General features: G+C 44.5%; 2 protein-coding genes across 3 annotated transcripts; both read left to right on the forward strand.

Annotated features, from left to right (window-relative positions):
* Nucleotides 1-409: 409 nt before the first annotated feature.
* Nucleotides 410-15,937, forward strand: HNRNPUL1 (heterogeneous nuclear ribonucleoprotein U like 1). Its single transcript, XM_089479429.1, has 15 exons — nucleotides 410-710; nucleotides 2,751-2,879; nucleotides 3,932-4,226; nucleotides 4,839-4,912; nucleotides 5,286-5,425; nucleotides 6,058-6,157; nucleotides 7,343-7,455; nucleotides 7,671-7,937; nucleotides 8,499-8,621; nucleotides 9,391-9,519; nucleotides 11,215-11,383; nucleotides 12,764-13,129; nucleotides 13,792-14,012; nucleotides 14,425-14,622; nucleotides 14,985-15,937. Exons 1-15 carry the CDS (start codon nucleotides 509-511, stop codon nucleotides 15,099-15,101), a joined length of 2,643 nt encoding a protein of 880 aa, XP_089335555.1. The 5' UTR covers nucleotides 410-508; the 3' UTR covers nucleotides 15,102-15,937.
* Nucleotides 15,938-17,833: 1,896 nt separating this feature from the next.
* CCDC97 (coiled-coil domain containing 97) lies at nucleotides 17,834-23,251 on the forward strand. Of its 2 annotated transcripts, XM_089479182.1 has the most exons (5): nucleotides 17,834-17,913; nucleotides 18,992-19,933; nucleotides 20,596-20,856; nucleotides 21,858-21,987; nucleotides 22,569-23,251. In XM_089479182.1, exons 1-5 carry the CDS (start codon nucleotides 17,871-17,873, stop codon nucleotides 22,681-22,683), a joined length of 1,491 nt encoding a protein of 496 aa, XP_089335308.1. In that variant the 5' UTR covers nucleotides 17,834-17,870; the 3' UTR covers nucleotides 22,684-23,251. The 2 variants fall into 2 exon arrangements, with proteins under 2 accessions (XP_089335308.1, XP_089335309.1); XM_089479183.1 differs by lacking the exon at nucleotides 21,858-21,987 and having other exon boundaries at nucleotides 22,569-22,653.
* Nucleotides 23,252-56,417: the final 33,166 nt, after the last annotated feature.

The following is a 56,417-nucleotide window of genomic DNA, read 5'->3' on the forward strand; positions in this document are numbered from 1 at the left end:
CATTCCTGCGTTGCGTTTTGGGCCTGTTACAAATACTGAGGCGAAGGCATTGCTACGCACAAATAAATGCAAGGTTCAACCAATAGGGAAAGCGGATAGAAACCTCTCCTCAAACAAACCAAGAGTTCAACCAATGAGAAGGCATAAAGGTACAAGAGTTGTGATTGGCCGCTCATGGTTTGTCAATCAGATCTTTCATAGGGAGGAGGCAGGGATTTGGTCCAACCAATCAGAACGCTCTTTATAGATTGACCCATATTTCTGACCAATGAGCGAGCCTCTTTCACAGTCGGGGGGAAACGAGCGGGAGACGGAGGGAAGGCGATGAGCCAATCAGGATGCGGTTTACATCGTCGGCTTTGAAGGCTGGCCAATGGAGGAGGCCGATGCATAGCGCTGCGAGGAGAAGGAGGAGGAGGAGAAGGAGGGCGATGGCGGCCATTTTGAGCCGGGACCGGAGCGGGAGCCTCGATGGCCGCCGCGCATCAAACGGACTGAGCGGCGGGCCATGGATGTGAGGCGGCTGCGGGTCAACGAGCTGAAGGACGAGCTCGGCCGCCGAGGCCTCGACACCCGGGGACTGAAGGCCGAACTGGCCGAACGGCTGCAAGCGGCGCTCGAAGCGGAGCAGGGACGCGGAGGAGGAGCGGGAGCGCCGCCGCCGCCGCCGCCGCCTCCGTCGGGCAGGGAGCCTTTCTCCGACGGACAGTGTAAGCCGCGAAGGAAGAAAGGAAGGATGGATGGAGCCGTCTCCAGCTGCCCTGATGGACTACAACTCCCAGCATTCTTCCCCTTCGCGGCCAGTGGCGAGGCATGCTGGGAGTTGTAGTCTGTCGCTTCTGGAGGGCCAATGCTTCCAGGGACGCAGCAAACAAATAGGGAAGCCTTGGAGGAGACTGGTTCCCTATAAAGAAGCGCTGCCCTGTTTCCCCTACGGCCAAGTGTTCCCCAATGGTTCTCTATGGACAAGTATTGGCCTATGTTTCCCTGTTTTTCCATATGAGCAACAATTCCCTTATGCTTCCCTATTCCCAGTGTTTCCTTATGGGCAAGGGGTCTCCTATACTTTCCTACGGGCAACTATTCCCCTGTTCTCCAATGATTCCCTATGGGCAAGTATCCGCCAGTGTGTTTCCCTATGGACAGGTATTCCCCTATGTTGCCCTGTGGACAAGCATTTCCCAGTGCTTCCCTATGGACAAGTAATTCACCTATAATGCCCTATGGGCCTGTGTATTCTCCAATCTTTCCCTATGGGCAAGCGGGGTTGTCCTATGTGCAAGTACTGTACTGTCATTTGAATATGTCCCGTGATTCCTCCCTTATGGGCTTTTATTATTAGCTTATTATTATTATTATTATCATCAATGTGGTATAGGGTTGCAACTCCCATCAGCCCCAGACCACTGCTGATCCCGTCCTTGTTGTGTCTCTTCAAGTTGTTTCCAACTTACGGCAGCCCTGCGATGCGGTTTTTGTTGCAAGATTTGTTCAGAGCGGGGGTTTGCCGCATTGACTTCCCTGCGAGGCTGAGAGAGTGTGACTTTTGCCTGAGGTTTACCCGGTGGGTTTACATGCCCAGGATTCGACTCCTGGTCTCCAGAGCCCAACGCTCAAAGCAATACACTATGCTGGGATGGCAAAACAAACTCCAGAAGTAATCCGGTTTGAGACCGCTTTAACTGCCTTGGCTCAGCGCTAGGGAAGTCTGTCTGGTTGTAAACTCTGTGGCGCCATTTTTGTCGTGTGTTAAATGGTGTGTGTACTTGTGACTAAGGTGCTGTAACTGTGGCCAAAGATATTCATTCAAACACAAGACGCTTTCCCTCAGGGCAGGGCTTTGTTGTCAAGGCAGTACATTTCCTGAGACCGTGGCGGCAGAAGATCCTTCGCCCGAAGGATGGGAGAGCATTTTCCTTTGCTAGCCTGGCCCTGCTCCAAGTAGTGCTTTAAAGATGAGGCTGGCTGATTTTTCTAGGGCAGTAGGACAGCGCCAAGGAGGCTCAGGACTCAGTACAAGGTTGGAGTAGTGAAAAGTAATTCCCGATGAAAGTATCGAAAGTCCAAAACATACTGCAGAGATAATCTAATTTGAGATCCACTTTAACTTACCTAACTCAATGCTTGGGAATCCTGGGAACTGTAGTTCTGTGAGACATGTAGCCGCCTTTGTCACAATAAACTACCATTCCCAAGATTCCCTAGCACTGAGCCAGGGCAGTTAAAGTAGTCCCAGACTGGGTTATTTCTGCAGTGTGTTTTGGACCTTATTTTAAAGACGTGTAGCATTTTCTCTTCTGCATTTCTTAGGCCTAGCTTACATATTCGGAATAACCAAGTGATAACGCTTTTCCTCAGATGTATTATTTCCAAACATCACTGGGATTGATGGGGAGAATCCATCTTGCCATATGCAGAAAAATAGCATGTGAGGAGGACTGGTAAGCCAGATCTTTTCCTCTGGACATTGATGTATGGTGACTTGGAGAACCTTTCAAACATCCACCTCCCTACTTTTTATCATGCACCAGGAAAAAATAACCACCCCTTATTTCTGCTGAAGATATTAACTAACCCCCAGCCCTCTTACAGAGGTTTGGCAGCCTTGCTAGGGCTGGATGCTTGTCTCTTGGTTATCGGAATCTGCCATTAGCAGTTAGGAAATGCAAAAGCATGCACTGTCCCCTTCAAAACGGGGTTTGGGATAGAATAGTGGTCTTGAACTGTGTTCTTGTATTTCTTGTTTCAAGATGGCATCCAGGACAACAGTCACCAGGACATGCAAGGATACCAGTCTTTTGAACATTGCAACATCAAACAGGAGGAATCTGCGTATGAAAGGGCACCTATAGACCAAGATCATTCTGGCTTGCATTCAGGTACGGTTGAACATCTTGAAAATGCCTGGCCTTCACTCACCAACTGAATGGTGTGTGATTAGCTATCGATTTGATACAAAAGTTTTGGATAGTGCTCCTGATAGACCTTTTTATTTCTTTATATCATTTTGGAGGGGTTGCGGGAATAGACCTTTTTATTTGTTTGTAGCATTGTTTTGGATTGCGGGGCTAAAGGGTACTCACAGCCACATTTGTTCTATTACTGGTGAAGTACACAACCTTGGGTTGAACAGGTCATGCACAGAAGGCCTGTCTGTTGTTCAGACACCATGTAGCATCTTGATAAAGAGCCATACATTGGTCCTTTGATGTGTCTTTCAATGTAGCCTAAGCCACCTAGTAAGAGTGGATGTACCTGTTTAAGTGGGAGGAGGCAAAGCGCTGCCTACTCTTTGTAGTAGATTTAGGCTTGGACCTTTTATTAGTTATCCTACTGTTACAATGAGGGCAGATGTTTGCTCCCTTCCCAATTGTGCCTTAGATTCAGACCTCTTGATTTCTTCCTGTAGAATTCAGTAGGAGAAGCGGTCTCCATTTGCAGTCTGCCCATGTCTCAGGTTCTGTGTCATGCTGTGGTTGTGGAATGATGGGATTTATAATAGGGAGAAAATGCCAGGAGCTGGTAATTTGTTTATGCCAGGAATTGGGCAAAGTGTGGCCTCTAAATGTTGTCGTATGGCAACTCTCAGTATCCCTTACCACTGACTGGGCTGATTATAGGAGTTGCATTCTAGCAATTTTTGGAGGACCACCCAGATGCAGATCGTCCGTCGTTTTCATTCTGGCTTTAGGTCCAGTGATATCAGGCTCCTTGCAAACAGATGAGCTAATGCTCTCTTCTGCAGTATCTTACATGATTGTTGTGCTAGAGCTAGGCCACCTGGGAAATCAAGACTTAAATAGGATTCCAGTTGGGATTAAGGCAGTGGTTCCTACCTTCTAGTAATGAACTGCAGGTGTTGTTTTAATTTGTGCCTTCCATATTGAGATGTCTTGTTTGTTTAAATGTGATCTGTTATGCTTGCTTGCAGAAATGAAGACAGAATTTAAACAAGAGGAATCCATGCCTGGCTACAACATGCCGTCCTCAGGTTACAATGCTCCTCCCCTTGGCTATACTGGGCCCCCTCCTAACTACAACACTCCTAACTACAATAGTTCCACGTCCGGCTACAATGCCCCCGCTTCAAGTTATAATGCACCACCTTCCAGTTATGGCACCTCAGATTCATCTCAGTCCTGGCAGCAGCAGCAGCAACAAGGCCGGAAGAGGCCATTTGAGGAGTCACGGGGACGAGGCTATTATGAACATAGAGAAGATAAGAGGTGCGTTTAGGCAAGTCTTTGGGGGCTGTGTTAGCTGTAGCGTGTTCCTCTTTCTCCAGAGATTATGGGGAGGACCCAGGTTTAGAAGTAAAGCCTTGGCAGGAGAATCTTAAACCCCGTGAGAAGCAGATATGTTGTGCCATTTTTGCAGTCTCAGAAATACCCTTTTAACCTCTGGATTTTAGTAATTCAGAAAGGTTTCAGTGTGTAGTAAACATTAGGGTTCTAATATGGCTGTTTCTTGATTGATACCTTAGCTGTAAATTCTACAATAGAGGTATTTTTATTTAACTAAAAATAATGGAACTTCAATGTAATCTGATTCTGGTTACTTATTATTATTATTATTAAGCTTTATTTATATAGCGCTGTAAATTTACACAGCACTGTACATACAATCTTTTAATTAGACTTCCCTGTAGACCTTTACTTATCAACAGTAATAACAAGAGAAATCAGCCTGAAGAATTTAGCCAGAGATGGTTTCCAGTAGCATACTGTCTTCCATGCATTTCCTGATCCCCATTCTTTGTGAACTTATGTGCTTGCCCTTCAGCCCATATCTTAACCTCAGTGGATTTATGGATTCTACAATGTTCTCTCTTTTTCTAGGGGCCGATCTCCTCAGCCACCTGCTGAAGATGACGAAGATGATTTTGATGACACTCTGGTGGCCATTGATACATGTGAGTTGTGGGGATCCCTCAGTTGTATCAGACCTCTTAACTTGTATTATAGAAAGACATAATATGTCAGGGCCTCTCTCATCTTGGTTTCAATTTTCTTCAAAGATCCAGCTGCTATGATGTGTTAGAAGGGTGGTAGTAGGGCCAAAGGAATGCTTGGCAAGTGACTGACCACAGCAGTAGCAACAAATGAAAGGAGAGAGGGGAAGAAATGCAGGGTTACAGAAATATAGTTCTTCCAGACAGTTCACCTCAAAGAACTGATCTCATTTGCATACTTTATTCATCCCACACTCTGTGATTCTTGAGTTTGCATAGCTGAAAAGCTATTCCATCTTTCTTTGACCCCCCCCCCATTGCATTTCCCTTTCAGATAATTGTGACCTACATTTCAAAGTTGCCCGTGACCGATACAGTGGCTACCCTCTGACCATAGAAGGGTTTGCTTATCTCTGGTCAGGTGCACGAGCCACATATGGGGTACGCCGTGGGAGGATCTGCTACGAAATGAAGGTAAGAGAGCCTGTTTCCACGGCACAGGTGTGGCGTTGGGCATTATTGTTGTAAAAACCAGCAGAAATGTAAGGGGTGTTAGTGTGAAATGTTACATATATATAATGTAGCCACTGGTGAGATGTTTGTGTTAACTGCATAGGGCCCTCGTTGTTTTTAATTCTTTTACGATTTCCTGCTGCACTTTTAAATTAAATTTTATAAACGAATTAGCATTAAAGAATGCAAGTGCCAAAGAATTAGGTTAAACATTACATAATGACTTGCATTTTCTGAAAATAGGTACCGTATATATATATATTTTTGCTATTATGATAGCTAAAGTTTGTTCAGTGCCAGTTAGACTTTTTAGTTAGCTGGCATTAATTCTGTGGTGAAGCTTTGGGCTTGCTAATAAAATTATTATCCTAAGACTTTGAAGTAATTCAAAACCTCATTCAGTAAGTAAGCATTTTCTGAGCAATCTTTTAAAGCTGCCTTTGCTAAAGACTGTTTCATAGTCCCTCCTTCCTTAAGTTCCTGTTTTTGGGAGTAGAAGGAAATATATAAATACATAAAATAACAACAACAGTAGTGGAACTCATTCTGGTTACAAGATCTCTCCTGACTGGATGCCTCTCTTTTGTCCCCAGATCAATGAAGAGATCTCTGTCAAGCATCTTCCTCCCACGGAACCTGATCCTCATGTTGTGCGTATTGGCTGGTCACTGGACACATGCAGCACTCAGTTAGGTATGAGAGAAGACTGTAGCTGATGGGTCTAGGCATAGTTCTTCACTTTTAAGTACTAATAGCCAGCTACAGTCAATTGTCTACACTAATTGGAAGAGTCCCTGTGATCAGTCCGAGAGTGGAATTTGAAACATTGTTTTTAAGAAGAGTAAAATTCACAGATGGCCAATGCCCTCTTAAGCTGCATCCACATTGCAGAAATAATCCAGGTTGACAACATTTTAACTGCCATGCCTTAGGGCAGTGGATTTTTTGGGATTTGTAGTATGTTGTGGCACCAGAGCTCTGACAGTGAAAGCTAAACATCTCACCAAACTACAAATCTCCAAATTCCATAGCATTGAGCCATGGCAGTTAAAGCAGTGTCAAACTGCAGTATTTCTGCCGTGTGGATGCAGCCTTAGAAGAGCATTTCTACTACACCTCCGTAACAGGGAGGAAGACCTGAGATGGTGCCTGAAGTTCAGTTAAATTGTATCTAGAAGCAACATGTTACTTCTGAAAACAAGAAATCTTTTAGAATCCTACTTCTGAAAACAGGATGAGCAGGATCATGTCCAGTGCAAAGATAATCCTTAATAATGGAAGAATTCCTATTACTGGTCCAAATGGTACCAAATCCTCTTTGTTACAGGATTTGGATACATTGAAGTTAACAGCACTCTTTGGCTATAAATAGATAAAAATTCTACAAACAATGTAGATCTTAAAAAGCAACAAAGTAGCTGTGCTTTACTCTGTCATTAATAAACAACAGAGGAGGAGAGAAAATTAAAATGCCAAACACCAATAATACATCTGGCACCAGGAAGCCCATAATGTAGGCACTAGGTGAGCCTCTTTGGGCAAGGCCATTCCACAACAGAACAACATCACTGAAAAGTCCCTATCTCAAGTAATCATTTACCATAATTCATTGGATGGCATCCTGAAAAATGCCTTGGTAAGTGTGAGTGGAGACAATTCTTTATAGGTTTAAAAATTCAAATCAGCACTCTGAATTTGGTAGAGAAATGGACAGGCAACTGGTATTGCTGAAAAAAAGACAGGGGCATATAAGTCCAGTCAGGCTTATAGTTAGCATATCAGCTTCAGGCAATGAAATGCACTTTTTATTACTGAGAATTTTTACCTGTCCCTCTAATGACAGTGTTGTTCATGTCTCTGGTTTGTTTGCCCCATTAGGTGAAGAGGCTTTTTCCTACGGCTATGGAGGCACTGGGAAGAAATCTACCAACTGCAAGTTTGAAAATTATGGTGAAACCTTTACTGAGAATGACATAATCACATGCCTTTTGGTGAGTCGGACATGTAGTATTTTGCAAGTTGCGTTTCTGTTTTTGTAAACAACTTGTGCATGAACAGAGTACTGGTTTTAGGGTGATACTGAGGACAGTATTGTTTGCATGGTGTCTCAGGGAAGACGCCAAATCTTCAGGCACTTGCTCCGCCGTTGTAATGTGTGTCCTCACTGTATTTAGCCTTAGCTAAATGACTCTCTCCATGTTCTTAGGACTTTGAGTGTGGCGATGAGATTGAGATGTCCTTCATGAAGAATGGGAAATGGCTGGGGGTAGCATACCGGTTGCGGAAGGACGTCTTGGGGGGCAAGGCACTCTTTCCTCACGTCCTGGTGAAGAACTGTGCCATTGAGTTCAACTTTGGCCAGAGGGAGGATGCTTTCTTTCCAGTTCCACCGGGGTTCACCTTCATCCAGCATCTTCCACTTTCCGAGCGTGTTCGGGGGACAATCGGACCAAAGAGCAAAACAGAATGTGAAGTAAGTGCTCCAGGAAGGGAGGCGTTGGCTGGTCAGGTGTCTAAAAGACAGGCTCTCTTGCATGGAAATGGCACATGCTAGGAGGTCTGTAGTGCTCATTTCAGGAGACTGATCACATTTATGTATGTGCCAAATTTTTGTAGGGCCCTAAGGTAGTTTCCTTAGCCAGCTGAAAAGAACTTTAGAGGTGATAAATCTGAGATAGTAGGTTCTAAGTCTCCATGTGTTGGTTTAAATAAAAAAAAATTATTAGAAGTAATGATCTGTACTGGTAACAGTCATCTTGCTTGAGTTTTTATTGAGTTTAGATTTATAAGGTTGTTTTGTTTAAGAGTCTCTGTTCCCTATTCCTCCCGGACTGGAGTGGCTGTAGCATTAGCTTTCCACCTCTGGCAGAACTTTGTATGGGTATGAGAGTCTGAGAGCTTTGCAATCAGTTGAGTTAAACCAGTAACTATATTTATCCCCTTATTTGTAAATTTGAGGTATTGGCTCATATCTGGTATTTTGAGTGATTAAAATGCGTACACCACACACTCAGCTGACTGTTGTGTCTTTCAGATCTTGATGATGGTGGGATTACCTGCTGCTGGGAAGACTACATGGGCCATTAAGCATGCTGCAGCCAATCCACTCAAAAAATACAATATTCTGGGAACAAACGCCATCATGGACAAAATGAGGGTAAGATATAGCTTTGGTGTTAGCACAAGACCAAGACAATTCAGCCTTTGTCCTGGCTCATCCTTTGTATTTTCTTTTCATGTCTGCCTCTTAGCTCTTTGTGTGAGAATTTTTCTCCTTCAACCAATCCATGTTCACAGGGCATTGTCTTCCCTATGCCTACAGTGTTGGTATTGCTGACAGATTGTAAGTGTAGACAAGGATTATATCTTCAGTCCTTTTTTTGAGAGCAAGTTGGGATATAAATTAAATAACTAACTGGATTTTCCCATTTTACCTTTCCTTTCTATGGGACTGCTGTAAGGTTTGTACAGGAAACTTAAGCAGATCTTGAAAGCATTTGAAATGTGCTCACTAAATGTCAAGTATTGTTACCCATAACTACTGGGAGACCTTGCATCCAAGAACTCAAAAATCCCATGCCTATTTACAGTTCCTTTGCTTTTCCTTCTGCTGCGACACTGAAATATTATTGGCAAAACACTCAAATGTTGCTCTTAACATCAGCCAAGCTGCAGGAAGCATTCACTTTCTTCCCACTAATATATAATCATTGTCAGGGAGGCTTTTATATTGAGGGGTGGGGGGATTTATCTTTTTAAGTTCCATTGTATGTTTTATTGAAATCACTTTTATTGTTTTTCAATTTTTTATTATAAAGTTCTCAACTGTTTTTATCTGTGTGCCGCCTTGAGTCCCTTTCCAGGAGAAAAGTGGCATATGAATGAAATAAATAAATAAAATAAACATAAATCATGTATTTTCCCAGGTAATGGGGCTTCGCCGCCAACGCAACTATGCTGGCCGCTGGGACGTTCTCATCCAGCAAGCGACGCAGTGCCTGAACCGCCTGATTCAGATTGCAGCACGGAAGAAACGTAACTACATTCTGGATCAGGTACTGAGCTCTTCCTCCCTTGGAGGTTTTTCTGATTTCTTTTGAAGTTTCAGTAGCCAGGCAGCAAGCTGTGAACTTCCAGAGCCCACCACCAGGCCTATAAAATATATTGTAGTTAGTATTCTAGTTTAAAACCAGGTGGCAGGTTGTCTTGTAAAATAGATACCAAGCTATATCAACTCAGCACTTAGATGTAAGGTTTCATGCATCTGAATATATCTTGAGGTAAGTATAGAAGAACCAGGCATATCTTCAGGAGATCGTCTTAGAAACTGTAAGTAACACAGGTAGATGACTGGTTGCTTAGTACCTTTTCACAGCCATCTGGATTTTAAAATATTGGTTGAGTCCCCATCGAAGCATGTAGGGCACACATTATTAATGTGACGACAGTCTAGAAAACTGGCATGACTAGATGAACTATATAGCAAAACAAAATTTTTCAGTGGGAAGCTTTAATTTCCCCTGTACACTTACAGTGGAAGGAATTTGAGAAGAATGTTAGCTAAATGCTTCAGCAGAACGTTACCAGTGGAGAGGCCAGGCTTCATAAAAAGGCTCCTGTGATGTGCTGAAAAAGTAAAATTATGTGGAAAGCTGCAATTTCCAAAAATATCTCAGGCTGGGTTTTTGCTTGACTGCAAAAAGAACTTTGGCATTAAAGCAAATCAAAATAAAAGTTTCTTTTAATCTGTTTGAAGTTTTAGAATAAACACACAAACTTTTGTTTAGGTGTATCTGGTTCTCACTCATTTTGTTTCTTGCTAACATCACTAGTGTGATTTTTTTTAAAACCTTCATTTTGGTTTGCTTGAATAATAATTCTGGTCATCACCCTCTTGCCTGTTGAGATCTACTCAGGCCTCAGGATAGGTAACAATTAGAAGCAAAGATGTCCCAATTTCATACATGTAATGCTCCATATGGTCTCTTAGTAGCCAGAAGAGACATAAAATGCTATTAAAATTGGCTTGAGTGAGCAAAATTATTTACTCCTTTCAGCTGGAGCAATCACTAAGACAGAAGACAATGAAGTAGCACTGGATTCTGGAGTGAGCGGGAGGCTTGTTGGTTTTCACATATTACATGTCAACTTCTTGGAGGCATCTCGCATCTTGGAAACAATGCAGAAACAGATGGACTGTTGGCCCAATCCAGGAGGCAGTTTTCCTTTTCTTCCTTGACAAAAGAAAGGGTTCTGGCCATTGAATTGAGACCAGTGTTCTCTTAAATCAGCTTTCTAGACCTCATTAATACATCAGCTTGGATGAGTGCCTCCAAAAAAACACATCAAAGTAGATGAATTGTGAACACTTTCCTTCTATTTATCTAAAGCTGTTTCTCCCTCAAAATGTAAATCACCCTCTTTTTGCACAAAGCTGACTCTGTTTCCTTAGCCTGGCATCCCAGGGAGGGTATCATTTGAATTGCAAAAGCTGCAAATTACTGTGTGTGTTGCTGTTTTTATCCTGTAAAAGTGGTGAGAAATGCCTTAAAGGTAGGTTAGTTGTCAGGTGATAGCTCCCAAATTGGGTGTACAAACAGCCCCCGCTCTCCAAATATCCTTCCATATCTTCGGGTGCACAGGGAGTCAATCTCTTACCCTGGTTTGGGGGTCCATTGCTCCATTTAGGAAGAATGCAGACTTGACAAATAACGACCAGTTTTTTGCCTCTTCTTTGTCGCCATTGCTAGACAAATGTTTATGGATCTGCCCAGAGACGAAAAATGCGTCCTTTTGAAGGTTTCCAACGCAAGGCTATTGTAATTTGTCCCACGGACGAGGACTTAAAAGATCGAACAGTAAAGCGCACTGATGAGGAGGGGAAGGATGTGCCCGATCACGCAGTGTTAGAAATGAAAGGTAGGATCCTAGAAAAAAACCGAATACACACACAACACAAGTGATAAGGGGAAAACCCAGTGTTACTGTGTGTCTAGTTTGAGGACTGAGTTGAGACCAATCCTTTAGTCTTTGTAGTTCTCCCTTTTGTCTTCCTTTCACCTCCTCTGTCCCATAGTTATCACATCCCCTTCTCTACCCACCCAAAGTTGACATAAATAAGCCACCCACACCTCTTGCAAGCTGTGTTTACCACAGCAGGAGAAATATTGGGCATCCTATATCAGTTGTGTCACAAAAGCTCAGCCCACTCCACAGCTGCTGCTAAAGAAGTCTTAGAGTCAATGATAGAGGGATGAGGAGCCTGCCACCTAGTAGTTTGCTTGACATAAAGACTGCTAAATTCAGTAGGATGTACTTGGGAATAAAGATGCATAGTATCACAGCCTTGGGAGAAAAAGGAAGGCTTAATGCTCTTTTCCAGAGAGAACGCTTTGGTTGCAACACACACCTTGCCAGTGAGGCATGCTTCCTGACCTGGAGGCAGAGGGAGGCAAAATCTCATTGGAAGTCTCTGTGTGAATCTTTCAGGAATAGGAAGGTCTTAACAGCTTGATTACCTCAAGACCTAAAAAGCCGCTCTTTAGTACTAGGAGTCTGGAATATCTTGTTATTGTTGGGTTTTAGAAATTTAATAGTGTTGTTTGCTAGACAACTGGTATTAAAATGTGTACATTACCTTTGCAAACAGCCCTATGACGTAGGTTAGGCTGACAGCTCTGGATCAGGAAGCTTTTTAGCTAGGTGTAGAGTCTGAACCTGGCTGTCTAGTATTGAACTTACTGCGCTCTAATGTACAGCACTGATTACTCTTTCCTCAGTTTTTGGCAAGTTAGATTAATGAGAGCAGGTTGGATGGGAAAACATTCTGTGCTGTGGATTTAGGACTGGAAGTCTGGGCTGGCATGACATGCATCTCTTCCAGTTCTCTCATGCTTACAGCAAAGCCTTCCACAATCTGGTGCCTTCAACATGTTTTGAATTACATTCCCCATAATCCCTGTAGTATAATAGGGGTTGTAGTTCAACACATCTGGGAAGCATCAGGTGGTACTGCAACACAAACTGATAAATCTATTTCAGGCTGAGGCACTGAAACCCACCCACCCCCAGCCAGCAGCATGTGGCTAAAAGGAAAGAAAGAACCTCTCACATGTACTAATGTTTGTTACTCAAGATGCCTCTTTATCTCTCTCCTTGTTCTTCCCACTCATTACTTTTTCCTCCTGTTCTCTTGCATATTTTCCTGGAGCCCTGGAAGAAAAGCCCCCCTCTTTGTTCCCCACTATTTTTGCTTACTCTTCCCTAGCAACTGATGTTTTTTTTCTTCTCACATGCCAGCCAACTTTACACTGCCAGAAGCAGGCGACTTCCTCAACTCGGTCGTCTACATTGAGTTGCAACGGGATGAAGCAGAGAAGCTGGTGAGACAGTACAACGATGAAGGCAAGAAGGCTGGCCCACCCCCAGAAAAGCGCTTTGACAATCGGGGTGGCGGCGGAGGTGGCGGCTTCCGTGGACGAGGTGGTGGAGGCAGCGGCGGCTTTCAACGCTTTGATAACCGAGGCCCACCAGTTGGCAACCGTGGTGGCTTTCAGAATCGTGGTGGTGGTGGAGGAGGCCCCAGCACTGGAGGATTCAGAGGAGGTGGAGGAGGAGGACCAGGCGGCGGTGGAGGACCTGGTGGTGGTGGCGGTGGAGGAGGAGGTAAAGTTGTTCCATTGCAACACTGGCATTAGTATAATACCACTATGCCCATGGTGAAACTACACAATGTAGACTAGAAGTAGAAACTCTGGTTTTGTTTTTTCAGCTTCATCAGAAAATCTGTGGTCATGTTTCAATGATCCTATCTCAGCTTAATTAGTCATGGGATGACTAGGAGTCTTTTGTCCCTGTTCTCTTAGTGACCACCTGAACTAGGAAATGCTGGCCAACTGGTTTGGAACAAGATCAAGCCCAGAAAATGCTACCTTCATAGTTTGGGTGAAAGAAAGAACTAAGGGTTTTTTGGTGATATCTGGACTAATGGCAGTGTATCAAAGGTAGTGCTTGAACAAATGTGTCTCAGCATCACAAACTGAAAGAGAACTGAATGAACTGGTTCTGTTTCTGTAGAAGGCTCACAGCAGTAATAATGTAAATCCAGGAAAAGTAGCTCCTGAAAATGGGAGACCCTAATTTTTGTTCAGATTTTGCTTGTTTTTTACTTTTAAAAAATATATTAATTATTTATTTTACACTAACCATCTAATATTCAGACAGAACCAAAATAATATATATTCAAACACACACACACACTGAAAGGTACTGATGTGAAACACGTTTGGCATTCGTTTGACATCTCTTCTTGTGTGATCTTCTGTCAGCCTTCAACCGCGGTGGCTACAACCAGAATCGCTGGGGAGGTGGAAACCGAGACAACAACAATAACAACCGGGGCACTTATAACCGGAACAACCAACAGCAGAGCAGCTACAGTCCAGCACGCAACCAGAACACCTACAAGAGCAACAGCAGCAACATGGCTCCCGCCCCGCCTGCACCTCCCACAAATGCTCCTCCCAGTACTTACAATCCAGGGCCACAGGTAGGGATGCTTTGGATAATGCAAAAATTTTGCTCAGGGTGGTGGAAGAGGGAGAAGTTCATATTGCCTAGAATTAGAACTAGGTGCTCTTCTCCTGTCTCCCTTTTGTCCTGCTTGTGCTATTTATTGCAAACAGTCCTTGTTCTATGCAAGTTAGGGGGGTTGTGGGGTGAAAACTGACCCAAACTGCTTTGGCTTTGAATGGTTTTATGGCAATTTGGGGCAATTCATGTATGATGTTTCACCTGAAAAATTATTTTGAAATGGATGTTGGGAGGATGCAAAACAGGGTTTGGGGCTTGATATATATGGCCTATGGGTCACATCGCATGCACCCTCCGGCTTAAAGCTTCTCTGCGTCTGCAAATGCAAGTAAAATCAGTCTCTGAAATAATTCATGTGTTCTCCACAGCAAAGCTACAGCCAGCCCTACAACCCCAATCCTCCACCCAGCTACAACCAAGGTGGTTATGCATCTCCTAGCTACAACTATGGGAGTGGATATAGCCAAAGCTACAGCCAGCCCCCTCCACCACCACCGGCCCCTGCCCCTGTCCCAGCCGCACCACCGCCGACCTACAATCAGCCCAGTTACAACCAGTACCAACAGGTAGGTGAAAAGAAGCCCAGTGGCTTTGAAGGGGGAATTGCTGCATCTTTGCTACCTTCCCTGCCAGTGAGGGAATACTCAGCTGGACTTAGTATTTTTCTGGCTGTCTACTGTGAAAAGGGGGTGATGTTATTATTTTGCTTATGGTTCTACTTTAAATATGAGAGAAGGTTTGTAAGGAACCCTGAGGTATGAATGGAATTAAAATGAACTGCCTGCAGTTTGAGAATTGCAGTGATCCCCTCTCCCCCGTCTTGGCATTATTTTAAATGATGGGTGGAAATACCGATGGGTGTTTTGGGTCGGAGGGTTTCCACTGACACTTTTAAATATCATAACAAGTGCATTCCTTTTCTCCACAGTACACCCAGCAGTGGAACCAATACTACCAAAACCAGAGTCAGTGGCCCCCCTACTATGGCAGCTATGACTACGGGAGCTACACAGGCACCTCACAGGGAGGCTCTAGCGCTCAGTGATGGCTCCGTGTCATTCTTGGAAAGAGCAACTTGTTCTGCCACTGCTGGCAAGTTTTTAACTTGACGGGTGGGCATTTTGAGTCTCGGGAAATCCGGGAGGGAAGTCGTCTCTCTGCCCTTCTTTCCTCTCTGTAGTTCTTGAGGGTGGCTGCATTTTTACCTGTACAGATAGAGGCATGTTTCTTTCCCTTTGTATCATACCTCATGAGGAAATTACATGATTTCTTGTCTCTCCTTGTCAAAGAGGTTTGTTTTCCCTCCTTTTAAAATTTCTCTGATTCTGAAAGGATCTGCAATGTTTAACCTCACATCTTTGTACTTTTTAGCCTAAGATTTCATCCTAGTATCAGACTTCCTGCAGTAGTTGGGGGAGGCAGCCTTGGAAGCCCCTCTTAGGATTTTAACACCACCCTCTTGCACAGTTCTGCTAGTGATCATAAACTCCAGACATTTTGGAAACCTTCCCTGCAGTTTGTTGTCACCTGTCTTTGAGTTGTTTTTATCTGTCTTTTCTGCAAATAACTATTAAAAGCGGGAGGGAGACAGAGATGGCTATCTTATGGTAATTATGGTGGGTTTTATTTTTTAAAAGATTTTTCTGTAACTTTTTACCGTGGGCCAGCAACTGTTAATATTTTCATCGAGGTAACCATTCCTTTTTGCTCAATACAGGAGAAGAGAAAATGAACGAGGGGAAAAAATAATCTTAACTGTGTAACTTTTTATACAATGTCTAAGTTTCTGTAACTTTGCACATGCTTTGTGTCGAGTTGAATTGTAACAGCTTTTTGTATTTGGAGGGGGGGAAAAGAGTGAATATTGAACTTTAAACCATTTGTCTTGTCTGTTCTTCCTCTTTTTCAAGTCCCCACATTTTCATTGCAGCTTTAAAAACAAAACACATACACAAGCTACCTTCCTACCAGAGACTGCCATGTGGGTACATTCCTTTCTAGACAGGGCATAGAGGGCTATTTATTTGTCTTTGCCATCCATCCAAAAGCTACCTATGCCCAGCAGCTGCCAAACCACAGAAGGAGCTGGTTCTCCTTTCCAGTGGGAAGGGAAGGGGGAAGCAATTCAGACCATGAAGATCCAGCTGCCCTGGGTTTCTGGGAGAAGAAAAAGGTGGTTGCAGCCTATTTGAGGGCCCATCCTCACACACACACAACTAAGCTGAGATTGTTTTACTTTGTTCTGAATTACCTGCCTACTCCGTCCCAGGAGCATCTTCTAGATCTTGAGAGCTTCTGGGCAATGGAGAACATGAAACACAACATACAGAGCTATGCACATGTGTAGGATTTCAGCCCCAGTATTGCCAGATCCTCACTGAGGCAATCCTTTGTCTCTTCAAAAGGCCTGTTTGGGTAAACAGGCGTTTACCCAGTCAATTGTTCTGTTCGTTGGAAATAAAATTGGTGATGCAGAAGGTGTACCAGCTGTCTGCTCGGGATGATACATCCCACGCACAAACCTTACCTTTCTAGAGAAAGACCTAGGAACCCTATCAGTTACTTGCAGTGAAGTTTCAACGGAAGTATCTTTTTCACCTGTATGTTTTGTATCCTCCAGCAGCAGTGTTTATCTTAAAACATTTTTATAGCATCCTTCGTTATATCAGTGATAAGGGTTTTGCAGAGAAAATCAGTTACAAACAGCAGATCGCATGAAAACAGCCTAAAAACGATAAAACACCTTGATAACCAACGTTTTTGCCTGGGACTGAACTCTTGGTTGAACATCTTTTGAGGACAGCACTGAACATAGCTAGGGTGCCAGTCCCAAGAAATGTCTCCAATATAGAGCCAGCTTACAATTCAGTAGTTGTCCTCACAACCTGGTCAGTACTTGACAGGCCCAGGAAACATTTATCCTTACTTCAGGTCTCCTGCAGAAATAGAAGGTATGAACCTTTAAACCACAGTGGAATGACTACTACACTAATGGGTAACCTGGAAAAATGGGACATCTGGTCACCCTGTTGATATGCCCTCTTTCTCCCAATAATGGGACTTGGGACAGCTAGGAACATTTTAAACAATACAGGTTAGGAATGCTACAAAAGTTCTATGAAAGTGTAAAAATATTTCTCAGATGCTGGCGAAATGTCAGGAATTAACTCTTCTAGAACATGGCCACATAGTCTGAAAAACCCACAAACTATGGATGCTGGCCATGAAAGCCTTCGACTTCACATTGTAAAATATACAATTAAACCTATATTAAGACAATCAAAAACAGTGCCTTAAAACAATAATAGGAAAACATTTCTTATTGGGATCCTTCAGTTCTAGACTACTTTCTCAATCTGCGTCCTCTTCCCTTACAAAGAGGGGCTGCCTTCCTCTAAAGCAGTGGTCCCCAAACTGCTCTTTAAGGGACTTTGGACTCCAGCTCCCAGAATCCCAGACTCTTGGCCAACATGGCTGAGGCTTCTGGGAGCTGAAGTCCAGAATCTCTTATTAAAGGGCACAGTTTGGGGACCACTGCTTTAAAAGAAACGACCCCGTGATTGTGATGAATCGATCTGCCTCCTTTACTGCATCCACACTGCAGAAGTAATCTGGTTTGAGACTACCTGAAGGGCCAGGGCTCAATGCTAGGGAATCTTGGGGAATGTAGGTTCTTTCTGCAGTGTGCATAATAATATCTTTCCGGAACCAATATGCCTTGGCACCAGGAGTGGGGGACCTCTTTTCCTGGTGCACCACAAGAACCGGAAGTTCCTTGATCCTGTTGGAGTCCGCTCACGCAGACCCCAGCGGGATGGAAGCAGGAAAGGAAGGCCCTCTCCAGCCCCTGGCCCCCGGTGAGTGCCCCCCTTCTGCCTCCATTTCCCCCTTTTGGCTGGAGGCAATGGGTGTTACATTCAAAAGGGTCCCCCACCCTCCCTTTGGGAACCACCGTTACTTGCCTGGTTATCCCTTGTTATTTATCCCCAGGAGGAGAAAAAGGCTAGTGCGCAACGTTTCTAAGGTGGAATACCCTCAAGGCACCAAGGTCTTGTCTGATCATGGAAACTAAACAGGGCCAGCCCTGGTTAGCACTTGGAGGGGAGACCACCAACGTGCTGTAGGTTATATTTCAGAGGAAGGAACTGAGAAAAGCCACCACTGAGTAGAACCAAATCTATTGGTTTTAACATGTAGTGATGCTCTGTACTGTATGCATGTTTTAGTGTCCAGGACAGGTTTGTGTTTTAAGTTTAATAAACATGAATAATAATAGTAGTGACCTATACTGTATTAAAACAACCCACATCTAAAATTCATCGTTTAAAATGCTTAGGTAAGGGTTGTTTGAATATGGTAGAGGTCTGTTGTTGTTATTATCATTATTATCATTATCATTATTATTATTATTATTATTGTTTATTAAACTTAAAACACAAACCCTGCAGGGTTGGAAAGGTTTGTTTGTTGCATGTCAAGCATTGTTAGGAGATGGACAGGCTTACAGCCCTGATAAAGGAAAGTGCGTTTAAACACTGGAATGAAGATTGGGAGTTAATACAATGAACGGAAACAAGTTGTAAATGCTTTATAAGACACTTCATGAAAGAAAAATATGTACAAGAGAAATTATGATACCTGACGTGAAAATTAAATTTAACGACGGTTTAATGAAGGGCTATGGGGGGGAGATAATGTGATTAATGTTAGCAATTATGAAATATGAATATTATAATGAAACTGCAATAAACATTATATGTTAAATAATAAACAAGAGTTTTCTGCCTGCTGTGGAGGTTGTTGAAATCAAAGGTCTGTGGGGCAGAGGGGCCTTTACTAATATTCCAGATGAACATGGCTGTCTCTGAAGCCAGCCCTTGATGACACATGATAGCTATCTAAATAACAGTATTAGGAATTTTCCTGTCTTTCTAGGTGTTAACTGCCTGAAGAACGTAGAACAAGGGAAGTATCAACCTGCCCCCACAGAAAGGCAGGGGAGCTGTCTTCTGGACAAAACGGAGACTGCAAACTCAGCAGAAGAGACAATGGAAATCCCAGCTACCAAAGACTGCTCTCCAAACAGCGGCGGAGATCCAGATGGGTCTTTGCAGGTGTCCCACATCATGGATGAAAATACTTCTGTTATATCAGACTTGGGGACCACTAACATTTCTCCATTTCATCAGCCTCAGTGTGAAGAAGAAATGTTGGTAGGCTCTGATCCACATCAATGTCACATGAGTGGGAATGGAGGATCTAAAACACTACATTGTTGGGGAGAACTCTTAGAGAATCCCAGTTCAGATCTTCCCACTGACCAGCACATGTCCACAAATGGATCCCTTCAACTGAGGACTGAAACCCTAGCTTCTAAAAACAAGAGTGGGGCCAACAAACCATCTCAGGTGGGTAATGGGATATTAGGGCATATGGTTGTCCAAGATGGCAGCCTCACTGAGGAGGAGACCTCCAATGCTCAACATGCCCACTGGGGTAGTATAAAGGAAGAGTCTGTTGGCTGCCAATCACTGTCTACTGAATCAACTGAGGAGGATGATCCCGCTCTCCTAGCCATGTTCCGTGCCGTGGCCAACAGCCGCCTGGCTGTCCGGAGCCAGCAAAAAGATGAACCAGATTTCACGCCCATGCAGAAGTTGGCTATCTTACGGGAGCTGTATCACGCCAAGCCCTTGGTGTTCCTGGAGCGCTTCCGAACAGCTTTGCATGAAGAACACTTGCCTTGCTTCCACCATCTCTCTGGCAGTTACGAGGCTGATTTCTACTGCGCTGAAGTGCGCAGAGCTGGCCTGGGCAAAACGCGACGTACTCGGGTGCGGAACAAGCGCTATGCAGCTCTACAGCAGCTTATTAGAGGTATGGAGGCTGACGTCTCGGGCTGCATTCTCTGTCCTAGGAGGGGACTGGGAATCTGGAACTATATACACCAATAGATGATAGCTTCCTTCTGTTTAAGGAAGGGGTAACTTACTGATAAAACAATGCATTCGTCCATGCTTTTGTTCAGGATGGCCCACTATATTCCATGGAACTCACTCCCTAGTTAGCAAGTGTGAGCAAAAGAGAATGAGCTACAAAGGAGGCAATCATTGGTTGCAGCTTCCTCATTGCCATGAGCCTTACAGGGTGGCAGGGTTAAGATGATGGGAGTTGCAGTCCAAACGTATCTTGAAAGGACTAGGTTGGGCTGAGGAAGGCTAGTCTAGGTTTTTGCAGGGTTGAAAGCTCAGGGACAGGCTAGCTAGGGGAGGATGGATGTCACAACTCCTGTTTGCGTGGGAACGATGGTGTCCAATAAACAGAAACTCAGTGAACAAATAATCTTCAGCATTCCTCTGTCCTTAATCAAATATGGATAGACATTTGTCCATGTGTGTTAGCATTGATATTTCTCTGCTTTGGTCACCAATTGAACAGGCTTTCTTGCTTCCCACAGCCAAATTCCCTACATTTTGGTAGCCTTTTGCCTTGTTTTTCTGAGTTCCCAATCACTGACCATCTCTCTCTGCTCTTTTCAGGTGGGGAATACTTTAGTGATGAACAGATGCGTTCTCGGGATCCACTCCTTTATGAACAGTACATTGGGCAGTACCTGAGTGATGAAGAGATGCAGGCACTGGGCAGCAGCAAACTGGAGGCTTCCTGCTCTCTCTCAGGTGTCCTCCTGGACTCCTATCAGGAGCAGGTCATCCAGCGACGTCTGCAGATTCAACAGGAACAAGAAGAGGCATGTGAGGAGGAAGAAGAGGAGGAAGATACAGACGATGAGGACAAGGAAGGTTAGCCGAGAGAGGAATGGTTGGAGCAATGGCAGAAAGATTAGGAGTCTCTTTTCTTGGACCCATGTCTTCATAGGGGAAGTCGGGTGATCTATTCTGGAACTGGATGCAATTCCAGGTGTCCCCAAGACTTAGAATCTTATAGTTGGAAGGGACTACAACCCTCCCACATAAAGGACTACACAATTATTTGGTACAAGACACATGTTACTGCTATAATATAAGCTTTATTGATGGTAAATTTAGCACAGATAGTATACAGCAGGGAACTTTCCAGCCCTTTAATTGAGGTTACCCAGCACCTCCTCACAGCCAATGGTGAAAATGAGCACTGAAACAATTCTACCCAGAATTGTCCCTGGCCAGGAATCCCAAAATCCATGGCAGGCTAAATGGGGTCTCAGGTTGCAGTGTACCCTTCCAAGGTGAGGCCTCTGGAAAATAGACTCTCAAGGGCTGTGTTGTCTAGAATTGTGTAGTCTAGAAGCAAACAAACGAAATCAAAGTGTGCAAGCGTGACCCAATGTCTCATCCCATACCTATGAGAGCTGTGCAAGCTGGTTAGTAACAGAGGAAAATTTTCTTCCTCGATCTATTCTCAGCCTTCATATCTTTTCCCAGACTCAAACTGCTAGGCTGATGTAATAAAGTGTCTCACAAAGTCAGTCATACAAATTAACCCTCTCAGTGTCACTAGACAACTGTTCATGTTTGGGCATGATGCTAACAGGGACTTCAGGACCCATCTGCCCAGTGCCAGATATTAAAACTCATTGTGTCATTGTGGTGTAACTGGCAGATTAGGTCTGTGGTTTCCAGTTTCTGCTCAGTTTTGAAGCTCAACAAGTGTCTTCAAGCTTTACGTCACATGCTTGTTGCGAGCATCAGTGTGAGGGAGAACCACACACAGCACCCCAAGATCTGTTAAGAAAAAGAGTTAATAGAAAGGGAAGCCTGTCTGCTTTCATTGAGTGACTTCTGTGTTGTGATTCTCTCTGTAGACAGGGCCTCTGACCTTAATGAGGATGAATGGGTCCCTGACCAAGGAGAGAAAGCATTCCTGCGGGAGGAGTTCACCAGCCGTATGTACCAGCGTTTCCTTGATGGCAAGGACAGGGACTTTGACTACAGGTGAGGTGGGGAAGAAATTGAGTTGGGGCTTTGGTTGCCAAGGCTGTTTGGCGCCTGCATGCACTTATTATGCTCAGTCAGGATTTCCACATTGCAGGCCCAAACCTCGCCAAATCCAAACAAATAATCTTCTCCATCTCCAGCTCTGAGAAGCACTCATGCTAAATTTTTGGCTTGTGAGGTTTGAACTTCTATCCATTCCTTAAAGCAAATCAGATTGTGCAGGCTTGTTCAACAAGCTAGAATTTGTTCTGAATGATAATTCCTCATTTGTTCAAAACCACAAATGGGGAATTGGGGACAATGAAGATGAACAGTGAGGAATCCCTTCCCATTCTTGTGGGAAGAAAAATAGAGAAAGCAGATTCTCTTACAACTGGAAAGGCTCCAGAACCCATCCGTCTGCAAAATCCTAGAGTTGGAAAAGATCACAGAGGCCATCTAGTATATCCCCCCCTACTATTCAGTTAAAACAATCGTGAAAGATAGCCGCCTAACCTCTGTTTAAAAACCACTAAAGAAGGAGAGTCATATACTGTAATCATGTATCTCCCTTTCCTCTCCTCTCCACTTTTCCACAGTGAGGTAGATGAGAATCCAGATTTTGATAACCTGGACATTGTATCACGAGATGAGGAGGAGCGCTACTTCGATGGAGAGGACCCAGAAGATGCTGACTCTATGGAAGCAGAGTAGACGTGTCTGAGATCTTGGCCCCAAGACGGAGGTAAAGGCTCCCAAATCAAATGTGGAGATAGAGGACACATGGTTGGCTTCTGCCCTGTTGTGTGACTTTTCCCCTGCCAAATTGGGTGTCAACCCGATGTGGGTCGCAAAAGCAGGTTTGAGTTGAAGTGCTGCTGAGATCTGAGCTGCGACATCCGCACTTCAAGATATCTGTACAGCCCTTCCCAGCTGCTCTCCTGTTGCTAAAAAGAGAAGGTGACTGAGAAAGGGGACATATATCTTCAGGACTGGACAATTACACTGTGGATCTGAAGTACAAGTCTCACCTTCTCATCTGCAGTGACTCACCTTTGGACCCTTTCAATCCTAAGATTTGATTTTGTCCTCACACCTGCAAGTTCCCATTGAGTTGTCTGACCTGTTTGTCTGTGTAGGCATGAAGCTAGCATCTAGGTGGAATGTTTCTCTTAACTAAAAAACCAAAAAATCACCTCTATCAGTGGTGAGTTGTGTTTCTCATTATAAGATGAGGTTTAAGCAGTTGGAGGCTAAAAATAAATGATCTTTTATCTTTGTATTATCTTTATATATATTTTTGCATCACTAAGAGATTTTGTTCAAAGCAAGAAGGAGCTCTGCTCCAACTGGAAGCTGGCTGTTTCTCCAATTGCCTTGCCCCTGTTTCCAATTAATCAAGGCTAGTTAATGATACTATACATTAGGAAAAAATGAATCAAGTGAGTTTAAGTTCAAGCTTCTTATTTCTGGAATTAAAAGAGTAGAGTAAGGGGAGATGTTTATATTGAATGACTGGCCGTGTGCTTGTCTTCAGCCTTTAGTAAATTAGTAGAGGCAGAGAGGGTATGGGTGAGAGTGGGGAAAGCACTCTTGTGGTTTTCTTGCTTACCCTTGGGAAGGAAGATCATGGGCCATAGATGGGCCAAGAGTTAAACATTCACTGTTCTGTTCTGTTTTGAATGTATGGGTGTGTCTTTGTTTTGAACAGACGTTTCAAAGCCTTTTATCATATCCAGTTAGTTCAGAAAGCCCTCTGGGCATTGGAGAGGACTCGCTGAGCTGTTCTGGTCTCCCCTTTCAGGGCACAGGGGTGCCATTAGAGTCTGCTCTGCCTGTCCTTGCCCCATGGAAACTGAGAACATAACCTAGAATGGGCTTAAAATGCTCCCTTGTACCAGCAAACTGAAGGATCTCTATCGTCAGATTGACTCCATCAGTGCATCTGAGAGATGGGCTGATACCCACAAAAGCTCATGCTGAAATAAATGAGTCTCAGAAGTGCAGTTAGGTCCCTTCCCCTTCAACCTCCCATTTACTTTCTTGTGGCATTACTTATCTTGACCAGCTAAGGCCAGCAGGGGCCAGCAGATGCCAAGTAAACTTGGGCTGGCTTTCTGAAAAGAAGAGATCAGTTCTGTAGTTAATTGTTTAAGATCATGGAGGTACATTCCTTCACGACCACCAAAGAGAAAGGGACAAGAACTTGCTGTGTATTGTCTCACGTTGTTTGTGGGCATAATAATTCTTTGGCCATAAAGCATTGTGCATTACTGGTATAGCTTGAGTCGCTCAGATGTCATCGAATGTTTATAAATGTGCTTGCAGCCAAAACGAAAGACATCCACAAAAGAGTATTGGCTGGTTATGCTCGCTTATGATTAAGTGGGGAAAGGTAGATCTGACTGGGGTGGGCCTATAGAAAGAAGATTTGGAGGCCAGGAAAATTGGAAGACCCTCCGGCCAAAGACTAGGAACAGAGTTTCAGCCACATCTGCTTTTGTGTTTTTCATCTATTTAAATTTTTGGTAGCTGATCTCGCCTTTTGGAAACACGGACATACATGCTGCTGTTGCCGACCCTTGCCCTTGAAAGCTTTCTTATTTTTGTTTCAAGAGAGGGGTGAATAGTGGTCTGAGAAACGATTTCTTTGCAACGGAGACCAGATGAGTTGGTAAAAAATTTACAGCTGGGTCCAGAGTGTCTGTAAGGCAGGAGCTTTACAAGCCACCAACTCCTATCCTGATGTCAGGATCTCCATTTTGTCTTCAAGCTTTGTCCCCATCCAGCGCGTTTGGCTTTGTGATTGTTTCCTCCCTTGCCAAGCAACCCACAAATGCCTGACTCACCTCCACCCCCAGCAAGGGGATTTCCACTGAAATTCCAGCCCAGTTCTACCCCATTGGCGGACGCTATGGGCTAATTTCCCTCCTCCCCATGGCCATAGAGTCTTGCCTCTGATGTTTCTGCCCATTTTGGCATGACACATCGTAGTTTGGCAGGAGAAGGGGTCCCCTTGGCTGAGGCACGATTGGGATTTTCACAGACGGGTTTTCAGAATCACCATGAGATGGCTCCCTTCTGCCATCCAATAGAACCCAACTATAGGACTGCAGGATTGGATCCTGTTTTTTCCTTGTCATTATAAGCCTAGAAATGGTTGTCAAAAAAATTGGCCCCAAAAAGTTGGGTTGACTTATCGACTTGTCGTCAATATCAGCAGTGTATTTTAGCTCTTCTCTTTCTCTGAGTAGAGTAGCAAAAGAATAAGAGCTTAGTCCATCCTAGGAGCATCCAAAAGAAGCACCAAAACCTCCCTACTCTTTACACCATGATGCTGCTTCTGGCTTTTTTGAATACTTGGGTAAGAAAATGACAATGATGGCACCTCTTTGGTGCTTTGCCTGAAAAGAATGCCAAGAGGAATTGAGTTTAGAAGGATCTGAATGAGACATTTCTGTATGAAGGCAGTAAACGTTGTCCTTTACATCCTTTGTTGCATGCACTTAAGTTTTATCTTCATTGTATCCATGAGTCATATCAAAATCCATAATTTTGGCCCCAAAACTTGCCCTCGACTTATACATGGGATCAACTGACAGTCAAGTAAATACGGTATAAGTCTAGACGTTTAGGTTAAAAAATTGACTTAAAAACCTAAGTCGACTTGTCCACGGGTCAATTGCAAGTACTGCATTTTAACTCATGATGAAATGCAAAAGTATAATCTATTCTGGAAGCACCAATCACTTCTGTTCTCTCATCCATCCAGCCTTTAGTATGAGCACATATAGTTATGTCTGCTGGAAAGTTGTAAATCCTTTGCCTTGTTTTGCTTTGCTTCATCCTTTACATCCTTCATTTCCTTACTAACACCCAAAACGTTTACCTCAGAAAATACTCTTAGCTGCTTTTTAAGCAGCTGTTTTTTAGGGTAACACTTGGCTCTTGATGCCAAACTAGTGATTTCCTACTTCAAATTTTTACCTCAGAAATCACTTTTTAAAGATATCTTTCTTGAGTATGCTCTTTCTTGATCTCAGTGTGTTTGTTCTTGGTTTTAAAAGTAGTCAAGGCACTCTTTAACATTTAACTAATTTTTCCTTACAGTCCCCTACAATTTACCTCAGGAATTTACCTCAGGGACTGGTATTAACTCTTTTATCCAGCATGGTCAGTTCCCTTGATCATTACCTCAGAGATTACCCTCACTTACTTATGCCTCTTTACTTTTAGACCACTGAAACTTTTATATGTTTAAATTCAAATGAAATCCTTGGGTCTATGGTCACTCGAACTCAGAACCCTGTAACACCAATTGTCTCAAGCACACCGGATTTCACTTATCCTGACGCTCCCACCAATTTTATGTGATGGTGAATCCCATTCACCAAACTATCTTTCTAATGTGGCAACCATATGGGTTTAGTTATCCCACCACCGCCACCCATTTTATGTGAAGACTTGCTTTACTTAGTAAGTAACTATGAGTAGTGTGGTATATATACAGGTTCCAGGCATGTTTCTCTTGAACACAATAATAAAACTTTATTCATACAAAGAAGTTTTTTTACAGTATTTTTGCTCAATGAGATGTTGCATGTGTTTGTTACTTTTAAGTATTCCTTTCTTAGTTTTGTTTACTTACAGATTTAATTAACTTCCCCTCACTCTCTACTACAATTAACAGACCTATTTCCAGGACTCTCACACCGTCCTTATCTTTAGGTTCTTTTCCTAAACCTATACCAGCCATCAAGGCTAAATATTTCTGAGGATATGACCCCACAGCAGTTCTCTCTCTTGAGGTTCTGTGTGTGTAGGGAGCCCCTCAATATTGGACCCTATCCCAGTCTAAGTCCCTCTCTTCTGGACTTCTATACAATCAGACCCTCTAAGTCTGAAACCAGAACCCTATTTCTCTGGAACCAAGACCTTATCTAACTATCCCTGCCAGCAGCAACAGCCCTATTTATCTTCTCCAGCCTTCACTGTGATTGACTGGCACCAATTCTCTTTCTATTAGTTGCTACTATGCTGGCTCATCTCTGTCAGTATCCCAAGGGTCCTTATTGCTTTCCCTTGCTCTCAAAGGAAGCTTATTGGAGCAGATGTAGGCCCTCCAGATGATGTTCAACTGCATTTACCAGCCTTCCTCACCATTGGTTATGCTACCTAGGGTTACTGGGAGCTGTAGTTCAGTAACACCTGGAGGGCCACATTTCCCCCATCCTGTATTAGAGGCTAGATTTAACCCTATCAGAGGAACATGTTGAAACCTGATGGGGACATACCGTATATACCAGACTATAAGTTAAGAAATTTATGCCCCAAAATTGCCCCTAAAATCTTGGGTAGACTTGTGTAAGGTTCAATAGATCAATAGTGTTTAGAAGGATCCTAAAGCAAGCAAGCCTGATGCCCCAATCTCCACTGAACGCCAATTCCTTCCCCGCCTCCAGTCCATTTTGCAAGCCTTTGCTTCCCATCAGAAAAAACTTCCCATTTAAATCCACTTACTACTCTCTTGCTCCGTTTTGCAAGCCCTGGCTTTCCATAGAAACAACTCCCCATTGAAACCCACCTGCTTCTGTCCCTGTTCCATTTTGCAAGACCTGGCTTCCCATGGAAAAACCTCTCCATTGAAACCCACTTGCTTCTCTCTCTCTGGTCCCTTTTTAAGACCTTACTTCCCATCAAAAAACCCTCTCCATTTAAAACCAGCTCTCCAGTCTGTTTTGCAAGACCTGTCTTCCTATGGAAACGACTCTCCATCTAAATCCACTTGCTTCCTTTCTCAATCTGATGTTAAAACCTCTCCTCTAGCACCTGGGAATCGGTTGGGAGAGGTCCAGAAAAGGAGCAGGAGGGACGGAAGTGGTATTTCCCTCTTTCCATCCTTCCTTATAGCCCCCTAAGTTTTACCCTCGCCTTATCCTTGGGTCATATCAAAACCCAGGATTTTGACCCTGAAACCTTCCCTCGATTTATACATGAGGTTGACTTGTACATGTGTATACATGGTAGCATCACCTTCATAGTTGGGGAGCAGTTCCCTCTGGTTCTCCCTGGATCCTATTTATCATTAACCTGTAAAATGGGTGAGAATCATCCACCCTGTAGATCAGCGGTTCCTAAACTTTGGTCCTCCAGATGTTTTGGACTTCAGCTCCTAGAATTCCATACTGTTGCCCAAGCTGGCTAGGGCTTCTTGGAAGTCCAAAACACATGGAGGACCAAAGTTTGGGAACCACTGCTCTAGATGTTGTTGGAGCACACCTCCCAACATTCCTCGCCTTTGGTTATGCCAGCTAGGGGATGCTAGGTCTTGTAGATCAAACAGCACCTGGAAAACTCCAAGATTGCCACCCCAGACATTAAAAAGGAAGATGTTAAATGTTATATTTGGCTTGGAGCTAGCAGGAGGCCAAAATATAACATTTAACATCTTCCTTTTTAGAGTCTGGGGTTGGCAATCTTGGAGTAAGTCCTGCGGTTGACTAGCAGCATGGCCTTAATTGGTGTCAATGGGGTGTCTCTCCAAGAATTTGTCTGCTGCTTTGAATACCGGTGGTTTCTCCAGAGACCTTGCAATTCAAGTGGATGAGTTCCTTCCTTCTCATTAAACACCTGTCCGGATGCTAGGAATGTCTGGAACCCAAGAATGCAGGTATTCAAAGCAACAGCATTCCAGTAGTGCTTTTGGCTGTGCCAAAGATTGCGTGCCAGTTTTCAGTGCCAAAGATTGCCTGCCAGTTTCCAATGGATCCTCTGTGAAAAATGTCACAGGTCCAAGGCACAGGGCTGATTCTCTGCTGGCAAGCTGGGACAGTGCACTGTAGATGCTTGATGTCCGGACCCACCTTGCTGCCTGCCTTGAGGCAAAATGGAAGAGGACATAGTGCCAGCTCACTTCTTTATTACTATCTTTTTGATCCTGTGCCACTTTCCCTCTAGAGACATTTCTGGGGAGACCGAAGGGGGAACCCCTGATGATTAACCTGTTGCTAAACAACCTTCAGGCCTTGGCAGTTGAATCTGCCTCCTCTTAGCTTGGAAGTCTGTGTGAAGTACCTAAAAACAGGATGCAGGTGAGGGCTTCCCCCACATTTTGGAGTTTTTTTCCCTTCTGAGTCATAAGAGTTGTGCAAACCAAACAATGGGAGCATGAAAGACTTGTAGTGTTGACCACTACCTTTCTCTGAGTGCAGCTACACTGTCGAAATAATGCAGTTTGACACCACCTTAAGTGCTGCAGCTCCATCCTATTGAACCCTAGGATTTGTAGTTTTGCAAGGTTTTGCTAAAGACTGCGGGTGTCTCACAAAATTACAAATCCCAGGATTCTGTAGGATGGAGCCATGACAGCTAAAATGACAGCTAATATGGCATTATTTCTTCAGTGTAGATGGACCTTAAGTCAGTACAGGTACAATGGGCCCTTTGTATCTGCTGGGATTTTGTACCAAAACCTGTGGATGTTCAAGTCCCATTTTATACAGTGGGATAGTAAAATGGAGTCCCTTATATAAAATGGCAAAATCAAGGTTTGCCTTTGGAAATTTATGTATATATTTTAATACTTTAAAGCCATGGATGGTTGCATAGGGATGGTATATTTCTTATACATTTGCCATCCTTTGTGGTTTGCCTTGGGTTTTGAAGCAAAATGCAAGATTTTCAGACCAATCTCCATTGAATTCTGCAGTTGCAGAATTGCAGAATGCACACAATCCTGAAGATGAATCGTAGCAATGCCTGGAAGTCGCATCGCTTTGCTTGCAATGAGTGGCCTATGGTAGCCAGGGCTGTATGTGTCCATGATCCTGGGCTTGAAGCAGGATGTTTCCAGCAAAATGATGAGATCACACCAAGGAAGATTGCAGGGTGCATTTGGCCTGCAAGACGCTTGTGGTTTGACACAACAGTTTGTTTTTCTCCGCTTGTCGCCCTCAGCTCTGTTTCCCGGGAGCTTGTGGGTGGTTGGTTTGGCTTTGGTACAACTTCCAAAAAGCTGAAGAAACTTTCACAAAGGATGGTCTTTTTTGTGCAGAAGGATCAAAGAATGAGACAGTCAACCAACCTACATATGTGAGGGATTTTTTGTCCTCCGTGATCAGCTTCATCCCAAATGCTAAGCAATCATTATTAACAGTGTATGTTCTTTCCTAAGCACTCAAAACACTTTGCCTACAGCTGTCTTGGTTATACTTACACTAGAAGTATAGTGTCTAGATCAAGGGAAGTAATAGTGCCACTCTATTCTGCTTTTGTCAGGCTTCAGCTGGAATACTGCGTCCAGTTCTGGGCATTACAATTCAAAAAGGATGTGGAGAAGCCAGAGTGTGTCCAAAGGAGGGTGACCAAAATGGTGAAGGGTCTGGAATCCATGCTCCATGAGGAGAGACTTAGGAAGAGAAGGTTAAGAGGTGATATGATAGCCTTGTTTAAATATTTGAAAGGATGTCATATTGAGGATGGAGCAAGCTTGTTTTCTGCTGCTCCAGAGAACAGGACCCAGAACAATGGATGCAAGCTGCAGGAAAAGAGATCCTGCCTCAACATTAGGGGTAACTTCATGACAGTAAAAGCTGTTTGACAGTGAACCATACTTCCTTGGAGAGTGATGGAGTCTCCTTCTTTGGAGGTCTTTAAACAGAGCTTGGATGTCCATCTTTCGGGGGTGCTTTGATTGTGAGTTCCTGCATGGCAAAATGGGGTTGGACTGGTTGGCCTTTGTAGTCACTTCCAATTCTATGGTTCTATACAATAAGCCAGAAGGGTAAACCAGTATTATTATCCCCATATTGCAGATGAAGATATTGAGGCAGAGGGGGGACACGGCTTGCTTTAGGGTTCATGTCTGGACTCGCAACGTTCTGGCTCTTGTACTTTTAATTGCTATCTTGGCTCCATAGTTTCGAAGGATCATTTTGTTTATGGAGTTCTGGGTGAGTAAATAACTCCTAGGTCATCAGATATTTTAGGATGGGGGCGGTTGCTGAATACTATGTTATATAAACCAGCTGCTTGGGAAGATATGGAAGGACATTTATACTGAGCATGAATGAGTATTGCTAAAAGCCATACTGTGACATAGTGCTCTGTGATTTTGGTTTGATTCCCAGATTGGACATGAAACCCATTGACTTACCTTGGGCAAGTCATATGTTCTCAGCTTTAGGAAAAGGCGATGGCAAACCTCTGAACAAATCTTGCCAAGAAAACCCCATGATAGGTTCACCTTTGGGTGGCTATAAGTTGGAAATGTCTTGAAGGCACACAACAACATCAGTAAGCTCTTACAATTCAATGCAATTAAGATTTTTAAAAAGTAAAATACAGTAGCAATAATACATTTGAAGATATAGCTGTGTTAGTCTTGTGGAATCAGAGAGGTAGAGAGATCTTGTAGCATCTGAGGAAGTAGACTTAAGTCTAGTTAAATTCCTAGAGGATGGAGCCATGGCAGTTAAAGTGTCAAACTGCATTATTTCTACAGTGTAGATGCACCCCCCCAGTCTACTTGTAATTTCAGCAAGCATCGCTTGTTCTTTGATTGTGCGAGAAGCAATGCACAATTAAACATCCTCTTGTGCACAATTATTAAAGACACAGGAGTTATCTTCAGTTTTCAAACTAGCAGCCCTCAAGTTTGGAGTTTTGGAAGCTGGGTTATCTGAGGCCAGGGTTTGGTCGGTTTCTCTATCATAAAGCTGCCTGCTTTTGTTTAGGCCCGGCCATGCGCTTGGCATGCTGTCAGGGAGGCCCTGGGGCTATTTCGATCTCCCGTGGGCTGTTTTAATGATACCTCTCTGCGGTCTGAAATTGCACCGTAGTCCCTGAGTCACTTGCCCCATCACAAAGGCTTCCCAGCCCATCTCTCTCCACCAGTCTGAGCTCCCACCTGAGCTCTATATGAGTCACCCACCAGTGAGTGGGTACTACTGGGCCAATTGGGAGAGCAACCTGACCCAACAGCTGTATAAACATGGGAGACAGTCCCATTTTTTGTGGGGAAAGGGACAGACAGTGGGAGCAAAAGGAGACGTCTGCATCCCCATTGTGTGACTGGATGGACCCCCTTGTATTGATTCCATGATGGAGGGGGAAAAGACACCTCTTTCTTTTTCATGCCTCAGTGTGTCGATGTGTGATCAAGAATACACACTGCTAAATTTTGTCAGTAGCGCTAAACCAATGGTGAGACAGAGAACATCCTCCTCAACATCACTGCTACACCCAGAGAAATGTAGCTATACCCAGGGGATTGCTGACCTGAGACATTCAGACTTGGACTACCCTCCTCTTCTGGGGAGGAACGGTGTGTTCAGCATGCCAGGAATCTCAGCTATTCTAAACAGAGCAAGCTGGAAACCTTGCCAGGCACAGGCGTATGCAAGTGGGTACATGAGGCTGAGCCCATGGTAGGTTGGTAGTTTCTGAGTTTGAAGGCTATAGCGCTAGGTAGTTCAGTCTCCCTTTGCAGCCTCTATGGCAGCTATCACACATAAGAAAGACAGTGCAGCTATTAAGAGGTGGTTCCTTGAGTCCTAAGGCTCATGACACATGGTAGTTAATACATCAGGCATCTTTACCTTTCAGAGAAGATGGTTCCTTCACTTCATGCATATGGTCCTGGGCTCAAATCCAGACTCCTGGCTGAGCCCCCAGAGAGCCATTGCCAGTCAGTGCATGGGACTGCAATGCTCATAATCCCCCAGCCAGAGAAGTCTAAACTTTTCTCATTGTTCCTTTTATGAATGAGTGATTGACAATGGCTGGTGAGTGTGTATGGTACTTCAATGCCCAGAATCCCCCAGTCAGAATAGTCTAAGCTTTTCTCATCTTTCCTTTAATGAATGAATGATTGACCGTGTGTGGCTGCCCAGAATCCCCCAGCTAAAGAAGTCTAAGCTTTTCTCATATCTCCTTTTTGGAATGAGCGATTGACTGTGGGTGGCTGAGTGTGTCTGAAGGAGTGGGAGTAATGATCTGGGCAGGAAGCTGCCATGATTTTGTGTGTGGCTGCCTCATCCAAACCCCACAAGGCCCATCTCTTTTCGAGTCATCTTCTCCCAGTCACCTGGATCCTATGGAGAGCCAATGGGGAAACAATTCCCCTTGATGTGGCTTGGCTCTTGCAGTGAGATCGGGGCCCCTTGACTCCTCCATCCCCATCCCCACATGCAGACTCTCCAAGGGGGTCTCTGATGTGGTCGATCCTCCCAGCTGCTCAGGGATAGCTTGAGTCTTGCTCCCTCGACCTCTTCCAGGAATTATTACTGGCTTCCATCCCAGGTCGAGAAGTAGTTTGACAGGGGAACAAACCCAATAAAACTTGTCCGAACAAGCAAAGGGGTCAAGGGAGGGTAGGAATTCAGGGAAGGAAGAGTGGGAATGCTAAAGCCTGAGAGATCAAACCAGAAGATGCTCAACTGTGGAAACCCCTGGGTAACTTTGGGCAAGTCACACACACTCAACCTCAGAGGATGCCCCTGGCAAACCCCCTCTGAAGAAACACACCAAGAAAATCTCATGATAGGTTTGCTTTAGGAGATGGAAGGGATTGCCAATTTGTTTTGAGCTTCCTTTCCCCAAGCAGCAAAATATCTTGAGCTTGCCTTGCTCTGTCTGTAGCATTGTAATCTCCAGTAACACTCGCTCCTTACAAATTTGCGGTATTTTGTAAATTAATTATACGTTTGGTCATTTTATGTTGCCTCTCCAGAATATTCTGACAATTGGATAACCCTGAGTTCTAATATAATGAGAGAGGGCGGGAGGGAGGGAGGGAGAGAGAGAGAGAGAAAATAACTTATTTTTCATCCATCTGGTCAAGCATTTCATTCTTTCCAGCAGCAGACAGCCAGATGCTTCTGGGATGTCCAAAAGTCTGAAGGCAGCAGCCTCCAGTGGTGAGTCCCTGACATCTGGTCTTTATTTATTAATCATTCTGTTAATTATGGCTCTTGATACCCCCCACTTCAGTGCAACAGTTCCCAGAGCAGCTTACTAAACTGAATGAAAATCAAAGGAAAAAAGGGGAAAAATTCACAAGCAAAGGAAAGTAACAGCCAACAGCAGCAGGAGCAAAGCCAGACAGATGCAGAATTTGAACTGTAAGTTCAAAAGCTAGGGATCAAAAGTGTGTGATCTGGCACCAAAAGGAGAAGAAAGTTACTAGCCGGCAAATCTCTCTGGGCAAATAATTCAAGAGCTAGGGACGCCACCATAAAGTTCCTTCTTATTTCATAGGGCTTGAAAAAGTTTCTTTTTGATCTAAATACGTTTTATAGATGAGAGCCGGGACACCTGTGGCCAAGCAACATCAGAGTGTGGTCAGGACGGCAAAAGTTGTTTGTGAAGAAGAACACACAAGCTAGGAAAGGTTGCAGCAGTTTCCTTTTGCCTGAGCTTACTGGGAAGGGCAAGATTCCCCCTGCTGAGTTAATGGGATGTAAACTATGTTTTCACTCTTAACTCCTTTTGCAGCAATTGAAGTCAGCTGAGAATAAAGAGGGAAAGTGGGAAGAAGAGAGAGAAACTGGGGTGTTTTAAAAGCTGATGAAAACGTGGGATGATAGAAGATTAAGCAGGATCATCCCTGTCAAATTGGGAAAGTGGATCGCATTTATTGAACACAGATTTCATTTGGCAGTTACTTGGTTTACAGCCATCTGTGGTTCACAAGGAGATGGAAAGCAGAGATTAAAATTCAGCTCCCAAGAACCAGTGTGGCATAGTGGTTTGTGTGTTGGCCTACAACACTGGAGACCAGGGTTTGATTCCCAGTTCAGCCATTAAACCCACTGGGTAACCTTTGGCAAGTCACATGTTCTCAGCCTCAGTGGATGGCAATGACAAACATCTTCTGAACAAATCTGGCCAAGAAAACTGCACAATAGGTTTGCCTTAGGATCACCATAAAATGGGATCAGGAATGACTTGAAGACACACCAGTAACAAACTCTTCACCTTCCCTCCTCACCACCATTAGAAACATATGTGAATTTGACTAATCCGGCACTCTCCAGATTTTTTTGGACAAGACACCCCTGTGATTGTGTGAGTTGTAGTCCAATGCTGAACCATCTGGAGGGCACCCAATTGCAATCTTTTCATAAAGCCATCTAAGGAAGGCCAGTATCTTTTTAAATGGAGAAGAAGAAGAAAGGATGAACTAGGTAGATGGGAGGCAGATCCGTTTGATGACAACAGAAGGAAAAGATGAGTTATGAAGAGTCATTTGTTTATATCCGATTGTGGATGGGATGACCTACCCTTCCTGATGCTCTTGCTTGGAAGAGGTAAGAACACCGGGGAGCTTATCTTTCCATTTCCCAGCAGCAGGAACCAAAGTGTGCTTCCTTTCCCAACGACATTCTTGTATCTTAATTGGAATTGTGTGATCATAACTTCCTTTTCTCAGTCCTAAAATTACTACCAATTATTCTTTGACAGATGAGCCCCTGAGTCATCCATTCCCTTCCAGTTCAGGTTGTTGTACCTGCTACATTTCACGCAAATGTGAAAGTCCCTGTTGCCCTCCCAGACCAAAAAAATGATGGAAATCTTGTGGGATTCAGATGGGATTCTTGGGACCAAAACTCTATATTGGGAGAGAACAGCAAGCAGCAAAGCAGTTTGTGCATCCGTGTGAGCCCTGCGACCCTTCAAGGTGTCACGATGAGAGGCGGAAGCCAAGATTGGCTCTTCTTTTCTGCCCCACAAACACCCCATCTCTCCCTATATGCTCCACCCTGTCATATAATCCCATCCCTGTCTGACCCACAGTGGAATCCATTCATCCCAGTGGGGCTCTGGGTGTCTAGCCTTTGCCACTTTTTGGGTGTGTGGGGAGAAACACCCTGGCACAAGCAGGGAACCCCACCCATGCAGACCGGGGGAAGCAGGTGCCCACACCCCTGTTGCTGTCAGTTTGTGGGATCAACCTGAAAATGGCCAGACATTTAAAAAGGCAGGCTAGCTGGCTGGCTGGCTGGTTTTGCGATTTTAAAATATCCCAGCCGGGTCTGTCCCGCCCTGCCTCTGACACCCACACAGAGCCTGTATGGGAAAACACATAGTTTGGGCAAAGTTGCAGAGAGAGGAAGAGGGTGGTGGTGGTGGTTAGAAAGTGCATCGTGGAGGGGGATCCATTCCTTTCCTTGGCATCTTATATATGTACACGGTTAGTGGAATAATGTGGTGAAAGTGTCATTCTGGTCCGCAGTTTAAGGAAGAACGGAAAGTAGCGTATAAGAAGCAGACGGTAGAGAAAGCAAAAAAAATATATGGGGAAGTAATAAGCATAATGTAATAGATATAAGGTACAGTACAGTACAGAGATCTTGTAACACCTTTGAGACTAACTGAAAGAAAGAAGTTGGCAGCATGAGCTTTCCTAGACTAAAGTCTACAAATGAGGGAGCAGGAAAAGTCTGAAGTAGATTTTAGTGTACGAAAGCTCATGCTACCAACTTCTTTCTTTCACTTAGTGTCAAAGATGCTACAAGATCTCTACATACTGATTCTACAGAATATATCTTTGAATTCTATTGATATAAGGCACAGGGGGTCCTTGATACCCGCTGGGATTTGGTTCACAGACCCCCGTGGATAACAAAATCCGTGGGTGCTCAAATCCGATGATATACAATGGCATAGTAAAATGTTGTCCCTTATATAAGACAGCAAAATTTGTTTTTTGTAATTTATATGTAGAGAGATCTTGTAACATGAAATGATGGCATGTGCAAATAACACAAGGGTTAAAATGACTCAAAGACATTCTCTGAACCCAAAGCGTAATGGGAACAACAAACCCGATATGCATCAGCCTGGTGATCCGCATCTCCTTGGGACAAAAAAGAATGAGTGTGAATGTCTCCAAAGATGCAACAGACAATCTCCTCTGAGAGTTAGGTGCTTCAGACTCCACAAGAGAGTATAATTCATTCCTTGCTCATTGTATACTCATATACCCTGGCATTTGGTATGGGAATCACTGCTGGAGGTAAGTGAAGGAAAGGGAAAGGGTCAGATTACATGGCTCACTGTGTATCTTCCAGCCTCTATAATTCTGCAAGGAGGTAGGAGTTAGATCCCGGAAATCCCCCTCCACCTTTCCTTAGGTTGTTTCTCTTCTTTTCTATTCCCCCTACAGCAGCCACCGCACACATTGGAGACTAGACTAAACAGACAACTCAGGGGCGTTTTGAGGAGCCACTTTGGAAATCCAAGCTATTTATTGCCTGATTCATTTTCTCTGCTGATCGTGGGTTCCTTTCAGACAGACTTTCTCCTTTAAAAGGGATGAGGGGGAAAAAAGAATTGAGTTATTCCCCCTGCACACCCTCTGCATTGCTTAGTCAAACTTTGCAATTGTAATCTCCCTGATTTTATTTCCATCCCAACCTCTGTAGAAAATACCAAACAAGTGTTGCCCTTGTCTGGCTTTAATTCAGGGCTCCTGAATGCGGTGCTCTAATTCCAAATTCAATTTCAACCCAGGAGACCAATTGCATACCTATATTCTTAACATAGAAGCTAACTTTGTATTCAAGTCAGACCAATAGTCCTTCTTGCTCAATATTTATTTTCTACATGGGCTGCCAACAGTTCTCTAGACTAATAGACAGGGGTCTTTCCATATCCCACAACTATCCCTTTTAGGTAGGGTCAGTCCTGGTTAATCCTCTGTTGTACCACTTTTCCAGCTAGTTTTAAAATATCCCAGTTTCTTGCTCTTCCTCTCAATTTCTTGCTTGGTCTCTGGCTTACTTCAGCCACTGCAAACTGAGTCCACAGTGCAAAAGTAGCTGGCATTCAATTAACTCAGCAGGCAGAATGAGGCCAAATCTTATCCTTCCCGGTTGGTGCAGGCAAAAGCAAAATGCTGCAGCCTTTCCTAGCTTGTGTGTTCTTAATAGTTTTTGCCATCTTGAGCATACCCTGAAGTTACTTGATAACATGTGCCTTTATTATTATCTGTGCAAGCTTGAAGGGTTTGGTCATTCTGGCTTTCAAAGCGAGCTCAGCCTTGATTTACTGTGTGCCTTCAAGTTGTTTCTGACTTATGGCAACCCTAGGGAAAGCCTATCATGGTTTTTCTTTTTGATAAGATTTGTTCTGAGGAGGTTTGTCATTGCCTTCCCCTGAGGCTGAGAGAGTGTGACTTGCCCAAGATCACCCAGTGGGTTTCATGGCCAAGCTGGGAATCAAACTGGTCTCCAGAGTCGTACACTCGACCCACTATGCTACTTTTGCTCTAGGGTCCATTTATTTGTCCTTTTGGCAGTCCATAATATCGGTAGGACTCTCGTTAAACACCACATTTCAAATGGGTTGATTCTCTTCCTGACAGTTTCTCTTCACTGTCCAGCTTTCACAACGATAACGTAGAAATTGAAAATATTCTGGACCAGGAACTCTCAAACCATTTAGAGGACAAGTGCCAACCACCATTTTTGAGCATCTTGAGGCATACTGTATCTCTCTAGTTCCATCTCTGGATTCAATTAGCTACGCGTTTCTTTTGGGGCAACTCTTCATGTTCTCAGAGGCATTTTGGTCTCACTGCAAAAAGGGTTGCAAGCAACAGGTGGCAGCCTTATTGGGAACAACAACAACAACAGCTGACATTGTACAAAGTTTATTAATCTCATCCGTGGTTATTTTTTAAGAGCACATGGATTTTATCCCAAGCTGGCAAGCAATTATGTTTTCTGGGAGTCTTCTTTAGCAGATGGTTCTCTCCCTGCCCTGTGCCACCCTATTGAACTAAGAAGTTCTTGGCAGGCTATTCCATCAAGGGACCATTGGAGGGATACAGTCCAGACATAAAGAGTTAATTTGTTTTTAGCAAGCATGCCTTAATTCTGCTAGAGGAGATAACCCACTAACAGAGACTGTGGGAACAACCAGAACTTATTACACGCACGTGATCATGGGCATGAGTGTCTTCTCCTTTGAGTCACTGCCATTTGGAGTCATTTGCATCCAGGACATGCAATGAGGAAGCAGCAGAGGCTTCCAAGGAATTAGGATTTAGGGGGAGAAGCTGGGTCTGCTTCTCAGGGTGGGGCTGGGAGCTGAAGGAGAAAAGTCAGAAAGTGACCGTAAGGCCTAAATAAGATAGAGCTAGGGTTGCCAGATCTCAGAACCTGACTCTTGACTCTCCAGTTTTCATGGGTCATCTACAGGCAGGGGATAAGGGTGCAAATTCTCCGGTTTTGAGAGACTCGGCTCCAGGCGCAGGGTTGCATGCCCATCTCCAAATCAGAGCAGCAGCTTGGTACAATTTCAAAGGATCCATTGGTTTGGTGCTGCAACTTGCATAGACTCTCCCAGAGGCTCTAGAAATTTACTTAGTTTCTTTTTTCCTTCTCAGTCACCCTCTACTCTGCTCTACAGACAATGTCTTGCTAGAGCAAATAAAACAGATTAAAGGTAAGGAAGGAAGGAAGAGAGGAAGACCATATTCCAGATGGATTGACTCATTCAAGGAAGCTACGGCCCTGAATCTTGCAAGACGTGAGCAGAGCTGTTGAGAATAGGGTGACTTGTATGTCTCTCATTCATAGGGTTAACAACAGCAACCTTTCCTCTAACCTGAGCACTGCAAAAGAACTACCTATGCTCTACCTGTCCCAATTTGGCAGGGACAATCTGAATCAATCCTCCGTCATCCCACATTTTCAGATACTTTTAAAATGTCTCAGTTTCTTTTGCTTCCTCCCACCTTCGCTCTTGGTCCTCTGCTTATTTCAATTGCTGCAAAATAAGTTCAAAGGACAAAAATAGTTCCCTCTCCCTTTCTTCTTTTTCTCATGTTCTCTTTCTACAGAACTCCAGAGCCATGGATCCCAGCCTCTCTATCTTACCTTAACATTCAGTCCAATCCATATAGAGTTGTGTTACCCAACAAGGTTCTGTGTGTGTGTGTGAATGTGTGTGTGTGAAGCTGAATTTCTTCCTAGTGACCTCATTATGTTTCGGTATATTAGTTGCCCCCCTCCAGCTCCCCTGGTGGCCTCTAATGCCGTGCCCGACCCCAGAGGGGTCTGCTTCTCCTAGAGTTGGAGGACATGCATCATGCTTGTGGGTCTGTGGCTGGGTCTGGATTGTAACATTTTGTGTTCCATTCTCCCCTTGACAGCTTCCTGGAGGACAGCCAGAATCCCGTTCCCTGACCCGACTCTTCCAGCTTCTTGGGTGGTGGTAGTGGCGCCTTCAGTGCATGACTCCAAAGAAGCCACACACCTCCATCTGAGCTCCTCTGTGTTTAATGCAGGAGGATCTTGCAGAGGGGGAAGACCCTCAAGAGACCTGGGAGCCTCTTCATTCCTCTCAGTGACTCAGGTGCACGTATGGAAGGAGATCTGCTCTCGTAAAGCTGTCTGCAGAGCAAAGATTCCTTCTCCAAAGACTAATTCCCTCAAAGGCCAGCTTAGGACAAGACTGGGGTTAGAACATTTGTTGTTAGCTGCCTTCAAGTCAACACCGACCTATGGCAACCGTATGAATGAGAGCCTTCCAAGTTACCTTATCCTCAGCAGTCCTCTATATGTCCTGTAGACTCATGGCTGTGCCTTTCCTGACTCTATCCATCTAGAGCAGGGATTCCCAAACTCTAGTCTATCAGGTGTTTTGGACTAGAATTTTCATTAAAAACAGCACATCTTACCAAATTTTCACTCTAACCACGTGAAACTATGTACAGTGAGCCCTTGGTGTGGTTCCAGGACCCCCTGTGGAGACCAACATCTGTGGCTGCTCAAGTCCCATTAAATACAATGGCATAGTGAAATGGTGTCCCTTATACAAAATAGCAAAAACAAGGTTTGCTTTTGGAATACACACACACACACACACACACACACACACACACACACACATGTTTTCAAGCCTTGATGCTTGAATCCGTGGATAAACAAAAAATCAGTCGATTAAAAAAACTGAGAGCCATCTGTAAATGTATCTAGATTTAGGCTTGCATGTGATATTGTAATTTAATTGTATAATTTTAATTATGTTGGTTGCCCCTTTGTATCCGGGGGTGATGGTGGTTTCCAGATTCTGTTCGAGGGTAGGCTTCGAGTGCTTTCCATCAATTCAGATTGGAAGGATCTTTGCTCTGCTTGGGGTAACCAGACCAGACAGAGACTTTTGTCGCCTTTCCAACCTGTATGACTGTGCCTTCCTTGGGGTGGGAGATGGGCTTAGCAGCAAAGCACTGTCCCCTGTACGGGGTGTGCATCACTCACAGCTAGGCCTCTTTTCGGCCTGGGAAAGTTGAATTGTGGTTTCCAGTCAGCTTTGAACTTCTCCAACTTTCACCCCCTCATCCCTGGTGTGAGCAGGAAATGCCTTCCGGATGGGTCAGCAAAAAAACAGCCACTAAACACACATACACACAGGGCCTTGGGGAAGTAGAATGGGGAGGAGACGGTGGTGGCAGCAAAGGAATATGTAGCCTACACACCACAATTGCTCACAGTAAAGTGAACAACCCCTTGGCCTGTCTTGGTTTTGAGAAGCATAACACCTGGATTCTATTCCTAGCTGTCCTACATCTTCTAACGCCATAGTTTCAGACTGTGTTTTCTTGGAGACATTTATTTGTTTTGTATGTGTGTTGAGGGGGGGGAACTTTGAAAAGACTTGCATAAATTGGGCATAAAAGTAGGGTCAGTCCTATCATTGGGCAGAGTGTGAGGTGACTGCTTTGGAGAGGCTATGCTGGGAACAACAATCTCTCACACAACCTGCAAAAAAGCTGTACCTCTCAATTCCCCATCTATTCCTCTCTGGAAAGCTCTATGTGTACCATACAGTTTGCGCTTCTCCCCTTAATACAGCCTGCTGCTCTCAAGTGTCAAAGTAAAATTCAACTAGCAATCCAGACAGCTTCTGCACATAAAATGAGGAGACCGTTTCCTTTGCCTTGGGCAGCAGCATAACTTGGTGGGCTTCTCCAGACAGCTTGTGCAACGTATAAGGGCATACTCGCCAACATTTTACAGATGTAAACTAGGGTGTTGGTGGCCAAGCAACATCAGAGCATGGTCAAAACTGCACAAAGGTTTCAATAAGGACAAACACACAAGCAAGGAGAAGCTGCAGCAGTTTGCTTTTGCCTGGATCTACTGGGAAAGGGTTCAATGTCTTCCTGTCTGCTTCCGTGCTGAGTTAATAGAGTGCAAATTATGTTTTGCATTTTGAACTCAGCTGGCAGTAGTTGAAGCAAAGTGATGACAAAGGAGGAAAGTGAGAGGAGGAGAGAGAAAGTGGGACATATTAAAAGCAGCTTAAAAATGGGACAGCAGAGGATTACTTGGAATTGTCCCTGGCAGATTGGCACAGTTGGAAGGCATGCCCTTCCAACTCTATTGGAAGACTCTATTTTGTTGCCAGTTTTAAAGTAAAGTGCAAGTGGCAGTCTCTGTATGTAAAAGTTTAAAAGGGATTTAGGACAGCCCTGCTCAGTTGGAATGTGCGGCATATAATGGAGTGTGTGTCTAAGTTATACAGTTGCCTCTCTATATTCACAGATTCTTTATCTACAGATCCAAGCATCCATAGTTTTAAAACATTCCAAAAAAGCAAACCTTGATGTTGCCATTTCATATAAGGGACCCCATTTTGCTATGGCATTGTATTTAATGGGACTTGAGCATCCACGGATTTTGGTATCCATGGGGGGGTCCTGGAACCAAATCCCAGCGGATAGCAAAGGACCGTTGTATTAGCGACACAGAACCAGGCAGTGATAGGTATTCAGAAATGAATGAAAAGTTGTTTGATGTTCACCTTGCGTGTTTGTTCATTAAAACCTTTTCCACTGGATTGTGTTCCTCTCTCCAAAGTATGGATGAGATTCCAACATCTAGTTTCATTTCTTTGTTGTCTCTGCTCCAACCGTTAGACTCTTGTCTTTCAAGAGCTGTGGGTCGGCGACGGCCTATGTCTGTTGCAAAGCTTGGGGTTCTTGCTGCCAGATCTCAAAATGGGGGATCCCCTCAGGGTATTGGGGGTCCAGTGAGCCCATGAAGAAGGGAGGAAGAGAGAGGAACGAGCGAAAGAGATCCACCCAGCTGGGTGTGGGAAATGCTTGCAAAGATGTGTCATTTCCTGAGGAGAGAGTGAGCACTGGAGCCCAAGATCCACTGCTGTCCCTGCCGCAGAAAGAGACAACATCTGTCTAGGCCAACAGGAGAAAGACTGACTGGTTGGGAGGGCAGCCAGCTCCAGGAACTGCCAGTGTGAGTCTGAAGATCTGTAACACTCCACTATCTCCGAAACCAAAGCCTGTCCAGTTTAGCAGACTCTCTGTCCAGATATAGCAGAGTTTTCTCTTCCAAACAGAGCATGAAACTCTTCCCTTGTGTTTTTGTCCCCAGTATGCATAACTTAGGGCTGTGTGACCATGTTCTGGAAGAGTTTATTCCTGAAGTTTTGCCAGCACCTGTGGCTGGCATCTTCAGAGAATGCATTCTCTGAAGTTGCCAGCCACAGATGTTGGTGAAACATCAGGAATAAACTTCCCAAAGACAGCCACACAGCCTAAAAATCCCACAAAAAACTATGGTTTCCAGCTGCGAAAGCCTTCAACTTCACATCTGAGATAAACTGCCTTTGATGGTGGAGGTTCCCCTGAGATATTAGAATCATTTCTAATAGTGTTTATTTAATTCACCAAATATCTTTTCCAACATTGTGATTAATGGCTATCTTCCGCAAAATCGGTCTCATCCTTTTAAAAGCAACAACACAAGTTAACAGCCATCACTATATCCTGTTGCAATGAATTCCACAAGTTAATTATGTTTACCTCCTTAACCACAGAACAACCGCAACCCTTTCAACTTGGGCTCCGAGTGGGAAGAGAAGAAGAGGGTGAATTCCAGGCCAGAAGGTGTAAGTTCAAATAGGTTTGTGCGCAGGCATTTTAACCGGCCGTAATTCCTTGTTGGAAAGGGGCGATTGGTGCCACAGGTTTAAATGGATTTTACAGTCAACTTCCTCTCCTGTAGTATCTATAGTTCCAGGCAAAAGGTTTGGAATTTTTAACACTTCACTCCTATGTCATTTTCAGAGCTTGGAAACAGTGTTTTTTCCGCCATCCAGAATTCCAATGAGATTAAATTTTTCAGAATTCTGAAGGAATCGGGTGTTTGTAATCCAGCAATTAATAGTTCTAAGAGCTAGCCATGTTGTTGTTGTTGTGATTTGTTCTTATTGGCTAGTATTCTATTGGGGTCTTAACCTAAAAGCCTAGATCCTGTCTGATCTTGTAAGCAAAGAAGGGTCAGCCCTGGTTAGTACTTGGATGGGAGACTGCCAACCAATACCAGGCGCTATAGGCTATATTTCAAAGGTAGGAACTGGCAAAGCCACCTCTGAGTATTCCTTGCCTAAGAAAACCCCATGAAATTAATGGAGTTGCCATAAGGCCACATGGGCTTGCCATATGCTGATGGGCATTTGAAGGTGCATACATATGCACAACCGTATGTGTGTGTGGAAAAGAGAATTGTGCAGGTCCACAAGGTCTATATTCACCTAGGGACAGCCATGATATTACCATGTGTGAGCTTCCATTGTGCAATGGTAGCTGGAAGTGCCAGAACACAATAGGGATGCCCAGTTTGCATCAGGAGTGCCCAACGTGTGTCAAAGCACTCTTGCTGATCCCTAGATACTCATCTTTATAGTTCATTCACAGGGTTGCATTGCATTTCTGCACCTTGGTTATGGATGCATAAAGTTACGCACCTCTGCTTGCAATGTCGAATCTCAGCCATAATGATGCTGTATGGTTATCTGTATTTTTATCCTGGATTTTCCTCAAGATTGGGACTCTGGGCAGTTTACAAATTAAAATGATTATGATAGAATTAAAAACATGTTGTGTGCCTTCAAGTCGTTTCCAACTTATGGTGACCCCAAGGCGAACCTATCATAGGGGTTTCTTGGCAAGGTTTGTTCAGAGCAGGTTTGCCATTGCCTTCCTCTGAGGCTGAGAGACTGTAGCTTGCCAAAGGCCACCCATTGTGTTTCATAGCTGAGCAGGGAACTGAACCCAGATCTCCAGAGTCATAGTCTCTGACACTCACACTAAAAGAAAAGATTCATTGGAGGCTTGCAGCTCTGATGTCAGGCAATGTGGTGTAGTAGTTAGTGTTGGGCTGTGACTCTGCAGAACAGGGTTTGTATTCCTGTTCAGCCATGGTAACCCACTGGGTGACCTTGGGCATGTCACTCTCTCAGCCTCAGAAGGTGGCAATGGTAAACCCTCTCCAAACAAACCTTTCCAAGAAAACCCCAGAATAGGTTTGCCTTAGGGTTGCCATATGGCAGAGACAACTTTAAGGCACACAATAATCACTACCACAACAGCATAAATAAATCACTCTGGATTTTAATCTGAAATCTGAAGGAGCTATCCAAGGTACTAAAGCTATTGCAGAGAGGTCTGTAATTCTGAGAGGTCTGTAATTCCCCAGGGGCTATCCTGCCCTGCCTCTTCGTATTTACTCTACTGTGTAAATTACTCAGTTTCCATATGTACATCGCTGGGAATTTTCCTGCGTGTTCTGAATTTGCAAGATAGAGTTCACTTCTCATAAAGTTTGGGAGAAAACCCAAAGTAGATTCACTGACCTGGGTGACAATGGAGCCACCAAGTTACACACTGGAAAACATTCAAATGACAGAATATGTGGAGACCATTTTAAGCTGGGTTCTTACCTGTACAATTGAGGAAATAATTATCTAGAAATTTCAGTTTACTTTTCATTGATGCAGATGTAGTATTTGGGGCTTATCTGCACATGGTGTTCTATTTTCCTTCTTGGTGCTAATCCTTCCATGTTTCTGATTCAGTACTTTCCGGGGAATTTACCTGTGTTTGCTGCTGACAAATCTGCAGGCAATTAATTTTAGGATGATGAAGGTTTGGTTCTGAAAGCATCAATAAACTCCTTTTTCTGCTTTTTCCAGATGCTTTTCAAATGTCTCGCTTTCTCTCTCCAAATTGATTCCAAAGAGCAAAAGGAGTTGGCATTCTCTCCCTTCCCAGTAAACGTAGGCAAAAGCAAACGGCTGCAGACTTCCCAGCTTGATCACTTACTCCTTTGCCATCTTTGCGCTGACTGTACCAAATGGCATGCATTTGAAAATGGTTGTCTCCCCCAAGATGAGGAATTTGCATGTGTGCCAGGCAACTGTTGGATGGGTAGACACCAACCGCACTGCATGTGGTATGTTTGGGGGAAACATTTCTGCCTTGTGCCGTGAGTCATGACTGCAGATGGGCCAACACTGATAGCAGGGTCCACACAACCATGAGTATCTCCAATGCAAACGGATTCAGACTTTGAAACATATAATTCAACACACACAAAATGGAAATTCATATTCTTCTACATCTGGATACAATAGAGATGGAGGCTTTGGTGGTTACATAGAGGGAAGGAAGGATAGTCACCCCAGACACTGACCCGTCCAGGATGAGGCCCCAGGAGCTCTTTGGCTGGGGATTTTGAATGCAGATCTTATTTCTTGGCATTCAATTGGTCTGGGAATGGTGTGTATGTGTGTGTGGAAGGGGTCTGCTTAGTTTTGAATTCATTTGTGGGGTGTGTTAGTCACTCTCCATCCATCTGCATCAAAGGGAGGCCCAAAGGCGGCTGGATGTGACCACAGTATGGCAGGCTGAGACAGTGGAAAGGGACTGTCATATAACAGGTGAATCCCACTGTATTTCACAAACTGACAAGCCTGATGCGTTGGTGGCCAAAGCTATGTGTCCAGTTCCATTGACTGTGAATGTTAGCATTAAGTATTCCAGAACCTGAGGGAACAGATCCTTTAAAACACACACACACACACACACACACACACACACACACTGCACACTACAAATCCCATAATCCCTATCCAGATTGTGGAATGACCTGCCAGAAGAGATTCGACAGATGAATGCGCTGTCCGAATTTAAAAGAGAATTGAAGACTAATCTCTTCCGGTAGGCCTATCCAGATATAAATAATAAAATTATAAAATTTGAACAATGCATTTTAAATGTTGGTATTATTATTATTATTATTATTATTATTATTATTACTTATATCCTACCTTCCTCCTGGTATAGGGACTCAAGGCGGCTGTGTATTGTATGTGTATGTGCCTTGTTCATTATTTTAAACTGATGTTTGTTTTAACTAATGTTGCGTTCTTAACTGATGCATATAGGCAGATAATCATCATCATCATCATCATCATCATCACCTCTCTTCCCGTTTCTTTCCAAGCCTTTTAACAATTTCAGCCAGAAAGTCCATGTGTAAAGTTTTCCTATCTTTGGATTTACATGAGAGGAGCTTAACCTGCTGAATTTTCTCTCCTTTCAGGGTAAAAGGAAAGGGCAAAAAAAGTGGCAGTCCGATGATTCATCCTCCTTTCTGATCCCTTTCCAGTTTAGATTATTAGGCCAAGATGATGTGAAATGATTCATTCCAAATAAACCAGAGTTATGAATATTCGGTTGCTGGTGGCAAGTCAGAGTTGCCTTTGGGCAACCAGGCAAAGACATTTTCCAAAATGCAATTCTTATACTCTCTTCCGGATCTAGGAGGATTGCCAACTTTCGAACTCTTTTGGCAACAAAGAGCAGGTAACAATGCATAACTCCAAGCACTACAAATCCCGTTTGCACATCCTTTGCTAAAGGCACAGGAGCAGATCAGACCCAGGCCGTTTTATTCCTGGCCACTTGATAACACTATAACAGTCAATGACTGCTATAAGTAAATGTGGAAAGATGTTTCAGAAAATCCCACATGCGAGGGAACTAAATTGTCTGGATCTTTCCCAATAAACAACTTGAAGGCATGCTAACAACAACAGTGAGAATGCTAACACTTTTTGGACTGCAGTGTCCAGTGTTCCCAGTCAACATGACCACTGGGGATACTGGGTCTTGTGGTGCAAAAAGAATGAACGTTCCCTAGCTCTGGTTTTGCGTGGGTGGTTTTTTTCCAAAGGTATCAGCCCCAGATTAGCCACCTCTCCTCCCGAAATGTGTAAAACCACAGTACGGTGCTGACAGCTCAAAGGTGTGGGGGAGCCGGCCCATTGACGTCTGGGATGCTTTGGGAAGGCAGGAAGTGAGTGACCACCATTCTGCCCCATGGGAGTCGTGGTCAAGGACAGCAAGTGGTGAGCCAACAGGACGCCCTGATCTTGATTTATGGGGCCAGTAACACAGGCCATTGCAAAAGCCGGTGGTGACCACACTCAGGGCAAGGAGTGAACGGGATCACTTGTTCTCTTGGGAGGGAAGCAGGGGCTAGGAAATAGGCCTAGGGAATTGGGAATTGTTCAATCATAGCTGGGAGTGAGAGATGATGAGGAAGGATCATGGCCTTTTACTCAGGCTGAGATGGCAGTGAGTAGGCTGGAGGGAGAGGGAGGAACTCTCAGAAGAGCTCTTGAGTGTTTGGACGATTACCAGCTTGACTAAAAGCAGGCGAAGAGGAGAATCATAAAATGATAGAGTTGGAAGAGACCAAAAGGACCATCCAGTCCAACCCTCTTCTGCCATGCAGGAACTCAAACTCAAAATCTCACCCAATCTCTCCCTGTCACCCACCTGTAATTTTTTTGCAGGCCAGTGAAGGCTAACAGGAATAGAAAAAACGATGGGAGGGAAACAAAGGGAAAATTGTGCATGATTTGCATAATTTACACAAGCAGCACTGTTTTTTGGCACATCTTTCAAATTACCTTGGCAGAGAAGACTCTGTGTGTGTGTGCGCGCGCGCAAAAGCAAAGTACACCACCAGCTGTGGCTCAATGGATGTGCTTTGTGTGTATACAAGGCTCCAGTTGAGTCCTTGCTGTTCCTTCCTAACATCTTGCACAGCAAGGACTGGAGAAGTCTTCTTGCAAAGCTGCAGAAAAGCCCTGGATCCCCTGATCTGTCACTGACTGACCCATTTTGTGATGCTGCTTCTCACATGTGAGAAGACAGACGCGGCTTTGACCAGGCTGTGCCAGCTTCCAGCCCTCCCTTGTTCGCTCTGTGGCTGAATGTCTGTTTGGTGCCCGTGGGCAGCCACACCCCAGTCCTGCCCACTCGCCTGCCACTTGTTATTCTTTCCCTTGACTCAGCAGCTCTTTGTGGCTACCCACCCTCTTGTTTTGGTCAGCCAACCCACCTTAGCTTCATTAACACTGCTGCAAAAGAAGGGAACTTGCTAAAAATCTGGCATGATGCTGAGGGTTCCAGATTGAGAAGATGTTCAAATCAGCTGGGCAAGGTAAAGAAGACCTAGATTCTGGGTCCTTTTGTCATGTCTCCACTAAACACTAGAGATTTGGGAGGTTACCTTCTTGTTATTTTTGTGGACCGCCACTCCTAGCATCCCCCAGGATCCTTTCACCTGAGCTTTCAGTTAGTCTCAAGGGTGCTACAAGATCTCTCTGCATACTGCTTCTACAGACTAACATGATTGTATCTTTGAATTCAACCACAATAAGAGCCAGAGGAAAAATATGCGTTTCCTTCACCATTGATAATATGGATGGGGACTAACTGGTGATAACAATGTACTCATGCAACAGGAGAGATCCATATCTCAGAAAAGTTGCATTTTTGGACCGCAGGTGCCAGAATCCTGCAACCAACAAGGCCAGTGACTGTGGTGGAGTCAGTGAGCCGCAGTCCAACATTTATCTTTTCCATGTGGTGGATGGTTTTCTCTACCTTTCTGCACCTCCCAGCATGTAAATACACCTGCCTGTTCCCTACAGACCTACAAACCTGTGGTCAGAAGTAGCCTGCGTGTGACTCCAGGGCCCGATGCAAGCCACCCGAGCACACAGATGCTTTTGTGCAGAACCTGAGACTGGATGAGAACCAGCAACTTAGCCATGGCAAAGTCCCTGGAAAATGTGTGTCATGCAGGGCCAGCCTTCCCTAAGTACAGCAGCAAACATAGCTCACATGTCCGTGCATGGATTTGCATCGGCGCACTGTAAGCTTCCACCCATTAGACCTTGCTGTGCTTAGGAAGGGGACAGGGTTGGAATAGAATAGGAGGGAGGCTGAACTTTTTGCGGGAACAGGAGCAGAACTGGCTTGGAAGATGATAACGGAGCATCGAACAAATAAACATAAAAAGGTCATTCAATACCTGTGTGCAAGAAAAAACTAGGCTAATCCTTTTTCTATTTCTTGTTTCCTCAGCTGCTTTGACAGCAAAAAGGGCAACCTTGCAGTATGCAGGGTCCTCTCCTCAAGCCAAAAGTCCCAGATCTCCAAATATCTAAATGCTGCTTTCGTCCAAAAGAAATGCTAGTGTTCTAATCTCAGCACAATAGCCAAATAGAGTGTAAGATCAGGGAGATAGGGATTCAGATTCCACCCAGGAGGTTTTCTGGATGAATGTTGTCTTTGAAGAAAGATCAAGACAAAAATGCAGGAGCAAAGACCATTCCAGTATGTTTAGAGGTAGACATCCCTTGTCCTGGAGTCCCTGGTGATGGCAGCTCAATGATAGAGAAGAAGCACTCTGCACATGCCCATAGGTACTTGTCTTGGTCACATATTTTGGGGCTAAGCCAAACCTAGCCCATTCTACCCACCCCATCTCCTTGTTTCAGTGGCCACGGAGCCATGAATCCTGGCTCTCAGCTCTTTTGTGATCACCACTAGGTACTCCTCCCCTTCCATTTGGGTTTCCCACAGATGGAAACTGGGAATCTTTCAGTGCTCTTAATTTGTAAAGCAAGAGGCTTGAGAGATCAGTTGTGCTTGAGAGGCACACCCTCTTCCTTACGTAGAATAATCCCAGATGTGTGGCTGCTGGTTTTGATTATTCAGCAGGAGAGAAAGTCACTCTGTCCATGTTCAAAGCCACTTAAAAAGTAATAATAAATCCTCATTCTGATTTAAGGGTAAGAATGAGACACATCCCCTAATGCTTTGGCATGAGTCACAGGTTGGAGTGTGCCAATGCAGTGGTTTTACACAGACAGGGATAAAACTGCTGTACCTCTGCCTTGGAAAAGTGGGAAGGCTGTGCTGAAATGGTGGAAGGAGCTGCTTGGAAGGAGGCGAACCCTGAATAGTGATTCATACAGAGATGCAACAGAAGCCTCTGAGTTTCTGCACTGGAAATTGCATCTGGTCACACCTGAAGTCAAGAGGGGGCAGATGACTAACCAGCAGAAGCTCATGAGGAATGCTAAAGGAGCAACTTACACACAGACACAACACAGAGACTCTTCCCTGGGCAAATATATTAAGTTCACCTAAACTGTTTATTATTATCATTTCTTATTATACAGTCACCCTCCTTATCCATGGATTCTTTATCCATGGTTTGAAAATGTTCCCCAAAATATAGATTCCCAAAAAACAGACCTTCATTTTGCCATTTTAAATAAAGGACAACATTTTACTCTGCCGTTATATATAATGGGATTTGAGCAGCCACGGATTTTCGTATCAATGGGGGTTCCTAGAGCCAAACCCAAGAGGATACCAAGGGCCCACTGTATTGTCTTTCTGACCCGATGAGCACAAGGCAGAATACAAAGCTGTCCTCAGCAACCTTGTGAGGTAGGCCAGATAGGTGAGAGAAAGGGACTGACCTCAATTTATCCATCCATACCATTTAACTTTTCATAGATGAAAAGCTGGACATGTGTGACCAAGCCACATTAGAGTGTGGTCAAGAGACTGCGGAGGCTTGCCTTTGCCTGAGCCTACTGGGAAGAGCAAGATCCTCCCCTCTCTGCTTCCCACTCCGGAGTTAATGGGACCCCAACTACTTTTTCACTTTAAGCTCAGCTTGCAGTAGGGGAAGTAAGATGAGGACAAAGAGGGAAAGTGGGAGGAGGAGAGAAAAACTAGGACATTTTAAAAGCAGTTGAAAAAATGGGATGACAGAGGATAAGCCAGGACTCTCCCTGCTAAACTGTTAAAATGTATGTATGGCTCAGAGGAGACTCGAACCCTCGCCTTCCAATCACTCCCTTGTTGCCAGCTATCTCCTTCATGTGGCCTCTGCCGACCCAGTGATTCCGAAACTCTGGTCCTCCATATGTTTTGGGCCTCAGCTCCTAGAAGACTCAGCCATCTTGGACAATGGTCTGGGATTCTGGGAGCCGAAATCCAAAACACCTGGAAGGCCAGAGTTTGGGAATCACTATGACTGCTTGCAATTTCCATCCTAGCATTTTCTTTTTTGCAGCTGCAGCCACAGCAAGAAGCTGTATATTGTGCAAAAAAGAGAAGAGGGGGAGGCGTGGAGAAGGGATTCAAGTCCAATGTTGGGGTGAGTAATTCCCAGAGCCTTCCCCACCCTGGCCCTGGGAGAATTACATCAGTGTTTGTTTGCGAGCTTGTTCTGGGCCCAGGGAAGGATTTATGGCAGTGACAGGAACACAGGACGCAGTGTTGGAGGGGGGAAAGAAAGCCACAAGCTTTTGCAACTCCATTGCAGGCGCCTGCCAGGGCCGTGCAAAGAAGGAGAAGGACGTTCTTTTTCCTTGCATTGCTTGGAGCACTTTTTGGAGGCAGGCAAAGTGGCGTGAGGCGCATGAGCCAATGTGGCATGCCTGGGCCCTGTCAAAGGCTGGCGGTGGCTTCAGGTCAAGGGAGTGGTGAAAACACTTTGGTTTTTGGCCTGAACTTTAAATGAACTATCCAGGGTGCTGATCTGCTTTCTTGAGGGTTAGAGTTCAGCACTTCCGATTGCTTATTTCTTGTTGTTGCGTGTCTTCGAGTTGTTTCTGACTTATGGCATCCCTAAGGCAAAGCTATGGCAGGGTTTTCTGGACAACATTTGTTCAGTGCCATCTAATCGACTTCAGATGATGACAACCCTATGAGTCCGAGACACCCTGGCTAAGCATCCTGGCTTGGAGTTACGGATTTGTAACCTAGTGTTACGGATTTGCACCTGCTCTGTATTCACCTATGCTATGTATTCACAATCATGCCAGTATTGCCACGATCATAGATGCCTCCCAAATCCCACCTTAAATGCCAGGGAGCTACACCAAGCGATGGAGATCTGTTCTGCTGGTGATCCGGACACAGCAGGATGACATTTCCAGCCCCTTTTCAGCAGTGAGTGAGGCTGCCTGTGACAATCAGAAGAAGGATTCTGGTTGCTGTTGTTGTTTTTGTGCCTTCAAGTCGTTTCCAACTTATGTTGACCCTAAGACAAACCTGTCTTGGGGTTTTCTTGGCAAGGTTTCTTCAGAGGAGGTTTGCCATTGTTTTCGCCTGCGGTTGAAATTGTGTGACTTCCCCAGGGTCACCCAGTGAGTTTCACGGCTAAACTGGGAATAAAACCCCAGGCCCTAGAGTCATAGTCCAGTGCTCAAACTAATATGCTATGCTGGCTTCCGTTACATGGCACATTGGGAGTAAGCAAACCAGTGCAGGTGGGGGAATCCTGCATTTCTGGACTGCAGTTGTGGGGTCTTGCCTAGAAAAGAAGGGGATAGTCAATCATGTGCATAGCAGACAAAGGACAAATGCAGCGGCAACACTTCTGAAAGAGAACATTGCTATCCAGAAATCAGAGTTATGTACTACTTGAGGCCTCCACATGACTGAGGCACAGAAAGTACCATGGAAAGCACATAGCACTCATAAAACACATCACATAATTTTAACAACTGGGCTTTTTCTTGCCACTTTGATTCCTTTCGGTGCCAGCCAGCAGCAATCCAGCGGGTGTAGCTTCCCCTTGAGAAGTGGCACTGAGGCAGGCTGTTCCTGTTCAATTTTAGTTTTTTCTTGCAGCTGTTAAAAACATACCAGGAAAATTTAAAGGCAACTCCATTCTTTCTTCTTGGTATCACCACTCCTTCAACCAGCCCTGCCATTATGAGAAGTGGGATCATGCAGCCCCCAGAGGTTGTTGCACTGCAGCTCCCAGCGTTCCTCATCATTGGCTATGCTGGCTGGTGGACATTGCAGTCCAACTGTATCTCTCTGGAGGGCTACCTGATTTCCACCCATGGTTTAAGAGGAGTCTGGGAGGCTACAGTCGTTCCCAAACTTTGGTCCTCCAGATGTTTTGGACTTCAGCTCCTAGAATTCATGCCTGCTGGCAAGATGAGTGAGGCTTCTGGGAACTGAGTCCAAAATACCTGGAAGAGGAAAGTTTGGGAACCACTGAGCAAGAGTGAGAGGTTCACTTGATGCCGGATGCCTTGTGGACAACATCAGTCCCATTCACCTCGACATGGACCCCAATTTAGTGAAAGGACAGGTTGATGTAACATCGCTAACCTCTATTATATGGGACCTGTTGTAGCTTGTGGATCTGGGAGCTGTTTGAACCAGGCTGGCACCTGTTTACTCAACCCTTGCCCTTCCTGAGTGATGGCATCTGCCAAGGTGGGACTGACACCTTGGGGAAGGGAGGTGATTAATGTCTCCTTACGGGAAAGACTGGTCCTTTATTCTAATAAGACTTCCATTATAGAAACCTGCCTTCAACCCAGCCGTTTTGGCTGGCTGCAGGCCAGCCGTGGATGTTGCCATTCCTGGCTAAGTTGAAGCTGGTAGCAGGACAATTTTAGACATTTCTGGTTGACCAAAATTATCTGGACCCTTTTCAAGCTGGCTTTTGCAATGGCACGAGGACTGTTTTGCTGGACATCTATTAGCTCATGCAAATCTCTTAGCAGATTTAAATACAAATATCTGTGAGATGCTGTGTTATGTGTCTTCAAGTTGATGGTTTGCTGGCACCTTACTGACAAGGTCTGAAGGCCCAACACTCCTGCCATCTACACCCAGTAGCCTGTCTTCCAGTTGGACAGACCCGTGTCTTTTCTGGAGCTGTTTATGTCCTTAAACTGGTGCACCACCACCACCTTGGATGCGTGCAAATATAGTTTAGACAACAAATGCCTGAAGCTATTTTTGAAAGCTGGTTTTGGCAACCACCCAGATGTCCACTTGGCTTGTCCTTGGGTTTTGTGCCAATGTGGTGGAATGGCATAGGAATTAGGTGGCGGGTAAGTGGGTAGAAGGGACGAATGATGCACTTTGCACTAACCTGTGGAGCCAGAGGTGGGAGGCGGTGGAAAGAATGTGGTGGCGACAATGATGATAGGTATGCTGTAATTCTGGGCAGCTGGAATCTAGGCTCTTGGCATGGAGTCCATGCTTTGTGCCATCTGTGTTACCACCAGTTATCCAAGGATTAAAACCCTTCCAGTTTTAACCTACTGGTTTAAAATAGGAAATCAGGGCCAGCTAAACCATGAGGTAGAAAGTGGCATCTGCCTTAGGTTCCTATTTCTGTGCCATTAGGGGGCAGCAAATAGGTTTTTAAAAATCTCTTTTAACCGGGAGGGTGGTGGCTTCAGACTCTCGGTTTAGCTTAGAAGTGCATAGAAACAGCCTTACAAGATTTTGCCCAACTACGGTACTCTTTCTAGCAGGCACTCTGTACATGGTCGGAGACACTGTTTTCATATATATGTCTGCACATCCATACAGGTTTTGGAGACTCCTTTCACCAAAATGTTTGGGACCAGATGTGTTTTGGATGTTGGAATATTTGCATATGCATAATGAAATGTCATGGAAATGGGGCCCAAGTCTAAACGTGAAATCCATTTATGTTTTGTATACACTTTATGTGAGCCAATGTGGCACAGTGGTTTGACTGTTGGACTATGACTCTGGAAGGTTCGATTTCCCACTTGCCCATGAAACCCACTGGCTGATGTTGGGTGAGTCACACTCTCTCAGCCTCAGGGGAGGGCCATGGCCAACCTCCTCTGAACAAATCTTGCCCCTCCAAAAAAACCATATAGGTTCACCTTAGGGTCAAGAGCCAGCATAGCATAGTGATTTAAGCATTGGGCTATGACTTGCAAAACCAGGGTTCGATTCCTGTTTGGACGTGAAACTCACTGGGTGACCTTGGGCAAGCCACATACTCTCAGCCTCAGGGGAAGGCAATGGCCAACCTCCTCTGAACAAATCTTGCCAAGAAAACCCCATGACAGTTCGCCTTAGGCTCGCCATAAGTCGGAAAAGGCTTGAAGGCACACAACAACAATGCGCCTTATCAACATAGCCAGAAGGTCAATTTATACATGATACCTGAAATAATTTAATGCACGAAATAAACCTTGTGTCCATCGAACCATCAGGAAGCAAAAGTGTCACTATCTCAGCCACCCATGTGGACAATTTGGGAATATTTTAGATTTCGGGATTCCAGATAAGGGAGACTCGACGTGTATTTTAAGCTGCAGGAAAAGGGGAAAAAAGCAACGGCTCCAAGATAAGCTTGTTTTGTTTTTAAAAAAGGAAGACCCAGAAGAAGTTGGCTTCCTCCGCAATGGGAACACTCTCTCTATTTTTAGGCACCTGGCCCCTTTTGCAC

The sequence above is a fragment of the Sceloporus occidentalis genome, unplaced genomic scaffold, assembly GCF_023333645.1.
Source record: "Sceloporus occidentalis isolate IW3139 unplaced genomic scaffold, rSceOcc1.0.p SCAF_13, whole genome shotgun sequence".
In the NCBI taxonomy this organism is placed as follows: domain Eukaryota; kingdom Metazoa; phylum Chordata; class Lepidosauria; order Squamata; family Phrynosomatidae; genus Sceloporus; species Sceloporus occidentalis.

Excerpts from the sequence above, each read along its gene's own strand:
- HNRNPUL1 (XM_089479429.1), top strand. The coding sequence starts at position 509 with ATGGATGTGAGGCGGCTGCGGGTCAACGAGCTGAAGGACGAGCTCGGC. Across the intron at positions 2,880-3,931 it reads TCATTCTGGCTTGCATTCAG|AAATGAAGACAGAATTTAAA; the intron begins GTACGGTTGAAC and ends GCTTGCTTGCAG. Across the intron at positions 4,913-5,285 it reads TCTGGTGGCCATTGATACAT|ATAATTGTGACCTACATTTC; the intron begins GTGAGTTGTGGG and ends TTTCCCTTTCAG.
- CCDC97 (XM_089479182.1), top strand. The coding sequence starts at position 17,871 with ATGGAAGCAGGAAAGGAAGGCCCTCTCCAGCCCCTGGCCCCCG. Across the intron at positions 20,857-21,857 it reads AGACGATGAGGACAAGGAAG|ACAGGGCCTCTGACCTTAAT; the intron begins GTTAGCCGAGAG and ends TTCTCTCTGTAG. Across the intron at positions 21,988-22,568 it reads GACAGGGACTTTGACTACAG|TGAGGTAGATGAGAATCCAG; the intron begins GTGAGGTGGGGA and ends ACTTTTCCACAG.